The sequence below is a fragment of the Coffea arabica genome, chromosome 3e (assembly GCF_036785885.1).
Source record: "Coffea arabica cultivar ET-39 chromosome 3e, Coffea Arabica ET-39 HiFi, whole genome shotgun sequence".
Classification (NCBI taxonomy): Eukaryota; Viridiplantae; Streptophyta; class Magnoliopsida; order Gentianales; family Rubiaceae; genus Coffea; species Coffea arabica.
The window spans coordinates 45,063,116-45,135,204 of NC_092315.1; the positions used below are offsets into that span (position 1 = coordinate 45,063,116).

Below are 72,089 nucleotides of genomic sequence, written 5' to 3' on the forward strand. Positions count from 1 at the left end.
ATTCCACTTTACATGAAATGATGAGGGGTCATTTTGTAGTGTTAAGGGGGTCATATAGCAATAGGCGAAACCACAAGGGGGTCATATGTAATTTACCCGTTTTTGCTTTTTTCTCTTGTCAGTGTATTTTTATTTATGCAATATGAAGGCAAAAACGAGCTTCAAGCCTGATATAGAAAGGGGCATATCCCTGGTCTGACGAGGTGAAGGGTTGGTGCTTTCATTGTTCCAAAGTCATGTATCAGAAGACCAAAAAGCCAGAAGATCAAAATGCCAGCTAAGATTGCACTGAGAAGAATTATTCAAGATCACAGATATGTAGCTGGGAAATGGAGAAGAATTTCAAGAAGCCTTAATGTTTCTTTTTATTAAATATTGAGTCTGTCGAGCTATAGTTGAGCAAATAGTAGTGTTTTAGGTATTTATAGCTCTCTTTACATTTTGGGGTTGATGTACTCTCTTTGCTAAAACTTTTTCCGCTGTACCAGTATAATGCTGGTTTAAATTAAAGGGTTAAGGTAAAAAAAGATAGAGTATCACAATAAACAACAATAAACGACCACAATTATATAGATATTTTTGCAGTACTTTCACAACAAAGATAGTAAACGCAAAGAAATTACATCAACTACTTGACAAGGACACAAGGTCCGTTTAGCATAGACTGCTTTTTATTGGCATGAGACTATCATTCATGATAATTTGCTTCCCATAAAGGGAATGCTAGATTCCATGTCATCGACCAGAAAACCAAAAAAAAAAAAAAGAAATGCAGAAGCACAATACATATTATACAACACATGCAGGCGACAAACCATTCGGTACTTGAAGGGTTTCTTGACACAATACTTACCAATTCACTCGCAGTCACCGTTACAAATGCCGTAATTAAAACGTATATAATCACAATAACAACCAGGGTCGCACACGTCTAACAGTGAACAGGGTGCTCCATATGGACCTCCAATCTTGGAGCTCATTGCTTTTGCGGGCAATTTTATGAGCATCTCCTTTTCTTGGTGGTCGATTTCCCGCAGTTTCCTTGGTGGGGTGGCTGCCTCAGCTTCCAGTATCTTGCCACCTGGTGCCATGACCACCACTGCAATAAAGACTCAAGTTATCTGATCAATGGTATTATTAATTGGTCATTTTCCAAAGAATTAAAATTTCTTGATGATACATATAAAATCCAAAATTAAAATAACTTGATATGCCGTTAATTCATCATAGTTTACAATAAATAATGGTAAATGATATTTGTACTCTTAAAAAAAAAAGCCCTTAGCACTCTACCTCACTTTTATACTGACTGAACTGACAAATATGTCTCTAAAATATTACTAAGATTACAACATTACCCTCTCTACAATCTTTAGTTTCTTCGTCTTTTCGTCTTGCTATAGCCACAGCCGTCAATCAACCTTGCCAATGCAAACCGATCCTAAAGTGAATATCCTGATAACCTAGCCAAAACTCTAACTCACCGTTACCTAGCTACTTTGTTTCTCCCTTGTTTGAATTAGTTGAATTAGTTGATTTTACTATAGTTTTGGGGTGCGTATGAAGGCTCAGCTATCTGTGGCTCGTTGATGACAAAGTTTAGAACGGGAGATGTACACAATTGTGGCAGACACTATAGCAATTTAAGGAGCAGGCTATTGGGATAGAGGAAGAGAGAGTCTTGAAAGGGTAGCCTTGTAAGTGTTGGAGGCATATCTGTCAATTTAGTTCTGATAAAAGAAATTTGAAGTTGTTTAAAAAATTTTCTGAAGTGCTAACCTCATTTGCCCAAATGGAAAAAAAAAAAAAAGAGTAGTAACCTAGCTTGTGTACTTACAAGTTGCAATGAGCACGAGAACACTTATGAAGGCAAGCTTGGCCATGTCTTTAGTCTCTCTAGTGAAATGCTTGCCCACATGAGGCAGTATTTATAGGGTGAGAGGGGACCTGCAATTGCATATATATATATATATATATATATATATTATACACGCGCCTGCACATTATCATATATATTTTACATCTTCTGGTTGCCAGACTTCCAATGATGAATTTGCACTGTGGCTTGGAAAAATCAAGTTCTTGGTGCAATATTGGTTGTATTATTGTTATTGTTATTAGTATTATTATTATTGTGTGGTACAAGGGTGAACTAGAATATGCAGTACAAATTTTTCTCCATCTCTTGCGTGGAGGTACCAAATTAAGTTGTTTACTTGACCAATTAAATACAAAAGCGTATTTTCTCTTCAAAAATTGATTATTTATCATTAATCCTCCCTCTCCTAAAAATATTATATATTTTTTAACAACATTGAATTAATTATTTTTTTAACAACATTGAATTATTTATTTATTAAACTTTGCGACAGCGGTACTTGTGTATATGTTTGGGAATATTGACAATGATACCGAAGTTCTTATTATTTTTGTAGCTCAATATACAAAACATAGAATAGAAGACATTATTCAAAGGACACATTTTTCGAATAATGGACGCAATTATCATTGAAGAGCAGAAATCAAGGACACATCTTTCAAAGAAATAAATGTGCAGATAATAGCTCAAATAATGGACCCAATTATCATTGGAAAGCAGAAATCAAGGACACGTTTTTTAAAGAAATAAATGTGAACAAAAAAAAAAAAAAGAGGAGTTCCCACCCAACACTGTATAGTAGAGTAGCATATTTTTCACTATGTTTATTCATCAATAGACATATTGAGCCAAGGAATAAATATTTGAATTTGTGGCATCTACTGCACTGTACTTGACATGGATACCCCCTTTAAGACAAAAATATATGTTGGGTCCTTTAATTTTGAGATAAAAATATATGTTTTTTTAACATATTATCTAACAATTTGGAGTATAATTTAAAGCTTGCCTTTTACCAATATTTGAAAAGCACAAAAGTTGGACTCAGCTCGAGAATTCAGTAACTTTAGCTGATTTAGAAACTTTCTCAACTTTTTATTTAGTCAAAAAAGGGGGAAAAAGGTATAGACTTATAAACCTATCCACTTGTATTGATTATCTTAGAATTCTCAAGTAGCAAGAATTAAAAAATAATTGTATTCATATCAGTGTTGTAACTCAGGAGTTTTCCCGATGACTTTTCAATTGCTTATTATATGGTACTTATTATTAATCCCAAAAATTAAATTTGAAAGCTCTTTACTTAAAAGTTGTCATGTTTTGAGTTTTTAGTTAACTTTTTCTATTCAGCCGACCTTTTATGCTACGCCTCCTAATATTGCCTTGGCCATCTAATTGGACCAAACTAACTAAGATATTAAGCATATGTATCTATACAAAGTTGAAAGATTAAGATAAGTACATCAATCAAAACATAGAAAAAAAAGGGACAAAAACTTGAGGTATTTGTTTTATTGTTTAGCTAAATGCTTGCTATTAGTTCATATGGCCTCATTAAAATTGTAATTTACATTTCACAACAGGGTTAAAATGCCCGTATTGTGTTCAGAAAGCATCTTCACAAACCAACCTCTATATGCTCCAATTTATTGAGAATTTTCGTTGGGCAAAGTGCTTCATTAGTGACTGAACTTTCACACATGTCATATTTTGGTCACTAAACTTGTTTTTTTTTTTTTGTCTCAAACTAATCACTCAAAATTCCTAGTTTCTTCTCTCTCCCCATTTAACATGTTTGGTAAAAGTGGACCACGTGCAAATTTTCAAAAGTGATCCACACCGTTTTATTTTTATTTTTTTCTGTCAATCTGCAGTTTTTACACTACTCCTATTCTTACACGGACCTATATAAGAGAGGGTCCAATTGAATTAAGGGAAACCGATGGGGAATGAATCACCATTTTCGAACCAAATGGGTGCACTGCTCCTGCTCCTCACCTGTTTCTCGATCTTCTTTATACACTCTCTCTTTCAATCTTGTCCAGTCTCTCTCAAGATATTTAAGATAGCAGATATGATATGAAAAAGAGCTCCTTCTATTCACAAAAACATTGCATTTGTACAATTTTAGTTGTTTTCCCAATGCAAAATCAGATTATCAAAATAATCTGAAAACAATTGCAAAGCCAAGAGATAACTCTTAAATCATTTTCAAGCACAGATTCTGGACCATCGTGTAGACCACTGTTGAACCACTGATCTTAGCTCAATGGCCACCACCAAAGTTGGTGGAGTGGGAGGTCAGGGGATCAAATCCTACCTCCCGCCATTGGCCACAACATGTGGCAAGCCACTTCATGTGGCTTCCAGACGAGTGCGTAGTGCACTCATTTGGGCCGATAGGTGGTTCAGTCCCTTCCGATTTTTCCTTGACCTCTTCAGGTTCTCCCCTCCCCATAGCATAGAATAATTGTAGGTCTATCATATCGAAAAAAAAAGTGTAGACCATTGTTGGCCTGCTCATTGATTTGGTTGCAGAGAAAGTTAAATCTTTTGGAGAGATTGGGCTAGATGATTTAGAAAACTTTTTTGGGCCCCAAAAATCTGTTATATTTGAACCAGATTCAATATTGCAATATTTTAGGGAGATTTTCCCTGCTACAGAATATGGGTTAAAGCGACCATGGGGACCCCTAGATAGGCCCCGCTCCATTTGATTTAACTATTTTTTGGAATATTTTTGAAATATTTTACTATAACATTGTATATGAAAAAATTTTACTGTAGATGTTTTTTATGATATTTTTGGAGGAATTTTTAAAATATATTTTGAGATACATTTTAAAATTAAAATATTTTTAGAATACTTTTTAAAAATTAATATTACCACCCATAATCACCAACACCACCCCCTCCCTCATTCTTTCTCCTCTCCCTCCCTCTTCCTTTTCCTCTTCCTCCTTCCTTCCTCTTTCCTAACACCCTCGATCAGGTCGCGGCCAGATCGCATTGGAGGGTGGCGGGGAAGAGGCGCAAAGGAGGAAAAGGGAGGGGGAAGAGAAAGAGGGAGGGAGGGGATGGTAGCAGTGGTAGGTAGAATTGAGAGAGGGGGGTGGTGGCGATAGTAGATGGTGGGTGGGGGTGGTGGCGGTGGTGATGGGTGATGGTGATTGGTAGAAAATGTTGTAGAATTTATTTATTTTTTAAATTTTTTATGTATAGTTGTGAGTTGTTTTTGATGTATTTTATGTATGAAATGTTTTTTTAGTTGTTTTGTTTGTATATTTTTGTAATATTGTATTTAAAAAACTTGTTTTTGAAAAATAAACTAATCCAAACGGATTAAATATTTTTTTGGTCCAAAACAGAGCCCATTATTTATACGTGTCAGATAAGGATAGGCCTCACTGACACGGGACTGTCTTTGTGAATTGATGAGCTTTCATTTCCTTCACTTTGGATGTGTCGTTGGGCTGCATTCAAGAGCGAACCAAATTGGACTCGATTTAGCATTGGTGGATAAGCTTCAATTATTGTTATTTGACTTTTCAGCCCCTAGGCCTTGCACAGATGTAATCCAATTACAACATTATTCTCATTATTATTATTTGAACTTATATTTATTACTACTATTTTGAATTACCATTTGAAGTTAAATTTGACAGATCTATGTGACAGGTTTACTGGGACTTATTAAAAATTATAGAATTCTATCTGTCTTTTCAAAAGTTCATACTTTTTTGCTCATATTACTATTTTCATTAGCATTTGACTGTATCTTTTTTCACATCTCTCTCTCTCTGTAAGTGAGAGATGTTGAATTTAAGATCTTCTACTTACAATTCCTCCCACTTTAATGTGATTTTGATATTTTCAAAGGTCTCAAGAAAAGTGAAAAAAAATTTCATCCTTATATTTCATTCCTAAGTTTCAGTCCAAGATTGTTACAATCCTAGATATAGTCCTAGGTTTCAGTCCAAGATTGTTACAAGTCCTTGTACCAGGATTATTTCAATACAGTCCTAGGTTTCAGATTGTTACAAGATTGTTACATGTCCTAGGTTTCAGTCCAAGATCAAAGTAACAACCTACTTACAATCCCTCCCACTTTCCATCTGTATTTCAGTCCTGGTATCTTGGACTGTATTTCAGTCCTGGTATAATGTGATTTTTGGTATTTCATCCTTGTATTTTCCACTTTTTTGGTGTGATTTTGATATTTTCCACTTTCAGGATGGAAAGAAATTTGTTTTTTGAGGTTTCAAACCCTCCATATACTTGCTTGAGTTGGAGCTAATCAATTTATTTGAGCTGATAATGCTTGACTTTATTCAATACAGATAAAAACTCAAATTTTGATCATGCAAACTCATGAATAGTTTGAATGGCTTTCATTTATCTATAGCCCTACTTGCTACTAGTGCACCTAAATTTAAAGACATTAATATGATGTGAAAACTATATCGACAACGAGTCACTTCGATAAAAGTTTCTCCAAACGCAATGCTGTCACCTTCAAGCGGAAAGAACAGACATGTGCATCATTAAATTTGGCAAAATGACAAATCGTATGTTGAATGGGGTCAATATTGAGATTTTAATGTAAAACGTTTAAGATGTTCCCTTTGCGACATGGAAAATGGCACTTTCTTTTTCGGACATAAATTGACTCACTTGATAAGGATAAAACTATTTTATCACAAAAAATCATATGTTCGAATCCCTTTTTTATAGATGTGAGAATTGAATTGGTGAGCAATCTGTAAGAATCTTTATAAAAAAAACTTATGATTTCAAGAGCACGTTGTGACTTGCTACAATAATCAAAATCGAATCCACTTAAGCTTTTGAAAAACAAGGAGGAACCAGTGAGTCTTCATATAGATAATTTAATCATTTATAACTTTTTTTCCTTGTGTTGGTTTATCTTTGGTAATGGAAATGCCATCTACAATCCAAATTCTCAACCAAATGAAAATTTGGTATTTAGGTGTATGAATAGCGATAGATATATAATAGAAGAATATGGAGTATAATTTTCAAGGCTACAAGTTACCATATAGAGGACGGGTGCCATAGAGACAATTCTTGACCAAAGAATTTGGTTAAATGTCATATTGTTTGAGGCTATTTTTTGAAGACTCTTTTCTACACAGGTTGAGAGTCAATCCATCAACTTTTACAAGCCACTGTAAACAGATATGAAGATTGAATGGTTTTGATTTCCAGTTTATAACTGTTGAAGCACATGGAGTAGATTTAAATGCCAAGAGGCTATATATCCATTTGTAGCAAGAGCAACGACTATTGACATTAGCCCATTGCTAAAGCAACTTTGCTAAAATCCCCATTGAAGGCGATGCCCTTAATGTTATACAATCCCTCAAACAGCAGATTCATTTCAGAAGAAATAGTAACAAAATGAGACGAGAGGTAGGAATGAAAATGGTAAATGCAGTGATTTACACCTAAGATTTACTAGGAATCCAGAGATTTGCTAGCAGTAATTTCCCTTTTCTAGGTGGCTGGTGAATCGAGAAAAATCCACAAGACTAGTAGAAACAATTTATCATTGAATCATGATATAAATTGGATAACATTCGTAGTTTTTTTTTCCCTATATTTTCAGGATCATTAAAGAAAAGGAACAGAACCCAATATTCAATTTGAATTGCAAGTAATTATCAAGTATTCAATTTCAATTGCAAATGATTTTAAGCCAGTATTGAATTTGATTTAAAATTTGTTCTTCATAGTTACACGTGGCTTAATACCTATCCTTTCTTTTCGTTCATCATTTTTGGTTTCTAATGTTATTTCCCCAACGAAATTAGTTTACATATGCATTCATCAATTCCCAAAATACCAAAAAAACCAAATTAAAAAAAAAAAACGAAAAAACAAAACACCATAACCGGTATACATTATTTAGAATCTTAAAAAAAAAAACCAAGAAATTCTTATCCTAAAAAGCAAGAAATCGGTAAAAGTAAACCCGTTTTCTTTAATTAAAAAAAAAAACTTTTAAAGGCATATTGTTTATTTGCATATTAACAAAGAGATGGGGGGAAAAGCGTTTTAGCAATGTAGCGACTTGTTCGAGGCCGTAATCAAAACGGGAACCGAATATCTGAAAGGCACGGAGAATCGCTGTAACGATTTCTATCGCCAACCTTCAATGCAAGAGAATCGTCATCGTAAAAATTGACGCCCTTGCTCTGCAAATTGGCTTAAAATCTTTTTTCCCCAATTTCTCCCACAACAAAATTAATTTAAGGAAATAAAGAGAAAAAGAGAAACAAAGAACAAATTAGTTTGAGAAAGAAAGAAAGAAAAAAAAATGAAGGAAAATAGAGCAACAAGAAAGCGGCTGAACGGATGAAGCTTGGAAGAAGAAGACCTGGAAATCAGAAATGCGATTTGAGCTTAATTTATAGGAAAAACAAACTGATTGAAATCAAACCCTAGCCCAGTGTGGACAGACAAAAATAGCCCTATACTGGAGAAGGTGGGCTGCTGGGGTGGAGAAGGTCCATTACATTCATTTTGTGGCCCAAAAGTTAGGGTTAAGCTTGCTGGTTGCCATTTTAAATTATGGGCCTTTAGAGTCTAGTACAAATTTCTTTGATTGGTTGGGCTTGAGAGCTGGTGGTGCAATTGCGGATTTGAATTAATGGGATTTTTACTTAGAAAAAAGAAATGCTTTTGTGTCTCCACTCTCCAGTTAGCTCTTTGTTACTATCATAACCCCCATAATTTTTAGGATATGACCAGCAAAAAGGAGCATAAGAGGGGTTGGAAAGATCATCATCAACGGTTAATGGCTAAGATTGGCTTAAAAGTTGTTTTTGAAAAACGGTTTTGCTGCAAAAAAAAAAAGTGACTACTTTTCTATATTTAGTGGTTAATGTAATAGGCGTGACATTGGATAACGGAAGGCGCGGGACAAAAAAGAAAGTATTTGTAACAATTGTAGATAAATAATAAGGATTAAGTTTTTATTCACTATCAGTGTAGTGAAATTTTTACGCTAACAGGTGTACATGTATGCCACTTATACAAAAAAGTAAATTTCAAATTTGAAATTAGATTACGCGACGTGTATCTATACTAGCTCATGTATACATTGACTGTGCATACAAAATTATTGAAATATTAATCGTGCACAATATTTGCTTTAGAAACCCTTTTTTTTTTTTTTGTCTTTGGAGTTGTTGGGGGGGGGGGGTGGTGGATTTTTTTTTTTAAAAAAAAACTCTCCATTGAAATATATGCGGCTAAATTTTTAAGTTGTAAAGTATGTGTTGACATCTTTCACCCAAAATAACTCAATACACTGCTCCTTTCATTGTCGTCTTAAATTTTTGATACAATTTCTTATGTGAATTATGTCATACCGGATGATATATTTTTTTTAGGGAATATATCGCAAGGTATGATGCATTTGATATGTATAACATGCTTCAAAAATTAAATTGGCGTAAGTGGAAACTGAAAGAACACGATGTGTAATAGAATATTAGCGATTAAAAATACGACATGTAAAAACTTGTGTTTGTGCTAGTTTCATGCACTATTTCTACTTCTACTCTAACCTAACCTATTTAGGGGAGAATCCAACTAGATCAAAAGGAGTTAAAAGGAGTGGTTCCAACGTTTAAACCAAAGGGATACACTATTTCACACCCCTTTGAGATATAAATGGACTCATAAAAAAGCTAGGTTGAGAGGTGAACCATGGTATTTTTAGGGGTTGCATTCATGTCTAGTTCGCCTAAGTGTGTCCAAGATTCGTGACTTGCATTCCATGGTTTTTATTCATATAAAGAACTTGCTTAAAATCATATGATTGCTTCAAAGCCCTCCGGGAGCCCTCCGGGACTTGGTCTGGTGGTTGAGGTTGCTGAAGATGGAGCCTTAGGTCCCTAGTTCGAATCTTGCTGCCAGCAAGTTGTGGAGGGTAGAGGGGAATACTCTACTGGGTCTACTCCTTACGGGTCACCCCTAAAAAAAATAAAAATATGATTGCTTCAAAGTTGGAAAATTGGAAACAACTTTGCAGTGATCGTAATCATGCCTTTTAATGTGATCAAATTCAGTAACTCAGTTTCTGATTCAACAGCTGAAATGACCTAAACTTCATAGTCACACCCTGTTAGTATAAATAATCGCCCCAAATTAAACCAAATAAATCACAACCTAAAAGCCAATACAAATAAATTAACATGCCTAAGCTTGCTTTCTTGCCTATCCTTTTGTTCCCAGTCTCAAGTAAGCCTTACCTCTTCATCATGTCAAAATTGCAAAATTTCTAGCATTGCTTAGAGTCTCCTACCTCTGTGTGTGTGTGTGTGTGTGTGTGTGTGTGTGTGTGTGTGTGTGTATATATATATATATATATATATATATATTTTGCGCAGTTTACCAATTTCCAGAGGGAATAGGGGCAGGAGAAACGCTGCAGCCAAGTACATTAGCCTCCAGGAAACTGCTTAAAAGTAGGAAGAATTTAACCAAAAGCATTTGCATGATCACAAATTATAACTTTTGTCCTGAAAAATTAGTTGGTCCCAATCCAAGAGGTGATGGAGCTCTTCCTTGCGGTAGCTCCTGTGTTCATAACCCTAGAGATTGTAAGGGTGATTGTGCATGTATTTTTCCTATTTACGTCTGTCTGGGAAAATGTTGTGGTGATTCTTTAGCTTCTCTCTGATGAAATCAGAAGCTCAACTCATCATGCTAATGCTTCACAGTTATTACTAGCGTACCTTGGAAAGGCTTTACATACATACACATATATTGGTGTAGATTCAATATGAGATATATGAGATATAACTATATTGATAAAAAATGGGTAGCAGTTCGACTACTAAATCCCGTACACACTAACAGATTGTGGCACAAGATATCCAGCAAAACCATATCCTTTTTAATGGTACTCATAAAAGGATCCTGATGGCAGAATGGAGAGAATAGTCAGCCTGCACAAAACTCTGAAATATCTCTAAAAATTCTCAACTACATTAACCAGAAGTAATCGTCTTGAATATTGTAATCAACATATTGTTAGCTTAGTCTAGCTGCCAACAATTGCTTGTTAGTTCATTGGCTTGAATCAGGAATGCTATAATGAGTTTGTCATCAAACTCAAGAACTCTGCATTCTCTCTTTGAAATAAGTAAAAGGAACCCAATAGAGCATACATATTGCAGCATGAAAAAGCCATTTAAGCTAGATACATCAAAACACACACGAAAAAGGGACATGTTGGAAGTAAATTATGTTAGTCATACAAGTTGTAAATCAAAAGAAAAGCATGAAGTGCATCAAAAAATTCATTAATAGCTTTATGACAATAAGGGAAAACATGAAAGGCAAGATATGAAAAAAGACAGAAGAATGCTGGACAGAGATTCAGACAGTAACGGTGGATAATTATGATTTCGTGAATAAACTTAGCTTGATGCTAATAAACTGTGAATAAGATTTTTAACAACTGTACAATCACAGGTGATCTACAAATAAATTTAGTAAATATCAATATTTGGTTTCCAAGTTCGAACAAATGCATTTGCTTAGAGTTTCTTGAAATCAAGAATTAAGCATGCACCTCAACTTGCTTCTGCCCTTGTTTAGGGATTACGGATCCAAGTTCATCTTGTAGATTAGCACCCAAAGTCTCATTCTTTCTCTGATACAAAGGATTTGACGTCAAGATCGTGATCTGAGAATTTTCATTAATCTGCAATACCTCAGCCAATCCATTGCCGCATCCCTTTGACATACCCACATCTATCCTGATCGCTCTGTTACTACAAGCTCCATTAATGCCACCTTGCTGAATAGTATGCCCCATAATCATCCTCTTCGCCCCAGGAATTGTGTTCAGAACATATTCAAGAGTTGAACAATCACAATGTTTCCCCACCTTATGGGAGTACTTCCTTGTCCAAACAATGGAATCCTTGCCCTTAACTAACTCCCTAGCAACATTGTCCCTCACCCCAAGAATCCAATCCCTCACATGCTCATTCACCTTCTCCAACCCATACTCTACATGATTAGGCAAAAGCCCTCCATGTGCAAAAACAGAATCGCCTACCACTACAATTGTCTGGTTTCTTGACAAAAACCTCTCCGCAATTGGTCCCTCTGGCCTTAATGCAGCTATACGTGCTCTAATACCACGCAGAAGCTCCGGCTTAACATGAGAAAACTCATGAGGGATTCCGTCAAAAGGGTCCTCTGTGGGGCCACCAAACCCCTCACACAACTTCTTCATGTCATTCCCGACACAGTACCACATAGCCCAATCCTTGAACTCTTCCAAACCCTCTTTAGTTGCAAAACGGAAATCCCCATCAATGTTCATAATTTCGTGATTCCCATTCATAGTAATAATGGTTCCCCCATCCTTGACTGCTTCTCTTCTCAGTTTCTCAAACAAGTACATTATCTTCAGTTCATCACCACCACGATCCAAGATGTCACCAACTTGTACCACAGTGCTGGAGCCACCACACCAGCGATCCTCACCATTAACAAGGCCTGCAAGGCGGAGAGCTTGCTTGGCCTTTGAAAGGTCACCATGGAGATCGCCAATGGCTATGAGCCGAGTAGGAGCCGGGAAGATGGTTTGCAATGTGGTTGAAACTTTGGGGTCAACACTATTGGAATTAAAATCAGGATTGCTTTTGGGGTCAACACTATTGGAATTAAAATAAGGATTGCTTTTTGGTTCTGGATTCAGGCCCTGAGGTAACAGGAAGAGCCCACCGCTCACAGAAAAGTCAACGAAAGTGTCCACGAAAGAGGAGAGCAGAAAAGGGAGGTTTTGGCATGTGATATTGCTTGGGGATGTTTCTAGTTGCTTCATCTCCACCATGTTGGATAAGTTGTGTAAGTCGTAGTACACAACTTAATGGATTTGGAAGTAGGGGCCAGTGTTGCTCTTGGCTACTTTATACGTTTCTCAATTCTAATCAACCTTCCTTTTCAAATATAAATTGATCAAGCATGCCTGAAGAAATTCCTAAGCCTACTCACAGTTACATTACCTCGTAACTTCATCCCTGCTTAAACAAATTTTCAAGAAATGATATCGTAATCAAAACAAACTGGCTGAGGCCTTACAGTAATTTACATTACAAGCATGAGAATTTATAGATGTGTAAGACATATTTCGTGAATAAAACAAAACCAGTTATTAGGCACAACTTAAAACATGCTTCAATGGTTAATGATTGTTGTCATTTGCCTTAAAACATGAGTTCAATTCCCACCTATCCCATTCTACCTTCACACATCCCTCTTCAGTTACTGCAACCAACTTCTCAGACAGCGTTCTCCAAAACTTCTCAGAAGGCACACTAGTTACTCACCATTCATTTCCACTTCTATTAATAGCCGTAGCATGGCATTTTCCATACTGTATTCTCCATTGTTGAAATCAGCAATATCACATATTCTGACGCAATTACTCTGCGAAAATTTGTTATTGGCACTCCCATACACATTGAAAACACTCTCCCTAGACTTTTTAACCACGTGAATCAGACAATAAAACCCCTATGCTTCATTGCATTAACACACTTCCTCGTTGTAAACTTGTAATTAAACTCAATAACACCGGCACTTTTTTCTTCTTTCCTTTTTACCTGAATAGAACACTAATCTCAAACCTTTCCACTTCATTAATCAAATTCACTTATCTCTCTAATAATTCCCATGATGGCTTAAAATTGACTCATGACATCATATACTATAATCAAAAACAAAATGGATCTAAATCACAAAAGGATTAAAAGATTATTAAGCCCAATTAAACGCAATTAACAAAACGATATGAAAAGGGGTAATTTCTTGAAATTCAAAGAATTGAAACGAAACCCACAAAAATCCTTTCATCATTCGGAAAATTATAGAGCAGGGATAATCCATTTCAGAAGTATATTAGAGAGAGAAGTACCTTACCTCCTCAGGTTAGGAGAATTTGCATCTGGAACGATGATCGATGAAGGCCGAGCTTTCCAGTTCAGGAGAAGAAGAGAAGACAGACTTGACCTTCAGTCTTTAGGGAATAATCTGTGGAAGATGAGGCAAGTTACTTTACGGGGACTCTTTAAACTTAAATCTCGTAACGGTGGTTGTACCTTTTGCATAAAGATTTGTACCATGAGGGGAAAGTACAAGAATAGTCAAAGCTGTTTCCCAAAGAAGTTTTTGGCTAAATTTAGGGTTAATTCCACTTTGTCCCCCCAAACTTTGGACGATTATCCACTTAAGTCCCTAAACTTCAAAATGGGACACTTAAGTCCCTAAACTTATAAATACCTCCCACTTAAGTCCCTGAACTTATAAATAGGGACACTTTAATCCCTAAACCCTCATAAAATGGGACACTTCGACCACCAACGGCATTCATGATTTGTTAACAATTTTCCTTAAGTGGGAGGTATTTATAAATTTAGGGACTTAAGTGTCCCATTTTGAAGTTTAGGGACTTAAGTGGGTAATCGTCCAAAGTTTGGGGGGACAAAGTGGAATTAACCCCTAAATTTAACTTCTACAAATTTTTAACCATTTTAACCAGAATAATCTTAAAAAAAAATTTTCAAAAATTTTAAACTACACACTTTGAAACACACAAAACACAAAAAAAAAAAAAAAAAAATTTCCTTCTTCCTTTCTCCTTCCACCTCAATACACCACCACCTCCGCCGCCGGCTGACGCCCCCCCTTTTTTTTCCCTTTCTTTCTCCCCACCAACACCGGCAACCTCTTTTGGTGTTGGCCACCTCTTTCTTTTTTTATCCATTCTCTCCTCCTCCCCTCCTCCTCTGCCCGATCTAGTCGCCCGTTTAATGTAATATGTACTTTCCTGCTGATCAATAAAAAAATTTGGTAATGGATTTTCAGTTGAAATCCTTTGCTATTTGGAATTTTCATGGTAATGGGATATCAGTTAAGATTCCTTGCAGTCTGGAAAAATTCCTGGTAGATGTCATTTTTTTGATACAACAAAGTTATTTTTTGTTGCAACTCATTGTCAGAAAGGAGAAAGTGTGCTTTATTGTTGTCATATTTTGGCACATTTAAATGATCATGTTTTATCACGAGGCTTTCCCGTAGAGAAAGTACATAGTGACGAACTACTCAAATGAAATTTGTATAAAAATATTTCCTGCTACTATTATTGTTATTTTAACTTTACACTATTAGACACAGGCTCATGCAATTTGAAGGGGACTAGGTGCGGAAAATTTATACGGATCAAACCAAGAGTTTTCATTCAAGAAATTTTTTGTGGTTTGACAATCAACCTTGAACATTGATTTCAAGAATTCACATTGAGGGTAGATTCTACAGAGGAAAGAATGAAAATCCTTTTAAAATTTCTGCAAAACTCAGACCTTACCTGTAACGTATCCAGGTAAGGAAAATTTTCTCCTCGCCTGATCATATATTGCAGTGTAATATATTTCCTGAATTTCTTGAAAATTGTGACGATCGAATAGCAATTCTTTTTCTGTTGAAATCTGACATTATAGGGTAATTCTTTTTTCAAAAACAGATTAGAATGAATTATTGACCAGGTATAGAATAAGTTATCCTCCTGGCTAAGGTTTACCATAATTAAGGGCTCCAAAAAACTGCAGTGAAATCTTGAGTCTGATTAAGGTTGTATCCCATGGTAACTAATTAGCCCAATAGTGAAAAGGGGATTGGGCATGTTTGTCATGTTTGGTTCCAATTAGGGGTGCAAACGAGTCGAGTCGAATTTTGGTTTAATCGAGCCGAACCTCCAGTTAATTTTATGAAGCTCGAACTCGAACTCGAACTCGATGAACTCAAAATGTCAAGTTCGAACTCGAGTTTAAAAAATAAAAAAAAATAATTTTTTAATAAATAATAAAATATTAGGGATATATACATAATTTTACTATTAAAATAAAAAATAAAAAATAAATATATATATATAATCGAGCTCGCGAGTCCAACGAGTTTAATGTTTTTGAACTCGAGCTCGAACTCGACTTAATTAGTTCGAGTTCGATATTGACCGAACTCGAGTCAAACTCATACTCGAGCCGCTCGCGAGTCACGAGCAGCTCGATTCGTGAACACCCTTGTTTCAATCATTCTTCCTCCTACAACTGAGAAGGTGTTACAAATAAAAGCCGAGATGCTGTAGATTTACAAATAAAATGCATCACTTACAAGCAGCATAGAAAATGGAATAATTTGATAAAGATGATAGAAGAGATCACATCAGCATATCCTCAATCATGGGGCTTCACAAGTTTCATTTTCTACAAGTTTACACTTTGACGTAATTGAGTTGAGAAACAATATCACAAAAATTTAAATGTGATATAACGAAGTTAGAAAAAGGAGTAACAAAATTTAAAATTTGTAGAACTCAAAAAATTCACCAAAAATCTATAGGAGATAAATTTCATAAAATCAATGCATATGAGGAGGCAATTTACACACATAAAAGTATGTGTAGGAGAAGAGGAACAAAATTCAACAATATATCATTAATTGCACACCATAATAATAAGACTCTCAACTTTTACTCTTCTCAACTAATACAATAATATGACTCTATATTTATAAACTAGAGGACTTGGAAAACAAATGTTACAACCATAAGAAATTTCCTAATAAGATACTTATTTCCTACACAATAAAACTACCATAACTTGACTCCAACTGAATTACTAAAACTCTAACTTGACTAAAACACTACTAAATAATAACATCAAAATTTCTAATTTTGAGTCTTGATTTAATATGCCAACAAAATTGTCAATTTACCCGAAAATAAAATAAAATGGAACTTGTGAGGCCCTGAATCCCAATCATCTACCCAAGAGGGCATTTCATGGATGCCTTCCAGTTTGGGATTGGCAAGCAACTTTCTCATCATTTCCTTCCAAATGTTCATTTGCTGATGTTCTTTCTTCTCAACAACTCTCTTCACCGCAAATCAAGAAAGCAGATGTGCACCGTGGGAAACCTGCGGTATTATTTCTTAGGAGAAGACATTCAAGCTTTTGTTGTTCCTGCTAAATTCTCTATAGTTCGTAAATTCTCTCGAGGGAGGCCGAGTATGGAACAGCTTTGGAAAGACTTTCTTGCCACGGGTTTTAGAGGTTTCTTTTCGCTAGGCGTCTCAGACCCTGGCATCTCTCAATTCTGCTTGAATCAGAGGAGTACTATACCCGATAAGGGTTTTCTATGAGAGATTTTAAGTGGAATCCGAATTTCAATGTTGACATAAAATCCACTATAGTTTCGGTTTGGATAAAACTCGATCGTCTGCCTATTCATCGTTTTAACAAAGTCACTTTATACTCAATTGGTAAGTTTTTTGGAGAGACTTTAAAGCTTGATGCAGCTACAGTTTCAATGGTGCGACCCAGTATGGTGCGCATTTGTACAGAGCTTGATGCCAAAAAATCACTGATTGATCAGGTGTGTATCGGTAATTTTTTTTTTTTGGTCAACACAGGGGTGTCCGGATCAATCCTTACGGGACTCGACTAATCCCCTGCGGCCCGGGAGAGGAGGCCCCACTCCACTCCGAGCACGTTAACAGCGGGGACTCAAACCCTGGACAAGCCAGGAAGATCGGCCATACCCTAAGTAGGGGGAGCGAACCGCTCGAGCTATCCCGTGGGAGCAGAAGACCAGCCACGTAAAGTGGCAAGTTTGTGGGAGGCAATGGTTGAACCCCTGACCTCCAGCATCACCAAAGAATGTGATGACCACTGGACCAAATGGCCAGTGGCGTGTGTTTCGGTAATTGCTAAGATAGGATTTTGAAGCGATTGAATATGAAACTGTTCCTGTATGAAGCCTCGTGTCCACTGGACTGGCCAATAACATTTTGAGCTGAAATTGTGAGACAAAATGGTCAATCCAAAATTATTCAGTAGCCTATGGGTCTAGACTCTAGAGTTATATGCCAATTATTTCTTTCTCCCACTTCCAATGTGGAATATCTCGCTCACGCCTCTTTAGGAACTTTGTGTCCTCACAATGTTCGGTCATAGTCTAAATTATCCACTTAAATTTAATCTTGCGTGAATTCTCTATGTGACTTGTACGGACTTTAAATGTGGCTTCCGTCCAATATAATACTTACTCCTCAAGATTCTAGACATGGTTCTCGTGTCCAATGTGGCACCTAGTCTCAATATCACTGGTCCTAGGCTTATTCCATGCAAAGATGACAGGTTGTCGAAACCTGTGCAATAATAAAACCTGCTCAAACTAAAAGTGATTTCTGTAGATAGCGGTGAGTAGGGTCGAATCCACAGGGACTGGGAGTAATTATTTCTTTTCAAGTTCACAGTGACAAGGGGGGTGTTTTTGTGCAGAAGGTGACAATCAAAGAAGTTCAAATAAAATCTAAGAAACTACTAAAAATTAAATAACAAAAAATTACTAAAATCAAATGAATGGTAATTAAGGATCTAGCCAAGGAATAACTTCAGCAATGGTTCACCCAATTGATCATCGATAAGCAAAGGCAATTCCAATTATTTACTAATAAATAGGTTATAACTGCCAAACAAGCGATGACAGTCAACCCCTCCTTACTGTGTCGATGATTAAGGTACGCCCGTTAATCATTGCTCTAATTGAGAAATAATTCTAGGTACGCCCATAGAATTTAATTCCCCAATTGCCTTACGTATTAGAGGAGCCCTATTCTAATCAAATAACGCACTACCAGGGTTATTTTAGATTAGCCCGCGTATTCCCCTGACACAAGTCTAATTATGCCAGTTGCCACTATTTTAGAGCAATTAAACAATTACGGATTTAATGCCCTAATTGACAATAGATTATCCAATCAACTAATTATCTGGATCCAAGACAATCAATTAATTAAATAACCATAAACATAGCAACCAAGAAATATGCGGATACCAATAAATGAAAGAAAAAGATAAAATTAAATCGATCTCACAAATTTTAGACGACCCAGAGCCCTCGTTGTTCCTTGACTAGAGTGAGGGAATTAGTTCATAATTGATGAACAAAATCCACACAAAATTGAAACAAGAGTCGCGGCCATCAACTCCGAAATTGGGAAATGCAATTCACTCGAAGGAATAAAGCAAAGTAAAGTAACAATGGATGATTTAGTCTTCAGTGCTCCTGACTCACGTAGGAGGTAGCCACAAAAGATTCCAAGGAAAAGTCAAAAGCTCTCCACTACAAGACGAAGGAGACCAAACGGTCAAAGGAAAAGCTAAACTATAAAAATGGAAAAACTAAGAGGGAAGCCAGCTCCCTGCTGTGCGGCGGCTCTGTGCGGCGCCCTCCCTTGCGGAGAGGACTCCGGAGGAATAAGAAACTCTCCACTTCAGCCCTGCGTTCCTCCTTTTAATGCTGCCATCTGCGAATTACCAAAAAAGACTTGTATCTCCTTATTCCAGAAATGCCCTCGATTGCCTGCTATGTGAACTCTTTCTCGATAACTGTCAAATTGGCCTTTATTGTGACATTTTTGTTCTACTCCCTGAAATAAATGTAAATTACGAAAAGTGAGTAGAATCTAATAATTAATTCACATTGGGTTAAGTAATAGGAAAAATTAATAATAAAATTAACTATCAAATTGCAACCTATCAAAAGACCATGTAAAATTTACTCTGATGCCATTTGTAATATCTTAGATCTACTGAACTGACCTAATAACTTTTTGAATTCAAACCACAAGATCAAAATGGTTGAGTTAAAGTAATTCAGTAATCCATAGGTCTAGAGTTATATACACTACAAGAAAAATGTCCTATTATGACATACCTATAAGGACACTTTTTTGTAAGTGTCATTTTACATGTTTTATGAAGACATAAAAAAGTGAGTGTCATAATAAAATAACATGAACCAAATACCGTTGCACTTTGTTTTATATTTTTCTAAAGGGATAATTTCAGAAACCTCCCCTGAGGTTTCTGACAATTTCACTGACCTCCCCTGAGGTTTCCACAATTACACTGACCTCCCCTGGCAGAACTTGGGACCCAATTGTTGACATCATATAATGCAAAATTACTATTATACCCAAGACATTTTGTGTTTTGGATAGTATTGGATTGCATTTCTATTTATTTAATGTATGGTTATGAAATTTGTAATGATATTACTCTTGGATTGCAGCTTTGGTTTGCACCTTATTACTGTTAAGGTTTTATAAATGACTGTTTTAGTTCTTGGATTTCACCTTACCTCCAAAATTTGGGAATTTACCCAAATTTTCCATTTTCTAATATTCCTACAAATATGCAAAATTATGCATATCCCTCAAATCTACCCAATATTAATGTTTTGTTAAACTCTAAATAACAAAAATATGAAATATATTATTTAAATATATTTTAGTTACACACAAGTTGGATGGGTAACTAGTGTGTCAGAGAGTTGCCATAATCTCCTTAAACCCGCATGCGGGTTTAAAGAGTATTCGGATATTCTCATATGCACCTATGCAAATCGAACCAACCGGATATCTTATCCGTATCCCATTTTTTTAAATAAAAATCTTATAAATTTGAAAAATAAAATCAAATTTAGATGTATTAGGGTTTTAAAAATATTATATAAGTGATAAAAATTTTATAAATTGTAAAAATAAAATCAAATTTAAATAATTAAATGTTATATTTGGATAAGAAATAATACAATAATCATAATAATGATAATACAATAATATTGATGTAATAAAACTGCCATTAATTTAAATATTTACTTATAATGCCCAAAGAGCCTAATTACCAATTTTTTCTTCTCGCGCTCAAATATAACATTAACCCGCATGCGAGCTAACCTTGAAATAGAAAAAACACAGAATCCCGCTTGCGGGTTTCAGCGTTATTATGCAGGCGGGATTTTAACCTGCTTGCTTGTGAACATGTACCACATTGCTTTGAATTTTTGTGACAAGAGGAAAGTTTTGTCTGATGAATGTATTTGTGAAATGACCTGAGTGGTGGTAGATGGGTTAATTGGGTCGGTTGCGTTACCCAATTGTTTATATCCATAAGTAAAATTTTATGATTCCCATACCCATCTATTCATGGGCGGTATGGTAAATGTAGTTCAATGGACAAGTCAAAAAACGAGTTTGGCAACCCAATTGACAAGTCAGGGGAGGTTTCTGAAATTATCCCTTTTCTAAATTGAAAATTTTGATATGTCAAATTAGAATAGCTATTAGGGCATTACTTGTGAATGTCAGCAGAAGTAATAGGAAATTGAGATAGAAACGACGTAGTTTTGTCACTGGTATAAATGAAATGGAGAAAAAGCGCGGGGAAAAGAAAAAAAAAACGCGGCAAGGAAAATTTTGCCGCTTCACTAAAGTTTGCCCAATACATTTCTCTTTGAAAGGTCTCCGCCTCTTACAATTCACACCAAAAAGTTCCCTCAGTTTCTTCTCCAAATCTAAACCCTTGGACCCTATTCACAAAATCCATCATCGTCAAAATCAATCTTCCATTTCTGCCTCTTTTTTTCATTCTTTAATCCCTACCCTCTCTCTTTCTATCTTGAGTTTTTAGATGCACTCCAATTTGACCAGAAGAAGAGAAGGATGGTTTAGTGGTTAAAAGGTAAGTGTATTATGGGTTTTTGAAAATCATATGCTTTGCCTGCCCACTGAATTATTTTCTCCCCTGTTGCTAGTTTGATTTTTTTTTCTTTTTTTAAAATCTGATTTCTATGTTGAGTATTAATAATGTGATGGAGAAAAACATGGGGCAATATTAAAAGCAGTTGGCTGGTTGATTGATTGCTGGTTTTTTTTTGCTGGTATCTAATGTAATGCCACATAGAATGTGTCCGCCTCCTTGTTTCGGCCTTGGGGCCATCGACAGTACCAATTCAGGACTCAGGAGGCAGTCCCATTCTCCCACCGCGGCCGATTGTTAATATTAAGCAAGACAAACCCATCAAACCCTGCCGTGTGATCTGGTATTTGGCGACTAAGCCCGATCGATCAATTGAGGCTTCCTTTTGCAATCCTGTTGAATTTCTAAGCACCTTTTGCATTTACTTTAGCCTACTGATTCTACAAAGTACTTTAGCAGTTAGGTAATAATACGCTGATACAAAGTATAATAAAGTGTATAAAAATAGTGGTAGAATTTTTTTTTAAATTCAAGTACAAAAGTGGAAGGGAAAGGGGAAAAATGGATGTCTGAGAATTGAATCAGGACATTATGATTATGTAGTTAATGCTTCTCTCAACCGAATTGGAACTTGGGAATTGGTTTCTATTCCTACGTTAGTGCAACTGGGCTGGCACAAAATATAGGATATAGAATCCTAGGTGCTTTACTTCTATTGACTAGTAACTACTAAGAATGTCAAAGATGGTGTACTGTTCATGTCATTTGGTTTCGGAAAAACATGTAAAATTTGGCAAAGTCAGAACTAGTGAATTGGGAAGAAAGTTAACTGTTAGCAATTGTTTGAGTTGTAGTTGAGTTTCCAAACTTGATTCATATTATGGTAATATGGCAATTAAGTTTACCAGAAAAATAATTGGCACCAATACAGAGGTTTCTAAATTTTAACTTGTAAAGCAAAGTTGGTCCCTTAAACATGAACATAAAATCTTTTTATTTCTTGAGTTTAGATAAAATTCCTGCTATCCCAATGTTTTTTATGAAAATGTTATTCAATGAGAATAATTTGCATTTGTGGTTTTCTGTTCACATGGGGAAAATGTGCATGCCTTGGATCATTTTCATGCATATGTTGGTGCATTTATATATGTACATAGAGAAAGTAAGCTGATGCCTTGTTCTGTTTGCTTCATAATAATGTGCATGCCTTGTTCTATTTGCATAGTAAGCTGATGCATTTATATATGTTGGTGCATTTATATTTTCATGCCCTGTTCTGTTTGTTTCAGAATAATTAGGAAAAGTCATTCAGCACTTTTGGTTCTTTCTCATTTTTTTAAAATATTCTTCAAGAAATTTGCAAGCTGATGTTATTTTTCTTCTTGAATAATTAGAGAAGTACGTACAGCACCTATTCAAAATATTAAAATTTTACTAAAGTTCATTAATGTTTCACCACAGGTTTGAATTAAAGATAGCTATCTGTGAAAAGAAATCATTTTGAAGACGTTGCACATTGATTTCGCTAGAGGTACAAGCCAACTTATATTCTTGTGTTCTTTTTTATTAGGAATTAGATTAAGTTACATATATGATATTAAATTTGTTCATTTGTTTGAACCTGTAATGTACGTTCATTTTCATCTTTTGGTCATTTGGATTCTTAATTTTTTTTTAAACTGGAGTGTCATTGCAGTAGATATATTATATGACCTGCAAATTTTATTCTTAACATTGATTTGTGTAAAAAACTATTTACTTGGTGACACGTGATAAATGGCTAGTAGCGGAAAACCTTTGGGGTTCTCATGTCTTGTGCTTTTATCTCAAACAGTGACCTTCTCGTTGACTTCCAAATAGCTTCTTGGTATCATAATAATTTTTTTGTTGTATGAGTGATGCTCTTTGTTAATATTATTCTTAATTGCTTTCTTTTGCTTATATATGTATATGTATATGTATGTATGTGTATATTTTAAGGTTAAATTTGTCATGGTTACAGAATATGGATAAAACTTGGATGCAAAAGAATAGACGAAGCAAAGAATATTGGGATGGTTTGCAAAAATTCTTAGATTATGCATTCCAGAATTTAAGTATAAATGGGATGATATTATGTCCATGTAAAGAATGTAAGTGTGGTGTATGTATTACCAGGGAGAATGCAGAACTTCATTTGAAAGTTTATGGTTTTGTTAAAGGATACACCCATTGGGCAGCTCATGGAGAATTTGTTTACTCTAGTGCACCAAAACCTACTTCCTATGATATCTCACATGGGGTACGGGATGAACTTGATGACATGCATGGTTTGGTTCATGATGCAATGGGAATTCCTGAACAAGATTATACAAGGATAGATGGAACTGAATACAAAAGCCAATTGCCCAATGTAGAAGCTGAAAAGTTTTACAATCTAATTGATAATTCTAACAAAGAGCTTTACTCTGGATGTAAAAGATTCTCAAAACTTTCCTTTATGATTCGGTTGCTTCACCTCAAATGCCTTGGTAAACTCAGCAACAAAATTTTTGATATGTTACTTGATTTGTTGAAAGAAGCCTTTCCAGATGCAATGGATGGTTTGCCTAAGTCTTATTATGAAGCTGAAAAGTTAATGAAGGAATTAGGACTTGGGTATGATAAATATGATGCATGTCCGAATGACTGCACTTTGTATTGGGGGGTAGATGCAAGAAGAAAGCATTGTGAAACATGTAAAGAATCTAGATGGGTTAAATCTGAAAATGATCCGACTGGTGAGGGAAGAAAAATACCGCATAAGGTTTTATGGCATTTTCCCCTAAAACATAGGTTACAACGCCTATTTATGTCCTCCAAAATTGCAGGCCATATGAGATGGCATGCAGAAGGTCGTACTAAGGATGGTAACATGAGGCACCCTGCTGATTCTCCATCTTGGCAAACATTTGACTTTCATCATCCAGAATTTTCTCAAGATTCTCGTAATGTGAGGTTGGGCCTAGCATCAGATGGATTTAACCTATTCAAAAATATGAGTTCAACTCATAGCACTTGGCCGGTAATATTGATGCCATATAATTTGCCGCCATGGATGTGTATGAAACAACCGAACTTTATGTTGTCATTGTTGATACCCGATCCATTTGCACCAGGAAATAATATTGATATATATTTAAAACCTCTCATAGCAGAATTAAAGGAATTGTGGGATGTTGGAGTGAATACATATGATGCATCAAGAAAAGAAAACTTTCAACTTCGTGCAGCACTTTTATGGACCATCAGTGACTTTCCAGGTTATGCAATCCTCTCCGGATGGAGCACTAAAGGAAAACTTGCATGTCCTGTATGCCATAAATACACATCTTCACAGCATCTGTTTGCATGCCTTGTTCTATTTGCATGCCTTGTTCTATTTGCATAAAAAGTTAGCCAACTTCCCCCTGGTTCTAATGATGATGTTGGTCGTAATGATGCATTTGCCCAAGTATTTGGGGAAGATAACAATGGGCGTGTGCGCATGTATGGTCTAGGTGTGACACCATCAGACAAATGGGGTAACGTACCTAGTCGCAGCACTTGTCAGCGTATCGTTATGGAGCAAAAGGCAGCAATTTCTAAGATGGAAGATAAATTTGCTGAGCAAGATCAGCAGCTGAAAGACCAAGCCAAAGAACTTGCAGAGCTCAAAGCAATGGTGTGTCAGCAGCAAAATAGTGGCTCAAAAACTGGTGGCTCGATAAATTCAACGTCCTCTAATCATGTTTCAAAATCTCCTATGGGTGCTCGTTCTCTTCAGGTATATTCATGATTATTTTTCAAGAATTTATTGTGATTATACCATATGAGGATACTCACTTTTGTTGTTTGAAACTTGTTGATTCATTAAACTGCTACTTTGTTTGGTTATATTGAATAGTAAAACATGGTAATTTCAACTTAGTAAAGTCATGGTTATTAAGTTTTATTGCTGAAAATTGGAGAAATGCTCAAAATGCAGGGGAAACTCTACCAAATTTTTTAAAAAAATAAATCTACCTAATTCAATTCTATGACTTCAAATTATCTTGTAGGAAGGTGATTGGGTGGATATTTTCAGCTTGTTTGATCCAACAAAATGTCTAGCTATTGGTCGTCTCCAAGGAATTGATCCTTCTAAAGTTGTTGGTGGACAACCATTAGGACCATGTTGGTGTGAAATACTAGTACAAATCGTGATGGAACGCAATGAACAATTGATTAGGCCTTATGGGCTATTGCAAACAATTGAAGATGCACTTGGTGCACCGATTGCTTGGCCACTGAAATTGGTATAATTTGACACAAGATTGTTCAAGTTTTTTTCTTTACAAATATTTGTAAGTTGGATGGATAATGAAGTGGTGTTCTTACTTAATCTACTAATTTTATAGGTGAAGATTCATGAGGATTGACAGTAGCCTTTTGTTTGGAGAAGCAAGAGTTGGACAGCAGCCTTTTGTTAGAGAAGCAAGAGTTGGACAGCAGCCTTTTGTTTAGAGAGGCAATACTAGTTTTTGAGTTAACTTCAAATTTGTGGAATATTTTGTGTTCTTGAGAATGTTGCTGGATTCTATTGCAAGAGTTGGATGACAGCCTTTTGTTTAAAGAAGTATTAATGCTAGTTTTTGAATTAACTTCAGATTTGTGGAACTTTTTGCTTTATTTAGGATGTCACCAATTTTTTACTTTCAAGCAGATTTATATTCTTTGGCATAGTGGTTGTCTTACAATTGCATATTATGTGTTTGGCGTATTGTATTAGGAGATTAGAGTAGAAAATTTAGATGAAAATTGCACAAAAAAAAGACATCTATTGAGGCACTTGCCAATGCCTACATTGAAACTAATGCACCTAGTAAAACCACATATCGTGACACTTTTTGAGTGTTTGGAGATTCCTTTTTACAATGGTAGAAAATGCCTTGAAAGACAGGTAAACACTACACTATAAACTGCCTCCATTAATGTATATAATGCACTTCATTGTGCCTAGACAATTACTTTTTGGCAACACGTAAAAGTGTCCTAAAAAGGGCAAAAATGATACCAAGTAAAGTGCCTTTATAGGGCATCTTTAGAGGCATTGGTGTGTGCCTATTTGCAATTTCTATCATGGCAATTGTGAATGCATCAAATTCATTAAACATGACGTTAAAAAACGCCTCCAACCTTTTCCAAACGGGTAGTTTAGTAGACATTTGATGTGTGCGCCTCAATAGTCTAAGTGCCTCTAAAAGTTTCCTATTGCATCATTTTGTTGCGCCTCCAAATATAATTTTTCTTGTAGTGATACCAACTGTTTTCTTCTCCCATGTCGAGACATCTCACTTACCCATCTTAGGAACTTTGTATCCTCATGAAGTTTGATCACAATCCAAAGTGCCCACTTAGTTGTTCTTGAATTCTAGAGGTAACTTGTACAAATTCTATTGGTGGTCTCCGTTCAACATGGCGCCTAGTCTCACAGGTTTTAGTAATTACCCTCATTGAGCGTGGCATTTAGTCCCACACAACACTCAGCTCCTTAACTCACTTTTGTAGCTAGAACTATCATCCCAAGCAAAAACCGCACTAGGTTTGTTTTGATACCATTTATGACACCTTAGGTCCACTGGACTGGCTCAATAACTTTTTAAATAGAAATCATGAGTTCAAAATGGTTAATTCAAAGGTATTCAGCAGCGCATGGGACTATAGTTATATACCAGAAGATCTTTTTTGAGAGACTAGTTTTAGGGCCTATTGCCATATAAATGAACACTTCTTTTATAAAAAATAAATTTGTGCGTGAAATAGCAGCAATTTCAGGCACTAGAGATTTGTATATGTATGGGAAGTTAAAGCTCCACAAACATAAATAAATAAAAGAATAAAAACAGAAATTTTTGTGCTTCAATTTTTCAAGTGAGACTCTAATTAAGAAAAAAAGCATAGAGGAAGAATTTGAGAGTCAAATCTAAAACTTTATAATCACTTGACTATTGCCCCTACTGATTAAGTTCAATGTGAAAGAAACTAAGAGGAAGTATGGAACTCAAGAGCATTAAGAAATAAGGATCGAGGGTATACCATTTCATTGTTGTATGACCATATTTCTACAATCATTTGACCTGCGAAAAAACCGTAACAAAATGATGAGCGGGGTAGGAAAGATCTTCAGAGGATCTGTTTGAGAGGGATTTGACTGAATTTGGATTTGAAACCCCCAATCAATTGAAGGAATTTCAAAGCTCAAAATTATACAATGGAGAGTAAGCATCCCTAGTTTACCTCTAGGAGTAAGCATGCCAAAGGGAGGCATACCAAAGAAGAAGAATAAATAAATTATTGAGCCTTCCTGCTCCCCAACAACTCAAAACAAGCTCAAAAAATGGTTCTTTCAGACTCTCTGCCTCTTAATTAGAGCTGGCAATTTGTCCCAAGTCCCAATGGGCTACCCATGCCCAAAGGAACTTTGGGCGGGATGGGTATTATAATTTGGTATTGGGTTTAAGTTGGGACACATCCCAACTATACCCATTAATGAATGGGAAAGGGTGGGAAATACTTGGGTACCCATTGGGCTCAAATAGCAAGGGCTCCATTTGGATTAGCTGTTTTTGGGGAGTGTTTTTGAAATATTTTATTGTAGTAGTGTATATGAAAAATTTTTACTATAAAATTTTTTTGAAATATTTGATATACTAATATGGATGGGATGTTTCTTGAGTTATTGTATATTACTGTAACATTGTATTTGAAAAACTTATTTTTTGAAAAAATAGCCAATCCAAACGGAGTCTTAGATTCAAAAATTATCTTTAACAATTTTTATGGTCATACCAGCGAATATAATCTAGTAGTCTTCCTAGTCATTATCCACAAGAATTTCCAGCATTTTAGTCAGTTTAGACCTGTCATCCTTGGACAATGATGAGGGTAAATATTCAACATCCTAAGGACCTTGGCCATCTTGATATATATTGGAATATGGTTGTATATCTATCTTTTCCTTTATTTGTTAATCCAATTTTTGGTGGGAATCTTGAGTATAAAGCACTTGCATATTTATTTAATAAAACTAAAAGAAATTTAATAAATAAAAAATATTAAAATTATATAAAAAATAAAAAAATGAATTAAAGGAAAAAAAATATGTAGAAAATGGATTTGGGTATTGGGCGGGATCAATCTAAACCCATCCTAAAGTGATCCCGCCCAAGTTAGTCCCAAAACACGTATGGGTAAGGTTGGGCCCAAACCCATATAACTCGGTTCTATCTCAAACCCAAGCAAATCCCGCCCATCCCGCCCATTTTGCCACCTCTACTCTTAATCATGATCATCAAGAGGTTGAAGAAGAACAAGAGCCCCAAGCGAAAAAAGACGAAGGAAAAAAAAAAGCACAAATCTGAGGTTGACGCCCTTGCATCGCAGCTTCAAGAAGCTGCAACTTCTACTGCTTCTGGTTAATTGGTTACTCTGGACTCCAGTGACCAAACTATACAAGGTCTAGCTATTTGTAAATCCATTTCATTTATTCTACAAATTCTAGTAGAATTTTTTCTTCACATATTCGTTATTAATCTTGTTAATTTTATGTTTGGTTTGGCTTCTGAGCCATGAGTGTATAAGATGCAGCAAACACAAACTCAGAAACCAAATACACGCTCTCTTAAACTTAAATGTGCGCACACATAGTCTAATGTCCATGGCAATCCAATAAGGCCTGCTTTACGTTTGGATTGTTATTTTCTAAAGTTTTTATAAAAAATTATACGAAACAATTTGATATATAAGATAAAAATATGATTGAAAAATGTGTTTAACATTTTTATGGAAGAAAAATGACAATCCAAACAACTAGTAATCTTAACTAACATTGAAGTCTAAATCAGCACTGATTTCACATTTAAATCAGCATCGCCTGCTTCTCCTTCTCATAATAATGAAAAAATAAAAAAGAATGGCCAGTTTACTATTTTCTCAACTTGTGAAAAGGGTGTGGCTTGTTACTATTTCAAGCTATTATTCTTTTAGAATATATTATATGTTATATGCACCATTCAAATTTTCAACGTGTCTTCTTGTCTTTAACCAGGTTCCTTCCTCCTCAAAGAGAATACCTAAGCATACATGGTGTAGGGATTCTAATTCCACTAACCATTCTTCAGGTTTGCCACCTCTTTTAAACAGTAGTCTTTGATATTCCTCTCATTCTTTATTAACATGTAAACACTGAATAGTACCTGTTTACCGATTAATTTTTCCGTACCTTAGATCAACCACGCAATTGTGCAGGAAACATAAGCCAAAAAAGCCAAGCATTCAACTGTAAACATAATCCAATGACAAGAAGCCTATAGCCAATTAAAGTATTAAATCTGTAATTACTTAATTGCTTTAAAATAGTGGCAACTGACATGATTGGGTTTGTATCATGGGAGTATATGAGTTAATTTGAAATAACTCTCGTAGCGTGTTATTTGATTAAAACAGGGCTTATCTAGTTCGTAAAGCAATTAGGAAATTAAATTCTACGATCGTACTTAAGATTATTTCTCGATTAGAGTAGCGATTAATAGTCATACCTTAATCACCGATACAGTAAGGATAAATTGATTATTATCGCTTGTTTGCGGTTATAACTTGTTTATCAGTTAATAATCGAAATTATCATTGCATCAATGATCAATTGAGTGAACCATTTTCCAAATTATTCCATGGCTAGAGTTTATTTATTATTGATTCAATCGTAGTAAACTGTCATCAGTTTTTATTTATTTATTTATTTTTATTTTTACTTGAGCTGTTTAGCTACCTCCATTCTTATGAAAATCCCCCCAAACTTTGAATTTAAGAGAAAATGAATTTCCCCAATTCCTATAGATTCAACTCTACTTACTACTACTACTGTATACAAAATTTATATATTATTTAAGTAAATATTTATTATTATACAGACTCGACGCCGGTTAACTATCCCTCCTTAAATGTTGATTTTGACGGTCCAATTGTGGGGCTTGATTGTGGGCCTTATGAGAGAAGGGTATTTCATTAAAAAAAATTTTAACTGCTATAGATTTAAACCACTCATAATTGCATTCAACAGCTATAGATTTAAATGCAACCATTTTAGGTGATTGTCATAAATACATGCAACGACTCATAAGTCCACGATGTGACAATCACCTAAAAAAAATGGTATTTACAAACAAATTTATGAGTGTGACGTGACAATCACCTAATATAGTTTGGATGTAGTTATGAGTGATTGTCCACCATTTTCATCGTACGGAATTAATTAATGCATGGAATAATTTTTCATCTACTTCAAAAAATTGATGATAAGCTTGTGCTGAGCCTACACACACTTGGCCACTTCTTCACCACGTGGTTCCTTTTTTTTTGTTCGGGTTATAAATTCTGGTCCACAATGATAAATCAAGTGTTGTCTGTGAAATGGGATTTACAAGCATGTTTTGATTGGTAACCATTTTTGTCTTACAACCTACAAGCTAAAACCAACATGATTTTACATGCTTTTATAATCATGGGTATGATTGTACTTCCAATGTTTTCAATCTCTTTTTGCTGCCAGTGTATTCTTTTCACTCTGCCTCATGAGGGTGCGTGTTCCAGAGGCTTTTTGAAAGATATCATCATCATCATGTATAGGAAGCTGCATTTTGTTGGTGTTTTTTTAGCATGTTTATTTTCTTGTGTTCAAGGTCTTTTGCTTTATCACTTGTATTGTTGTTTGTCTGCAACTTTTTAAAAATTCTTGCCTTTCCACCATATTTTCTAAGCAGGTTCTTCTTCTGGTTTTGCTTCCTGTTCGTACTGGTCACAAAATCTAGGTTTAAGCTTACTGGTATCTCTTTATGTTTTCTACTATTTTTAACAATATGCATATTTGTACTTTCATTTAGCCTTAGTTTTTAAACTGTAGCCATATTCAGTTTTTATTTTCCCAATTACTATTTTACTGCCTTGATGTCATTTGGCTCTTTTTTTTTTTTTAATTTTTCCCTTTTTTTCAGCCTAATGTAAAGAGACTACTTCCAACAAGACAGAAAGTTTTACTATTTTGTTTTTAAAAAATAATATTTTATACAACACACAACCCTATTCAATAGAAATAAAGTAAAAAGATTGTCCATCTCTCTCATTTTTTAACTATTCCCATGTGTTTTTAACATGGGCATCTAGACCTTATTCAATCAGCTTTTCTAGCTGAGCTGCTTTGCTGCATTATTTTTGCTAATGTTGCAGGCTTGCAGCCAACCCAAGATCATGTTAACCACTTATCCACAATTCCTGGATGTCATAAAACTCCAAACAGAAACCAGTTTCTAGTCTTGAAACAAAGTTGAACAAAAATCCTGAATTTCTGTTCATGGTCTTGACATAGCCCAACCCCAAACTAAACCTCTAAAGATGTTTGTCCAGCCATTAGCAAAAGTGCAGGAGATGGGAGGTGGGCCCAGTGGAGTCATACTGAAAAGGGGTCCCATCCCTCAAACCACTGTAGCTTTATATACAGTTAGAAGAAGAATTAGGTGTAATGTCACCATGACTTGTCATTGAGCATCTGAGCAGCAAATGTCTACATCTGTTTGTGTGTATTAAGAGAGAATGAGAGTTTTTAAACATTGAAGGGTTACATGTTTGGAAGGAAACAAAAAGGCAAAAGCTCTATCAAGGGTTTTGAGGTTAGTTGGGGGAACAAAACCCTGTGTTTCCATTAAAATCACCTCTTAACTGTTGAACATGACATGTTAATACACTTTGATTAAGCATTAATGTCTGGGAGTACAACTTACTAGAAAGGTGCTGGCATAATTAATTAGATATTCATTAGTTCTGTTGTTTCTATACTTTTAGGTGTTTGATTGCCTTTAGTCTAAATTTAATGTTCGTGATTTTGATGCGATAAGTGAAAAAAACAAAGAAACAATGTAATTAGAAGCTAAGAGAACAATACGCTGCATTATCCTCTCAAGAAAAAGAAATTCGTCTGCCTAAACAAAGGGAGGCATACCAAAGAAGAAGAATAAATAAATTCTTGAGCCTTCCTGCTCCTCAACAACTCAAACAAGCTCAAAAAAATGGTTCTTTCGGACGAAGGAAAAAAAAAGCACAAATCTGAGGTTGACGCCCTTGCATCGCAGCTTCAAGAAGCTGCAACTTCTACTGCTTCTGGACTCCATTAATGACCAAACTATACAAGGTCCAACACTGATTTCACATTAAGATCAGCATCGCCTGCTCCTCCTTCTCATAACAATGAAAAAGGAAGAGGAAAAAAGGAAGAGGAAGGGCCAGGTTACTATTTTCTCAACTTGTGAAAAAGGTTAAAAGAGGATTATTCTTTTAGTATATATTATATGTTATATACACCGTTCAAATTTTCGACGTGTCTTCTTGTCTTTAACCAGGTTCCTCCTCAAAGGGAATACCTAAGCATGCATGGTGTAGGGATTCTAATTCCACTAACCATTCCTCAGGTTTTGCCACCTCTTGTAAACAGTAGTCTTTGATATTCCTCTCATTCTTTATTAACATGTAAACACTGAATAGTACAGGAAACATAAGCCAAAAAAGCCAAGCATTCAACTGTAAACATAATCCAATGTTATATTATCAATAAAAAAAACTAACAAAAAATAAATGATGATAGCTTATAGGTCGTAAAAGTATGAATGAAACAACTAAAATTACTAAATCAGTACAAAAACAAAATAGTATTTATCAACAATATATTTATACTCTCAAGAAAAATTACAAAAATCTTAAAGAACATATACTCGGTGCCCACGCGTCGCGCGGGAAAAATCCCTAGTAATTAAATTCATCAAACATGATAAAACAAATCAGGAACCGTGTTGACAAAGCTTGTGAACCACCAACTGCAAATGGGACCTGAACGGTTAATGGCCATGATCTTGCCTCAAAAGTTTGTGTGGTTGAGATCACAAGTTGTAATTTAATTTTTAATTTATGTGTAAAATTCACAAAAATTTATTCTAAAGTTACGCGATGTACAAAGAAAGTTACGCGCGGCTAAAAATGGACAAAATCGACTAGGGACCCCTTTCCACCACGAACTACCCTTTCATCCAGAAATCTATTTGGAACGTGTTTTTTGTGGCCATACAAGTGAAATCATTGCCGCCTACCCGTGGTCCTGCAAGTGAAATTATTGCTACCACGTACCCTTATAGTCAACCATCTTATCTGGAAATCTTATCCGGGACATGATTTTTGTGATCATGCAAGTGAAATTGGTGCCCTCTATTGAGATATCCCACATCGGAAGTCAAAAGAAGAAAGAAATGAAATATAAGTTCCAATTTGTTGAATTATTTATAATTTTGAGTTTACTATTTTGAACCGAGACTTCAACTCAAAAAGTTATTAGGAGTTCTATAAAATTAGATGAGTGAGATATCCCACTATTATAATTTTGATTTGAAATGAAATATGAGCTTTGGCATGTTGGATTACTAATAATTTTGATTTAATCATTTTAAACCTATATTTTTAAATCAAAAACTTATTGGGACAGTCCAATGGACCCGGGGTGATACAACTATCCTTTCATTCACCACTATATATACGCATATATGTGCAAAAGTTTATGCACTTAGAATCTCACAGCAAATGGCTTTTAATCAGTCTTTCTTCCTTGTTCTTGGGCTCCTTGCATCTAGTTAGTCTCTCATACTGATATTGTTTTATTATTTACGTACACTCATAATTAACACAATAGCTCCTCTCTCTCTCTCTCTCTCTCTCCTTTTTTAGCATATTTTATATAGTAATCAAATTATTTCGTTTCACGTAATATGAAAGCAATGAAATAGTATCATGCAAAAGTGTGTGTGTGTATGTACAATCATAACTAACACAATAGTCTTTCTTTGTCTTTCTATTTTTTTTTAGCATATTTCATATAGTATTCAAATTATTTCGTTTCAAGTAATATGAAAGGAAGGAAATAGTATCATACACCCGCACGCGCGCATACACACACATATAATAAGAGCATTTTTTGTCCAATACTAGCTAATGTACTACTAAGATTTTTTTTTCCCCAATTTCTTTTGCAGGTGTGGTGATAGGAAAAGTTGAAGCTGCAGAAGCTACAGAAACCACCAATGCCGTCAAAACTGCATCAAGAAAAATGCTGCCAGTTGGAGGACAGATTATAAAAATGCTTGGCGTTGGAGTTCATGATGGTCAGGAACCCCGCTGTGTACGCGCGGGGGAATCCTGCACATACAAACCATGTTGTCCTGGCTGTTTCTGTTAAAACTCCTTGCAGTTTAGAATTTTTTTGCATATGTCCGTGTATTTTGTCTAATAAAATGGTTAAATGCAAAATGCCTTCATGAACTATATATTCGGTTACAATTTCCCCCCTAAATTGTTTTTAAAGGCACTTCGCTCCCTCCCTCTCCCCCCTCTTGATATATCTGGACAAATCTATCCCTTCTATCTTAAGCATTCTTGCTTTTCGTTAAAAAATTATAATGTCTTCTGCTACATGATTTTTTGTGCTAACAAATAATATTAAAACCCTTGATTCAAGCAAAATTGATCCTAGAGTCGTTCCTGTCCATTTTGTGATAGAATACTCAAATATCAGAGAATTGGACCACTATCTGGATCATTTGTTGACAATTAAAGAAAAATTGACCATAGTTGGACAGGGGTCTAAAAAATCCTGTCAAAATTATTTGTGTTAAGCAGTGATTAGCGAAAAAGATTCCGTCAATAATTGAGCCATAAATCAAGAAGGCCAAGAAATTCAAGTAGGGGAGGAAAAAATTATTTGTGAAGGTACGTACATTATTTTTTGAGTTGCCATGACAAACAAGGAATTTATTAATGGTAAAAGCTTAAATTTTGTACACGTACTCTTAGTACTGATGAAAAAAGATCTGAATGAGTAGCAAAAATGGAATACTATCTCAAAAGGTGTGATTTGGATAATATTTTTGAAATAAATTTTAGTAGTAGTTTGTCAAAAGAGGTTAAGAAAAAGAAGGTAAAGTTGCTTTTCAAAATTATAAAGAAATCTATAATAGGCGAATTTTATAAAATACTCTTTTTTAGTTCTCAATCACCTCAATTGTTTTGGTAGACTATTTTCTATACTTTAACAAATTTTTTGTATGAATCTAATCACATGTTAAAACTTGATTTGGAATGGCAGGTCAACCATTGACTTATTTGGCTACCTTGTGATACTTAAGAAAAACTTGTAATATGAGGTGTGAGATCATTGCAAAATGAGCAGAATTTACAGTGATCGTGATGAATAAGGTAATAGTAACTAAGCAATTTTATTTCATTTTCCCTTTTTCTCTTCAAGACAACAATTTCAACACGCCCCGTAATAATTGATAAGACCCCTAATGCCCCATCATGTGATCGGTCTGGTTCAATGTTTTGTTAAAGTTAAGTGTCCTTCTTGTCCTTCCAGAAGAGAATCTAGACTTCTCTAGGCTGATGGTTACACCACAAACCAGTGTAAATTCATCAAGAATATTGCATAATCAGTATGCATAGAACAATCAGAATTTCTTACGAAAGAATTGTATGTCCTCTGGAAAAAGGCAGTGTAAAGTAAGAGATCCTCAATCACACACTCGAGTTGGAAAACCAGTTCTGAACAGAGAAGCCTGACTCATCTAAATAAGATTGAATGTAACAATTATTATGTATTACAATTTTCAGAATCAAATTACTAAGCTATAGTTTAAAAGTTCTGATACCTTGTGAAAAAAATCAAGATGCCCGGGCTTAACAACATGAGATCTCTCCGGAAAAGGTAACATTTTAAAAAAAAATAACTATCTCGCCTTTGCTCTTAACTTTTGGACTCAAAGTTCATCTTCAATTTGTTGATCAAATTTGTTCTTCCAAGTTACTCTTCATACTTGTACGATGATTCTTAGCTCAATGATTAAAGGTACAATATATTTTTTAAACGTGTAAACTAATATTAAACTCCAACTATCCCTCTTTAAATGTTGATTTTGACAATTAATTGTATGAGAGAAGTGTTTTTCAATCAAAAAATTTTCAGTTAACTATTTTGAACCTATAATTTCAGTTTAAAAAGTTATTAGGTCAACTCGGTAAACCCGAGACACTATAAATGGTATCAAAGCAATCCACGCGTGACTCGCAAAGTTCCTAAAGGTGAGGTGAATGAGATATCCCCCGTTAGAAGTTGGAAGAATAAAAAAAAATTTAACATAGAGAGCTCTGGTCTATTGGATTACTAGTAATTCTGAATTAACTATTTTGAACCTGTAATTTTAACTCAAAACTTATTAGACCACCCCAGAGGTCCCGGGGCTTGGATCTCTCTTTTCATTCAGCCCTGTATATACACATGTATGTACAAAAGTTTATGCACTCAGGATCTTACAGCAAATGGCTTTTAATCAGTCTTTCTTCCTTCTTGTTGTTCTCCTTGCATCTAGTTAGTCTTTTTTTTTTTTTTTGTCGAAACGATAGGATACTTTCATTATAGTAAGGAAAAAATTTACAAGTGCGAGCAACGGCTCGAGAGAACTTTACAAAAGTGTTCAAAGACACTGAGGAACATTCCTTTCCTCATCCACAATAATGCCTAAAGCATCAACACTTAATTTTCTACTATCTATCATATTTTCTTCCCTACTCAAGCAAAAGGAGCACATGCAAAACAGTTTTTTCACATTCACAATATCCTCCAGCAATGCATCTAGTTAGTCTCTCATACTTATTTTGTTTTATCACTTACATGCAATCATAACTAACACATAGTCTCTCTCTGTTTTTTTAAGCATACTCATGCAGTATTCAAATGATCTCATTTCAGCTAATATGAAAGGAAAGAAATAGCATCATGAGAAAGTAAATAAATATAACAAGGACGCTTTTGTCCAACAAATCGGGAGGGTGGGGAGGGAGAGGGGGCACAAAATGCCTATTAAAGAAGTTTAGGGGGCAAAGTGCCACTATGGTGAAAGTTCATGGGGTTTAATGCATTTAACCCAATTGAATTACTAGTTTGTCTTCAAATTCAATTAGAGTATTAATTACTAGTAGAACTCAGTTAGTCCATTACTAGCTAATTTACCGCTAAGATTTTTTTTTTAAATTTCTTCTGCCGGTGTGGTGTTGGGGAAAGTTGAAGCTACAGAAACTATCAATGCTGTCAAAATTGCATCAAGAAAAATGCTGCCAATTGGAGGACAGATTATAAAAATGCTGCCAGCATCTAAGGGAACAATTAGCAAATTGTTCTTGCTAAATAAATGGAAGCGGGGTTCTAGTGTAAAATATGTTATCTCCTGCTATTGAATAAATTATGGTAAATGGATTTTCAGCAGGAAATCCATTGCTGTTTGGACATTTCATGGTAATGGATTTTGAGTTAAAACTCCTTACAGTTTGGAATTCCTTGCAGATGTCGTGTATTTTGTCTAATAAAATGGATTAAATGCAACAAAAAAAAAAAAAAAACCACCGTAAAAACTATATATCTAGTTATAATTTACCCCTAAACTGTTTCTATAGGCCCTTCCCCCAAGCGAATATGTTTGGACAAATCTATCCCCTCTATCTTAATCATTCTTGTTTTTCTTTGAAAAATTACAACATGGGGCAGATAAACCAAAAAGTAAATGGACAAGTAGAGAATAAGACATCAAAGTTTGTAACATGGGGCATTTTGGAGCCCCACTGCCTAGCGTTTTTCGTCCCATCGCAATAATGACTTCATGAGTCTTTTCTACTCGCGAGGAGAAATTATCATGTTTATCTTCACATGCTTCGCGAGGAGTAAAAGTTTTCTTGCCAAAGTAATTTTGCTCCAAAGGTCAACAAAAGTGTCTTAGTCCTCAACAAATATGTCAACAAATGTGTACTGTCACCACTAATAAAATCATCATATACACCAAACCAAATGTGTACATATCTTGGTATATATTTATAACTGCATTATTATAACTACATTGGTATATATTTATATCTTGCCATAAAAAAAAGTGTTCTTGGTATATATTTATAATTGCATTTTGTTTCTATTATTGATTTACAATTATTGATGTTATTCCTATACAGAGAATTTGATTGATTTTGAACTCTGTGCCAATGGAATATATTGGATATTGATATTAGTAGTAATGGTTTAGATTATTTTGTATTAAAAAAGTGGCAGCCATGGAATTAAAATTTAGGGATATTAATGAATATTGTTGTGTATTAAGTAAACTATTAGATTGATATGAGATGGTAGGAAAACTTTTGAATATCTGATGTAGTGTTTATAGTTGGTACAATGATCAGCATAAAAAAATTTTAGATAAAAGAGGAACGTTAGAACAAAGATAAGTGTTTATTTAATGGTGATTTGGATGTTGATGGGTAGGTATTGGTCATAGCAAGTAAGATAAAATGAAATAGAGATTGTGAACTATTTTTTTCCTTTACAATTTTGTTGTGAATCATAACTCAAGGGTATTATAGGGATTTTGAGAAAAAGTATAGCCTTTTGTGCCTAAAATGTTACTTGAATAGTGAAAATAGGTGAGGTAGGCGCAATTTTTAGAACTTGAGGGGAGCTTTCTGCAATTGTAAAAAACTCAGGGGAGGTATGTGAAATTAACCCAATAAATAATTAAACCATGAGAACTTTTGTTTAATACAAAATAACACAAAGTTTACCCTTACAAATCCAGCCAAAATGTATTCCGAATCATTCAAGTCTTAACATAATTTGTTTGACCAGATAGCAAAGTGCAACAGATCTACATGGGACGAAGTGCCTTTTTTTTTTTTTTGGAGAGACTGGTTTTTGGGCCTATTGCAGTGTAAATGAAAAGGTCTTTTTTTTTTCAATAATTTTTTGTGTGAAATAGCAGCAATTTCAGGCACTAGAGATATGTGAATGCATAGGAAGTTAGAGCTCCACAAAAAATATATAAGTAAAAGAATAAAAAACAAAAAGATTTGTACTTCAATTCTTCAAGTGAGACTCTAAGTCTAATTAAGAAAAAAGCATAAAGGAGAGCTCGAGAGTCAAATTAAAACTTTACAATTACTTGATTGATGACCCTATTGATTAATTCCAATGTTCAAGAAACCAAAAGGAGGTATGGAACTCAAGAGCATTAAGAAATAAGGATCGAGGGCATGGTACTTCGTTCACAATTGTATGACCATATTTGTACAATCATTTGACCTGCAAAAATGCCATAACAAAACGATGGGTGAAGTAGGAAAGATTTACTTAGGATCTGTTTGGATAAGGGATTTGAGTGGATTTGGATTTGAAATCCACCCATCAATTGGAGGAATTTCAAAGCTCAAAATTGTACAGTGGAGAGAATGACATAAAATATGCATCCGTAATTTATCTCAAGGAGGAAGCATGTTTAGCCAAAAGACTCATTGGCTTGGCTTAAATTGACAATACTGTAGAATAAATAGTCCTAATGTTCCAAGTTATATGAGCGTATAATTAAATTTAGGGTAAAAATACACTTTATCCCCTGTAGTTTGGCACTTTTTCGCATAACCCCCTTGAGGTTTGAAAAGTTATATATAACTCTTTCATAATTTGGACAAGAGTGTCAAAATGGCAAAATTTGTATTCCATAATAGAATCAACTAAAATATCAAAAGTACTCCTTTATAAAGTTGAAAACTATTAATTACCAACAGGGGGTTATGCATATATTTTAAAAATCAAAATGGGATTATATGGTAAAATACTAAATCGTAAGGGAGTTATGTGGTAAAATATAAAACTATAAAGGGTTAAAATGTCATGCATATTACGTTTATTTATTTTACTTATTTCAACTATTTTAGTTTTTAAATAAGAGTAGTTTTTACATTTTTTGGGTTCCGTTATATAGGATATTTTTGTCAATTTGACACTTTAGTTCAAACTATAAAGGATTGTGAATAACTTTTAAAACTTTAGAAAAATTCTGTAAAAAATTATTAAATCACTTGGGAGTAAAATATATTTTACCCTTAAATTTATTAAAGATGACAAGACAAATCAAGTACGATGTTGTCTAAGAGTACATCGCACAGTTTGTGCACCACCAACCCTTTCATCCCAAATGTCATTCGGAATTGTGTTCTTTGTGGTCATGCAAGTGAAATTATTGCCACCTGCCCGTAATCATGCAAGTGAAGTTGCTACCACCAACTATCCTTTCATTCAGCCATCTTATCCCAAAATCTTATCCGGAACGTGTTTTTTGTGTTCATGCAAGTGTAAATGTATGAAGAACAAAGAAATGAAATATAAGTTTTGATCCGTTGAATTATTAATAATTTTGAATTAATTATTTTGAATACACAGTTTCAGTTCAAAAAATTATTCGGCCAATCTAGTAGACTCGGAGCGTTATAAATGGTATCAAAGCAATTCTTTTATGGTCTCTTATCAGAATTCTCTAGAATCCACATATGACTGAGTGGATAGTTATGATCAAATTTTGCAAGAACGTAAAGTTTCAAAGGGGAGGATTGAGTGAGATGTCGCACATTGGAAATCGGAAAAAGAACTAAATGAATTATAAGTTTCGTCCCATCCAATTACTAATAAATATGGATTAATCATTTTGAATACATAATTTTAACTCAAAAAGTTAATGGGTCACACCAATGGACCCAAGGCGTTATATCTACCGTTTCATTCAGTACTATATATATATATATACACACCCATGTGTGCAAAAGTTTTTTTCTGATTGGGTAACATTATTATACAAGAAAAATGTTTTAAAAATAGTTTGCAACAGCTACGCTTAATTTATCTTGTCAATGAACACTCCACTTGTACTTAGATACTAAACTAATATTTGACATTGCAAAAAAAAAAAAAAAAATGAAATCCCTCAAAACTATGATTCTCTCCATGTAGTATTATATTCTGAATTAATTTAGATGAAGACATGGTTACTCGTCTATTTTGAATTATTTGCAATACTTTTGAGGATATAATAGGATGTTATTTTCATTAACAACAAAATAATTGTTTGATATAAAAGCTTAAAGTACCTTTAGAAATGTATATATCTACACAGATAAAACTTAATTGTCAAATCGACTATTGAAACTACTTGTGTCATTCTTTTGAACAATAATAGAGATAAGTTGAAACTTTGTTTAACTATGTCTTTCATTTTTGTTACCTTTCATGTAAAGCGCTCTAACATAACATGGGTTCGATTTAGAGAACGGCTCGTCCAAAGTAGGCATTCTTGGAGAACTGGATTTTGGCAAATTTGTTTTGTCTATTTTTCTTAGCATTGAAACTTGCAATATCTGTGAAAAATCCAGCACAAGGCTGTCAAAAATGGCAGTCTTGATTGAATAACTTTATCTGAATTCTTAAAAAAAAAAAAAAGAAAACAAACTTTGTTTGATTTTTTTGTTCCCTGAATTTCTCGAATGTACGCTGGTCTTTACTCCTTATGGTAGAGTAATTTCATCATCAAACTTCGGATGTGTAAGAACGTGTATGGACAATCATTCTATGGACATGTTCATAGATAGATGATCTACAACCATTCTATGCTTCTTGAGATTATTCAGAATAATCAGCTTTTTCCAACTTATAGACAATTAACATTACGGTAGACATATTTTGGCATCTACTCAAAAAATAAATAAATAATTTTGGAAGACTTTTTGCCCCTAAAGAGTCATTTACCTATAAATGAACGTTTGCACCTTTACGGGTAAAAGAAGCAAAAGAAAATATTAAAGATGTACTAAAATTTTTCTAGTTAAGCAATGAAATTGATATTTATATTGAATGCGATAATTTACACTCTTGTTACTATGAGATAACAAGTTCAACAAAAACTAAATGCTGCAGAGAGGGGGAAAAATGATGGGATTTGTATCTCAGGGAAAAGGAAAAAAAAAAATCCAAAACCAAACACTTGGTAATTTTTATGTTACAAGCAACAAAATGTTCCTTAACTTAGGGATAAACCTCAATGAGACACCTCATGCCCAAGACTGGATAGACTTTATAGCTACTAAATCCAGCATCTGAAAACAATTTTGACCATTCCTTCTCAGTTCTTTCCTTGGCAGGGCCGAACATAACCAACATCTGCATGTCCAAGCTAAATTCTGTCTCAAATGATGTCTCATCTTGTATCTGGCTTCCCATTACACTGTCTATAATGATCACCTTAGATGATCACCTTCCCCCCACTGTCCATTTCTGTTAAGTTTAACGGATTCCGTCACCTTTATAATTTAGTTCAAAATATGAGTGGTTGTGTTGTATATTTTAAAATCATGGGAGGTTTTTCTATGTATTAGGTTTATCACAGGAGATTTTTTATTTTTTACCCTAAAGAAAATCAGAATTCAGTGACAGGATGTCTTTAGTTACCTTGAGCAAGATTGCATTAGCACGGGGTACACTATGAAACATATCTCCAGCTAAAAATTCCAAGTTCTCAGCTCCTTCTTGATTAGCAACGACATGTGCGAGATCATATACAGTACATTTTATGCTAGGAAAGTTTTGGGCAACTTTGCCAGTACCACCCCCAACATCAGCAAAAGTTGTCAAGCCTTCAAACACAAACTTGCATTTGGTCATCAGCACTTCTACAGACGACTGATTATCACTAGCCATGGCCTCGTTAAACATGTTTCCAAATCGAACTTCTCGCGCGCTGTAATCCCAGAGATTATTCCCATATGCAATATCAAATGGAGAGGGACCATCATTCTGGAACCACTCGGTCAAGAGATTCCAGGGCTTCAACAGCGCAGGATCACATGATAGAAAAATGTGTGCCCGTACATTGAATGCCTCGTCTTTCAAAAGAAGCTGACCTGCAGAGGTGAGTGCATAGCCTTGAGGGTTTTCAACAAAGAATCCAGAGTTAGCCAAGAATCGCATTAAGCAAAAAATGTGGGCAGATTTAGAAGGCTGGATTGGGAGGACAGAAATCAGGTCAGAAAGTGTGATGGGCTTCCCATGATTACTGATCACATCTGGGATTCCCAACTCAACTGCACATTTTAGACACGCAGATTTCTTGAAGTGGAACATTGCATTCCACACATGAGTTTGAGCTTCAATAAGCTCAACTAAATTCTCAGCTTTTTCCAACTTTTGTTCAAATTCAATGGCATTAATTCAGTAGCCTAATTAAACAATAAATGGTCAAGCAGGACTGCATTTATATGCTAGTAAATTATGGGTAGCAGTGCGTATCTGCTACTAAATTATGGCAGTAGATTCCTCTTGTGCCTCCTATGAGGCTATATTTGATTGGTTTCCACGATTTCAAAGTATCTAAATAGGTTTGGCAGATCTAGAGGTGTCAAACTTCACCAAACCAAATAAATACGCCCAAGCAATTCGATTAAAATATCTAATTTCTGACGCAATTGCAATTATGAGTTAGTAACTGAGAAAATTCAAAACGAATGAACCACGAGCAAGACTGAGAGTAAATTGAAGCTGCCACCATTGATGGTGACATAAAAGTTGAAACAAATGGTTATGGGGGCTTGACTAGCTTTTCGAGGATCGACCGGGTAGCAATTGTTTTGCCGTATTCTTGATGGCAGACCTCTTCCATGTTACAAGCATTTACAGAAAAGGTAATCCAAAAAAATGTTATCATCTTCCTTGTTCACTACAATGGTGGTCTGGAAATTTTTTATTAGAAAATCTCAAATAAGTGTCGGGATGCTTTTTAATTTTGAATGGGCTCACAAAAGGTCGATTCTCTAATTTTGACTCGTCAAGGAAATTTTGTTTAATGTGGCCTCTCACATAAAATAGTAGAAGTCTAAAGCCTATAAGCTGTATGCAAAAGATGATATTGTATTACTCAAGTAATTTTTGTTGTGATCACTAGATTATGTAGGGATAACGTTAAAAACAACTTCTAGAATTCTAAACAAAAGGAAAAAATCTAGAATTCTAACAGGTGGTTTGAAAGATTCAACTTTATGCGGCTGGACTAAGACAATCTAGTAGTTAGAACGCAAAATGAGATAGGATTTGCCTAATGAAGTGCTAAGATACTGATTTGTGGCAGATAGCTTTGGGCTGGGGATTGTATTTTGAATGTTTTCCATGTTGATTTTATTTGTATCTCTTGTGTATAGTATAGGTTTTCTTATGTGTACTTGAGGGCTTTTTCTCTTGAAAAAACGTTGTTGCAAATATTAGCATAAGTTTTACCGTTTGGGGTAAAAATAAATTATTGATTAATTTGGGCCCAAATGCATTAAATTTGAAATTTTCAAGTTGGGCAAATAGGCATGCAGATTTTGCAACCTGCGACATGGAGACACTAACAAGTGGTTTTAGGCTAAGTTATTAAAACTAACATGGGCATCAACCTGACAGGAGGATCGGGTTGGTGGGTCAATGGTTCAACTGGCAGGTCACTGGTTGAACCGTCGAATCACACTATATAATAAAAAATATTTATAATATAATTAAATAAACATATAAATTATAATATAAGTATAGAAATTCTTAAATGTTAAGAAATCATAACCTATTTATATTTCATATTTTATACACACAAGCCATACCCATACGTGTTTTTTAGTTCGTGAATTTATACTGATATTATACACAAATATAAATAATAAATCTAAATATCAAAGAAAGAAAAACAAACCTAATTCTCAAATTTCTTTTCAATTTTTCTCATCTAATTGTCAAAAAGACGACAATGCCAATGTTGGTATGGCTGGTCAACTAAAAAAATTGAGTAAAAAGGTAATTTCAGAAAAATTTTCGAAACCAGCCAGGTTTAACGGGCCATAGGTTCGACCGTTCGAGTCAAATAATTCAAAACGAGTTATTTGCAACTCCGATCCAATTGCTAAATCGCTTGGTTCCATGGCCTATCTACTGATTTGACCGATTCAATATTGGCCGGGCGGGATTTAATAACTTTGGTTTTAGGCAAAAAAGTGTGGCATGGATCTTCAGAAATTAATTCATTTACAGAAAGAGCTCTCTTTTTCTTTATTTCTGTTTTTTTTTTCAAAGCTTCACTAGTCAATAGTTAGTGACGCCCTATTTTTTTCATCTTCAGTTTCCATGTACACTACGCAAAGTGGAACTGAGTATAGCCGACATGTAAGCACATTTGACGGTTAGCAACAAGGAATAAAGATAACGAACAAGCCATGAGTTTCAATCCTGGTCATGTATATCTATGAAATAAAAACTGAATTTAGAAATCTTCAACTTTGGCCTGTGAATTTAGAAAACCACTCGTACATCATCAAGTCTCGAGGTGTTAAAAGCAAAATATATAAATATAGTGAGAATAATCCAACTAGAAACGATTGCCTGTCTCTTTTTAAAGTAAAAATTTACCTCGAATATATGTTAAGAGTTTGACATGAGCTCCCACACGAGATGTTTTCATATTGGATGAAGGGAAGCTGCAAAACTGGTTAGGTGATACTAGTGCGAGTGATGTTTGCTTGAGCTCTAAAAGCTTTCTTTTGAAGAAAATTAAGAGGTTGTTTGAATTGCATTTTGAGGAAGAGATTTTGGGAAAGAAATTGCGGTTATACTTTTTGGATGTAATTTTCATGAAATAAAACGCAATTTTGAACATCAATGGTGGCAATTTTGAAAGTACTGTTATACTTTTTATCTCTGTCCTGCATTTTCAATCGGTAGAATCTTGAACATCAACCTATTAGGTTGCACCTACAACTTTGGGTATTTGTCCAGCTACTCTATTGATTTTTCCCCCTTCCAATTTCTGAATTAATCGGGTTGTGTAAATAGTTTTGTTTATGTGCTATTTCTTTGCTTGTTTGAAAAAAAAAAGTGAAAGGAAAAAGTAACAAAAAGGTCAGACGTGCTGTAATTTCATTATTGAGTTGTGTAAAAGCTTTTTCTTTTTGACAGTTGAACATACATATAGAATTTATGATACCTTACTCTTGAAATTCTTGCCTCCTCGTGTGAAGGTGAAAAGAAATTACTGCATAGTTATATTTTCATAAGTTGTATAAAAGAATCAAAAAAGAAAAAAGAATAAGGTTTTGATGAGGAAAATTCAAAAATTGAAACAGCACGATTAGAGTTGAAAGATGAACTAATTTATATGATATTTGAATTGAGTTTAAGAGTTCATTCGAATTTGATTCTATAACTAGTCAAACCAAACTCGAATAACATTTTATATTCGATAGCATTCAAATTCGATAAAAACTCGTTCAAGTTCGATTGGACAAATAAACAAATCAAACTTAAATAAAATTTTAAAATCATTAAAATAATCAAACAAATTTAAATACTAGAGTGTTCGTCTTGATTAAGCTCAATGGCATCCCTACGCACAATGGCTAAATGTTGGGTCTCCTTTTTGGCTAAGTTATCTGCCCTGTAGTCTGTCTCTTGGGGTTAACGAATGATTCCTCAAATTCTTTCCCTGGGACGGGCCATGACAAGAAATAAATACTCAAGAAATAAAATCATTCCTCATCATTCCAATCGTGCAATATCCACTGTTTAAATTAACATTCATATCACAAAGAATTCAAATTAGTCAAGAATACCACATCAAAAAGACATGGTTGTAATGAATCAGCAGCATATATAGATGTGTTTAGAATCAATACTAAGCTGCCTTTTAACAACAAAAAGGTGAATAGGGATCTGTTGCATCTTCTTGGAAAGGTGATCTTACCTTCATTGTAACATCATCTGCAGGAGGAATAGCTACAAACATACTTCCTCCAACAAAGGCTAAACTCTTGTTATTCGCTACCAAGCCGTCAACCACATGAGGAAGATCGAGAACAATACAGTTCAAGTCAGGAAAAGCATCAGCAATTTCCGTAGCCAAAGTTCCAGTTCCACCTCCAACATCCACCAAAGAATTCAACATTGAAAGAACATCCTTGCAATCCCTGATCAGAATACTGCCAACTAGCCTAGAATCGCTAGCCATTCCTTCATTAAAAAAATTATTAAGCCTCAGATCCTGGCCTGCAAGCTCCCACACTACCTTGCCGTGACAAGTCTTGAAGGGATTCACATCACTGTTGTTTTGCAACCACCGGCTAAGGTGGTACCATGGATCCATCAAGGTAGGATCAAGCATGGTGTCACGCTAAAAGGCTCATCTTTTAATAAAAGTTTAGAAGAAGTAGTGAGCATATAACCTTCCTCTTCATCGTGCTGGGTAACTTTTGCCTCGATGAAGAAGCCTGAGTGGATTAGAATCCTCATCAGACGATAGACAAAGGGGGCTTTTGCATTGCCAATTGGAAGAGCATTGGTGAGTTCATCCAGACTCATTGGCTTAACATGCTTGTGATTAATGTCTGGTATGCCGAGTTGAATTGCACATTTGAGGGAAATGGAGTTTATGAAGTTGAATATGTGATTCCATATGTGAGCTTGAGCTTGAAGTAGCTTATTAGCATCACCATTTCTACCCAAGTCCATCTTTCGCTGTCGATTTTGTTTTCCTTTTTGGGTATAACAGGTAGGCATCCAATCTTATAGTTAAAGAGCATATAAGGCCCATACCAATGGATAGGCATGATGATTAGTAACTGGTGCCATGAGTGGCTATAACAATTCAATTTAGTTCTTCTGCGCACTCTTTTTGTTGACTAATATATTTGCAAGATCCAGAAAGGTGTATTTGTACTTGGGACTTCCCCTGATGATAACAGCATCAAAAAAGCAAGTTTTCGCCTACATTGTTGATAAAGCAAAATCCAAAATGCAGGGATGGAAGCACAACTTACTTAGCTATGCAGGAAAAGAGGTACTTCTTAAGTCAGTCATAATGGCATTACCAAATTACACAATGTCATGCTGTAGGTTGCCTAAAGGACTTTGTTATGAAATATGTGGTCAAATGGCAAAATTTTGGAGAGGCCAAAATGAAGAGGATAGGAAGATGCAATGGGTAAGTTGGGAGAAAATTACACAGGTGAAGGGAAATGGAGGTCTGGGTTTTAGGGATCTAGAGCACTTTAATAGTGCTTTGTTAGCAAAGCAACTATGGAGGATATTGATGCAACCAGACCTATTAGTGAGCAGAGTGCTAGGAGCAAAGTACAAAATAGCGCAAACAGGCTGGGATGGAGAAGCTCCAAAGAACGCAACATGGGTGTGGAAAAGTATATACAGCTCTGGACTGGTGCTAAAAAAAGGAATGTGGAAGAGAGTGGGAGATGGGACTACTATCAACATATGGAGGGACAAATGGATCATGGCATCACCAACCTGGAGAATAGCAACTCAGAAACCTCCAGCTTGTAACTTGCAAACTGTGGCAGACTTGTTGATAGAGAAGGAATGGAATACAAAGCTGATTGAGGAGACGTTGACAGGTGCCGAACCTGTACAATAATAAATACCTACTCGAGAAAAATACAGATTTTGTATATAGCGGTGAGTAGGGTCGAATCCACATGGACTGGGGATAATTTGTTTCTTCTAGAGTCCAAAGTATGGGGGGTTTTGGATTAAATGCTAACTAAATAAATTAACTGCAGAAAATAATTAATTAAAAGAAATGATTGGGGAAACTCTAGCCAAGGGTACACTTCAGAAATGGTTCAGGCACTGATCATCGATTCACAGATAATTCCACATTTATTAATAGATTAGTTATAGTTATCATTCATGCGATAAACAACCAACCCTTCCTTAATTTCTCGATAGCTAAGGTACGACCGTTAGCTATTTCTCTAACCCAAAAATAACCCTAAGTACGACCGTAGGATTTAATTTCTAGATTGCATTAATAATTAGAAAGGCCCAATCCTAACTAACAAACACGCTACGAGGGTTTGTTTAAACTAGATCGTATGCTCCCCTGACATAAACCCAATTACGCCAGTTGCTACTAAGATAGAGATAACGAACAATTACGGATTCAATTATCCCTATTTAGCAAAATAGCCTATGTGAATAATTAAATATTGCGCATCTATTCAATCACTCACACGAGCTATAGCAATTTAAAAGCAGGAAACATATAAATACCAATAAATTAAGGAAGCAATTAAAATAAATTAGATCTCACAGTAATTGTTGAACCAAGTCTTCAGTTGTCCCCTTGACTAGAATTAAGAGGTTAGTCCTCCATTAATGGAGAACAACCATGCGAAAGAGCTAAGAAAAGAAAACTAAAACTATGCTAAAAACTGTCTAAAACTAAAACTCTTGATTGATTCCCGTTCTCAGTACGTTTGTCTCCCTTTTTAAAGCCAAAAGGAAGTCTAATGCTATCTCTAGTGGTCCCCACACCAAATTCAAAGTCTTGTACGTTTCTTTTTCTAGAGTCCAAATGACTCATGCTTCTTATCCGTGGTCCCCGCACATGTGGACAAAGCCTCCAAAGTACTTGTTGTTCCAAGTCTCTCTACGTTGCTTTCTTTGAAAAGCCCAAATGACTAAATGCCTTGCACTAGCTTGTGGTCCCCACCAATTCAAGGACCCAAAGGTTGAAGCCCTTAGAAGTCTGCATTTTTCCATACAAGTCCCTCCTTTTAGGTAATTTTCTGTTTCACTTCCTGAAATTGAGTCCAATACCAAATATAAGTAAATATTAATAATTAAAACAATATTTGGCAAGGATAAAGGGGAAAATTAACAATAAAATAACCAACAATTAACACCCTATCAATTCCCCCCACACCTAAATCATGCTTGTCCTCAAGCATAAGAACAGCAATTGAACACCAAAATTTGACTATGGCTATTGCTCTAACTATCATATTGCCAAAATACCCAGAAAAACATATATCAAGCATCACAGTTAAGATCCAAGAAAAACCACTCCGGTTAGCTTCCCAACTACCAACTCCTCCAATTTAAAGCAAACTAATCTAAGGAAAAGGAATGGTTGCTCACATTTATCAGTAAATGGTCCAGCTATTAACCAAAATCTCGACATTAAGATCACAAACCGGCAAACTGAATTATTCACATACTAACACAATCTCTATTTTATTTTTTTCCTTTTCGTTTTGTTTTTGTTTCTTTTCCTTTTTTTTTTTTTTTCTTTTTGAATAACAAAAGACTTAGTCTATAGCCCTTAGAACCTTTTGACGCGAACTCCAACATTTGATAGATGGAGAAGCCCGGTTACTCAGCTCCAATTGCTACGGGACCACGCACTCATAATAACTACTACCTTTTGACGCGAGAATCGACACTTTAGGTGAAAATCTCCGGTTACTCAGTAGTAACTACTAGCGGAGTACAGTCAATTCTTATTTATATCCATATAGCACGATATCTAAAAATAACACAAAAATAACAGCAGCCAGCCTCAAATTTCCAAACATGGAGAACTAAAATTAATAATTGGACCAATTCACATGAAAAAAAAAAATGCCAACAATCATTCCCTATGCCTAGAAAAGTTAACCAAAAATTGAAAAAGTTAAGCAATTATTGATATTCACCAAAGAGATGTTCCTGAACCCAACCACATCAACTTGATACCCTTTTATTATATAAAACTTGGCAATAGCATAATTAGAGGCAACAATCCAGCATCAAAACTTGGTAGTCATAGTAGAGCTGACCACTAGAAAAAAGAAAAGAAAATAAACGAAAAAGAGATGCATATCAAACTTAAAACAAAGGAAAAACACCTAAAAATCGAAAATTGGAAATACTAGCACCCAAATTGATCCCCCCACACCTAAATCACACATTGCCCTCAATGTGATAAACCAACAACAAAAGTAAAGAGAAGGGCAACAGTATTTCCCTGAAATTGTCAAAACAGGGGCGGGTCGGGCGGAGTGCTGCCAAATTCTGCGCCATGTTATGCAAGTCGATGTCAATGTGGGTCACTCGAGTCTCCAGTCTCTCAACTGTCATCGAAAGTTGGAGCCAGTCGTCGGCCCCTGGGGGAGGATCGTGGCTTCACCATGGTAACTAGTAGGCAACCCAAACAATAAAATGCACAATGCAGGCTCCTAAAATCTATACGAATACCCCAATACTTATAGCAAATGCAATTGATAAGCACTTGTGGTCCCAATTCAGTCAGATATAGAAACAAAGTAGTCCAAATGTGCAACAGCTGCTCCAAAGACTTGAGTAATTAAAATTGATGGGCAGATTACCCCAAGCAAGTCAATTAGATGCAACAAAATGAGCAATAGGCACATTCATATCCCAATTCAACAAATAAACGCAGGAAAGTAGCCACAATACTAGAGCATAGCTCCCAATAATGCAACAGAACAGCAACTCGAACAAACTAGGAACTGTGCTAGTGTCTTAATAAATCAACAACTTCCAGCAATTAGACACAATCGGACCCAATATCGTAACAACTGTCTCCAATTGGACAGTCAATTACCCACTTCAACTTGCTAAAATCAGCAATTGACCCAAGAAAATGGCACTCCAGCAACAACAGTTCAGAAGTTGGACAGAAACAATTCAACCACAAATGCCCAGTAGTCGATTAGGCAACCAATAACACAGGAGTAACAAATATTATGTAAACTACCCTCACCAGTACCACTGGTGCATGCACAAGGAAAATTGAAATCAAATGGCCAACCCAAGACATGTGATAAAGCCAAACACACCAATCAGTACCACTGAATGGCAGAGGGTAACACGGGACCCAATTGACAAGTAACTCCCAAATTACCCCCAACAATTTCCAAACAAATAAACTGGCACAAAAGTCATCAAATTTTATCCCCCAGATGCAACAGAAATCTCAAGTAGTCAAAACCCAATAAGCACAGGTATCTCTCAATTCAAAAGGGTAATGCACAATAAATGGCCCACCAAATTAGCAATGTAAAGTCCTGAGCAATTTACGGCCAACAATTCAATCAATACCAAAAAACTGCCCCAAACAATGTAACAGTTACACTCCACGGGCAAAGGACATCCAACCAATTTCACTCGAACAAACTAGGAGCAGTGCGAGTGACGAAACAAAGCAACAAATTTTAGCAATTGGACACCATCCCACCTAAGATCTCAATAACTGTCTCCAATTGGACAGTCAATTGCACAACTCAACCAACCAAAAGTTCTAGCAACAGCAGATCAGAATTTGAGCAACAATTCAATCACAAGAACGTGAACTTTCAAACAAGCAGGCATCTGACCAAATATAAGCAACAACTATGGTCAAAAGACCCCAACCAGTACCACTGGTTATCACACAAGGAAGAATTTAATCAGACGGCCAACCAAATCCACCAAGAAATCCAAACAATCACTAAACAGCCCCAGAATTTAGAAATTGACATTCTCGTATTTAAATTAAAAATTTCTTTTAAAAGTACCTCCCTTGTGCCCAACCGTAGACAGCGGGACAGTGGTGGGGCGCAATGGCGGGCTGAGGGAGAGGCGCGGCGGTCTTCGATGGCGGCACGCGGAATTGTGCGCTCGGGGTCGCGCGAAGTGAATGGCTGAGAATCGCGCGGCTGTCTGCGAGTGAGCTGGAGCTTGGAGCTGTTGCTGAGGGAGGCGCGGCGTCGCACGGCTGTCGCGCACGAGGAGCTGCGGGCGGCGCCGCTGGGGTTGTGGGCTTTGGCCTGCGATTGCTTGACTGTGAGGAACGGCGGCGGCGGCTGCCCTTGGGCGAGCCAATGACGCGCGGCCAAGAGATAAGGGAGAAGGCCGCGCGCTGTGGGAGAGGTGGTTCGCGAGCTGTGGCCGCGCAAGGGGGAAGGAGCCGCGGCCTGCTGGTGGTGGCTGGTGGGCTTCGTCGACGGGCTGCAGGGAGGAGGGAGCGCGTGGCCTGGGCTGCGCGCTGGGGTAGGCGGAGGAGAGTCGCGTGGGGTAGCTGCTGCGGTGGTGAAGGAAGAAAGAAAGAAAAAAGAAGAAAAGAAAAAAGAAAAAGAAAAGAGAAAAAGAAAAAGAGAGAAAAAAAAATAGTTTTTTTTTTTTTTTGAATCTTAATTTTTTCTTTTTGGGTTTTTTTTTTTCTCAATGTTTTTTTTTTTCAAATTTTTTCCTGAATTTGAAATTCCAAAATTTGAATTTTTGAAGAAAAAGAAAAATGCCTTTTGAATTTTTGAATTTTCTCAATGTGAAATTTTGAAACTTTTTTTTTTTTTTTCATGTTTTGGGTCGTCAAACACCGCGTGGGCATGCCAAGATTACAAAACATTCACTGACCTCAGGAGACCCAAACACCGCGTGGGCACGCCAAGATTGGTGTTCGTCCTCTGATCTCAGGAGACCTAAACACCGCGTGGGCACGCCAAGATTTCACTTCCTGATCACAGTGGAGAAAAATATCAAGACCAACTACTATCCAAATGAGAAACAACAGAACGAAAGAATTGAACAATTAAAAATAATAAAATCAATATTTGGGTTGTCTCCCAAAAAGCGCCTTTCTTTAATGTCTTTGGCTAGACATTGTTATGTCTTGTTCATGGAGGATAAAATCTTGTGGCTCGCTTCAATGCTTCATCTTCAATATGATCCTGGTAACCCTCATAGATGGAGTAATCTTTGAGCACACGAGCTACGGGCTTCCATGGACTAGTAAATGGTGCTAAACAAGTCAACGATAATTTGCATTCTCCATTCACTCCTCCATCACATGCATTCTTCGGTTCAAGATATTTTTCCATTGCCACTCTTAACTTATTCCTGTCATGAAATTTCAAATTTTTTGGTATAATAAAATCAATTTCAGTAACAGGAATTGAAGAATAGGAGTCAGGAAAATATTGATTAAGGAGTGGAGAAGATGTCACCGCATTTGGAGATTGTTCACTGGATTCATTCACTTGAATGGGTTGCGGTTGGGGTTCCATTTCTTCATTTTCGGCTTCTTTTTCAACTGCATCTGTAGATTTCTCATTTTGACACTCTTGCATCTCCTCATCACTAGTCAAGCAAATTGCACTCTCGTTTTCTTCTAGATCAACAACGGTTTTCGAGGGCAATTCTTCCATTTGAGAAGCCCATCGATTTATTTTGGATGTCAATAGACACATTTGATCTTCCAGATTACTCATTGCCTCCTTCATCATCTCATTTCTCCTTTGTGTCTCCTGTTGGAATTGATATGTATTAATAGCTATTGATTCAACTATTTCTTCCAGAGACATACCTGACATAGATGATGATTCTTGAGACTCATACTGCTGAAAATTCATTGGCCCTGTTGTATAATCAAAATTGGAATTATCCCACCATTCTTGATCATACCCGTTTGAATAAGGGTCATACTGCGTTTGATATTGGGGTGGAAAATCTCCAAAAGTATCAAGTGGAAAACTTAGATTATCTTGAAATACGGGGCATGTGTCAGTTGAATAACCTGAGTCAAAATAAGTTCCACAATTTGCAACAGCCCATTGATCATTAGGAAAAACATGAGTCTCATAACCCCATTCAGGAACAAAGTTCAGTCTATCATCAAAATATGGAATGTTAGCAGCCATAAAAAAAAATAAAAAAAATAAAAAAAAATAAGAGAAAAATAAACTCAAAAATGAAAACAAAATAAACTCAAAAAGAAACAAATTAATCTGGCACCAGTCCCCGGCAAGTTTGTTTCCCAGAAAGGATGCGGTTTAAGTTTGTGCCATTAAGTTTGTTTCCCAGAAAGGATGCGGTTTATTGGAAATACTCAAAATCAGGAAATTACACTGTGAAGTCGGGATATGCAGTAGAAAAGGAAGAGGTCAACCAAAGACACAAGAAAAATCATGGAAAGGAAGGAACCAGCTACGCACAGCATAAAGGAAAAGTGTGGAAGAGCTTGTGGGGATTAAGGATAAGCCAAAGATAAAGCATTTCATATGGAGATGCCTACACAACAGCATTCCTGTAAATGAGTTGATACACAAAAGAACAGGAAAAGGCTCTCCATTATGCAAATGTTGTGGGGAGGGGGAGGAGACAGTGGAACATATGATTTTCTTTTGCAATAATGCTGACCCTATATGGAAGCTGGCCCCAATACAGTGGGACAGATTATTGCAATGGAGATCAAATTTCTGGAGATGGTGGGAAGGTATATTAGAGGCAAGGAGCAGACAAAGAGGAGAAGACCACATCACTTTAACAGCAAACATCATCTGGCAAATTTGGAAGGCAAGAAATGCTCGATAGTTTGAAGGGAAATGTGGAGAGCACATGGCCATACTAGAAACGGCAAAAAATGAATGGCTGGAGTTCCAAGAGGAGCAGGTGGAAAATGAAAAAAAGCATAGGACAGGAACGAGTCACCAAATGCAAAACTATCTATGGAGCCCACCAGACGCAGGGGTAATAAAGATAAACACTGATGCCACGATTCCTACTAAATCAGCAGGAGCTGGGTTAGGAATGATAGCGAGAGATAGTGATGGAAACATTGTCCAAGCAAGAGGCATCAGGAAGTATAGTAGGGGTGGTGCGGAAATGGAAGAGGCAGATGCACTCAGACAAGGCCTGCTAATGGCTAGAGAAGCTGGATGGCGAAGAATTGAAATGCAAACTAATTGCAAAGCTGCCATTGAAACAATATGCAAGACAGGCTTGGGTGAAACACCAATTGGCACGATCATAGAAGATATTAGACATTTGAGTGACATGTTCCAAGACTGTACTTTTTCTTTTGTGTATCGAGATGGAAATAGAAGTGCTCATAAAATGGCACAATTTGCAACTAAACTTGTTTCCAAGGTAATATGGAAACAAAGTTCCCCCCTGTGGCTCAAAGAGAGTATACAGGAGGATAATAGGACCAATGCCCTTTTATGTAACTAAAATCTTTTATTATCAAGTTCATATATGTATAAGAAGAATACCGTTTGAGAAAAAAAAAAAAGAAAAAGAAAGGTGTATTTGTGGAGAATGGGCTGGGACGGTTGTCAGGTGCCACCGTCCCAAATGATGTATGGGAAAGATTTTCTCAACAAGGCAAATTTTGATAACGTGCAGCCAAAAGCAAGTCACATAACTTTGAAATTACAAACATATATGGATCTACACGAATATTGATTAGATACAATGTCATTGTTCGAAATTGAATAAGTAATTTACATTTTGTTTAGAAAATGTTGTACAACTTAGGCAAGTTAAGAACTGAAAATCTTTTTCAGTTTTTTGTCCATCATGTTTATCCGTTCTTTCTTCAACTTACATTCAGCTGTAATGGCTGAATTTAAAGCGGAAGCGATGCATCTACTTCAACTTCAACAATGTTGGAAACAGTTATTGTCCTTAGCTACCTCAACTCCACACCATTTATACATAATGTGCTTGCGGTGTATTCCAGGCTGGGATTTGGACACATTCCAGTGTTGGATTGTGGTGGGGTTTAATACCAAATCAATGGATTAAATCCTTTATATAAAGGAGGCAAATGAACAATTTTATTACACTCAAAATATATTTAATAACAACACACAAAATAAATTTATATTGGACACTAATAATTGAGCCTCACTCTTGAGAATAGCTGCTCAAACACTCACTCAAAAATTCAACTCGTTCATTTCCTATCTTTCACTTGAGCTTTGGTGCCCTTCAACTGAGGAAATGGGATTTATTTATACAAGCGGCTGTAATTTTTCTCTTCTCATTCAATACCCAATTGCCAGAAAATCCGGTGAACTTCGCGAGTAAATCTGGTTCAAGATACAAGCACGAACCAAGTTGATCAGCCGCCCACGTTCAGCTTCAAGACTGGACTTTGGCAATTTGTCTATTGCCAATAAATGAGTAAAACAAACACTCCAAAGCCATAAAATTCATTCTGAACACCCTGACTAAAGATTCATCGCTCTTTAGCACAAACAACATTTTCAAAAAGCATATTAATTAATAATAATAAACCTCAATGATAGATCTCAATCCCAATACTGCAGTTATCTTATAGTCACTGAAGCCTGCCTCCGTGAAAAGTTTCGCCCAATCTTTCTCATTTCTTTGCCTTCCTTTGAGTAGAACCATCACTACCATATCAAAGAACAGTTGGGTCTCAATCGCCTCATGATCATCATCCCCTTTCTGCAGACTTTTGTAGAACATGTCAACAATTATCACTTTGCCTCCTTTTTCCTTGCTAGGAATTGCTTCTTTACATTTTTTTAGTATTTGTACACACTCATCATCGCTCCAATCAATCAATATCCACTGCTCGATTGCAAATTATATCACAATGAAAGAAAATTTTTGTTAGAAACACTACACCCCATCTAAAGCTTTTTGCGTCAAAAAGGAAAAACAAAACTATTCTCTTATAGTACCAAACACATGCAATCAATTTGACGTTTAAAACTTTGTTCTTTTTTTTTTCCCACTTCATGATGCAGTTCTTAGATTAAGCATAGCCTCAATTTCTACTACTCAATCTTACTTTTGAAGTTGACACTTCTTATAATTGGTGAATTTTAATCTTATGAACTCAGGCAATAAGGATAAAAATCTAAATAACACTACTATAAAAAAATTGTCAACTAGAAAACGTGCAACATCGATTTCATACCTTCATTAAAACAGCATCTGCAGGAGGAATGGCTTCAAACATGTTACCTCCAACATAGGCCAAGTTCTTACTACTCTCCAAGCCATCAACAACATGAGGAAGATCAAGCACAGTGCATTTCAGGCGAGGGAAAGCATCAGCAATTGCCTTAGCAAAGGTTCCAGTTCCACCTTCAACATCCACCAATGAATTCAAACTCTCAAAAACATGCTTACAATCTTTGGTCACCACACTACTAACCAGCCGGGTATCACTAGCCATTGCTTCGTTAAAGAATTGATTAAGCCACGGCGCATGACTTGCAAAAGCATAAATTGACCTCCCATGGCAAGTATAAAATGGGGTTTCGTCACTATTCTGAAACCACTGGCTGAGATGGTGCCATGGATCAGTCAAGGTGGGATCGAGCATGGCTAGTAAAAATGGCGTCATGCTAAAAGGGTTACTCTTTAAAAGGAGTTCAGAAGCAGAAGTGAGCAGATAACCCTTTTGATTATCATTCTCATTTCCAGGAATCTTTGCTTCAATGAAGAAGCCTGAGTGGATCAAAATCTGCATGAGACGATAAACGAAAGGGGCTTTTGCATTCTTGATGGGAAGAGCATCGATCAATTGATCAAGAGTCATCGGCTGGCCATGTTTGTGAATAGCGTCTGGAATGCCTAATTGAATTGCACATTTGACGGACATAGAATTTATGAAGTTGAATATATGGTTCCATATGTGAGCTTGTGCTTGAAAAAGCTCACCAGTATGATCACCAATATTTCTAGCCGAATCCATTTTTTTGTTTGAAATTCTAGGATTTTTTTTTCGCTTTTTGGTTGGGAATTACAAGTAGAACTCGCATTTTATAGGCCGGGTATGGGATTCACAGGAATAACGTTGCAATAGTTTCTTCTAATAGTCTGACAAGAACCTGTTAGCAAAATAAACAATGAAATCAACTCAGAAACAAGGATCCAAAGGCAGCTGACATCAGTTTCCTTTTCTTGACCAATTCATATATGAGTATATGGGTCAGTCTAGTCTCCTTCTTGGTGTAACTACACATAATTCAGTGTTTCTGGAGACGTGCTTAAATTAAAGTGTATAATCAGCACTTATTAATTAATTGTTCTTTGTGTCGACTCGTATTATCACTTGAGAAAATCGCATAATGCACGCTGCTGGTGGTGCTTCTTGTTTGGAAGACGAAGAAAAAGAAATTTAAATTGTCACAACTTTTGAGCCGTGGTTGAGTAAAATTTTACGTTGGTGCATCATTCTTGAGCAAATTCTCTTTTCACAACGATCTGGTGTATTGCAATGCTTAAGAAACATTATTCTTGTCCTAAATATAGTGATCGATTTCTTAATTGGAACGTTAAGCCTTGTTTTCTTCCTACTATGAGAGATTTACAACTCTAATGGATTCGAAAATTAGTACTAGCCATTATTGTTAATCAATATCAAATACTAGAATTTGATGAAATGTGGAACCAATGTTATTTTGGGCTATTCTTTTATTCATAATGTATATATGCATAATTTGCAGCTCTTAGATTTAGAGTCTTCGACCAATAAAATATGGGGTAATTGAACATGGCATGATGCTAAAGTAAATGAAGTGGTCTTTAATTTAGGGTCTTATCTAAAAAGTGTCCATTAGGCATTCATTGCTAAGATGATGTTCACATGTAAATATCTTAGAAATGTAAAGTTAAATAAAGAAAATTTATAGAATGTAAAGCAATGATCAATTTAGCAAGGCTGATTGGCTGGCCATACCAATTTCTGCTTATGAAGTTAAACTGCACATGTGAGGAATAGAGAGTTTATGAAGTTGAATATTTGTTGGCTTGAGCTTTGATTAGTTTAGCAGTTTTTTTTTTTACTCTTAAATGATTTCAATTGCAAGCCAAATAGAAATTGGACAAACAATGTCCTATCAAAATGAGCATATTGAGAAAAACATATATGTAAAAAAATGAATTAAAAAATACAATGAGATCAATTAAAAAACACATTAAATTTGACAAAGTTCAATTAACCTTTGTCACAGCATCTCCAGAAACTGACTGTTTACTATTAATTCAACATAAACAAAACTTAATGCAATGACGAAGTAATAACCAGTTCCTCTCAATTAGTCATAATTCATCAAATTATGCGAGTAAATCAACATGGGATTTCCGAATCACGTTACATGCCTTTTCCAGAATGCCAGTAGCCATGCAAAGGATGGATGATGATGATGATGATTATTATTATTCTGGGGTTTATGGTTATAGTTTTGAGGCAGATTGTGACCCATTGAGGGATGACCTCCACTCAAAACCATTTTGTCTCCTCAAGTTAAGTTAATGAAGTTACTGTATATCAAGAGTTAATTTGTGAATTGTAAATCATCAAGAGTGTTGGTCAGGGAAAATTCAGGGAAGAAATGAAATTATTCCCTGAAATTAATTGGGCAGCTAAGCAGCCCGTGTTCTGCTTTCACATGCTTAGCTTGCTCTCAAATTCCTCACAAACTTACTTGGTTCAAAGCAATTGGCATTTGCATAGTCGCCATTTCCCCATGGGGCTGTTCATGGAGCAGCGAGCTAGCATATTACCCAATGACAATTTGACGGCTAATCTTATTATGATTATTCATTTGGGTATTAGTTATCTGCAGAAATGAAAAACAGATAAAAATCATACTGTAAAACTCCAAATAAATATTTTTTAAAAAATTGTAAGGGCAAATTCCACTTTACCCCCCTGTGATTTAGCGTTTTTCACATAACCCCTCTATGGTTTCAAAAGCTATACATAACCCCCTTATAGTTTGGATTAAAGTGTCAAAGTAAAGAAAATAGTCACTCGTAACGGCGTCATCTAAAATGTCAAAAATACCCTTATGTAAGGCTGAAATTTATGTATTAACCAAGGGGGGTTATGTGTATATTTTGAAAATTATAAGGGGGTTATATGGTAAAGTATTAAACCATAAGGGGGTTATATGGTAAAATATAAAAATTATAGGGGGTTAATGTGTCATGTATTTATAAGGGTAATTTCGACATTTTTAGAAGTTCCGTTACGAGGGACTATTTCCGTTACTTTGGCACTTTAATCCAAACCATGAGGGGGTTATGTATAACTTTTGAAACTATAGGGGGGTTATGTAAAAAAGGGTAAACCACAGGGGGGTAAAATATAATTTACCCAAATTGTAAAGCTCCACTTGTTACTTAGCTTAAACTAGCACTTCATGATATTATCCCATTCTTTGCGTTTGCAGAAATGTTAGAGATGGTGTTGCACATCTCATTATGCATTAGGTTAGAAAGGTCATGATAGACTTGTCCTTGCACCTTAAAGATTGGAATTAGCTAGCCAGTTTCATGAATAACCATACATACGTGCACGAAAAAATCTGGTCAAAGCAAAACTGATTGAAACCATACATAGGTTTGGCCATCCATGCAGTACATAGGATAGGATTTCTAATTGCCAGAAGTATGCAAGTCATGAATAGTAATAGAACATCAATCAGCAGCCATTATGATTTTAAAAAATATATATATTTTGGTGGGTTTTCTAGCTGTAGCACAAAGAAACTATAATTTGAAAATGGTATAATGAAAATCACTTCAAATCGTAAACATCACTTGGATCTACTAACATGATCAGGACTTATTGAAAATGAGCATGTGTTCAATTTCACCTATATTTCATTTGAAAATAGTACATAAAAACAACTCAATTAAATACCAATTGAATGAGATCTTAAAGTCTAATAAAAACTGATAGGTTATTAACCATTTGAGATATAGACCCTAATCCAAGGATGTTAACCAACCTAAATGTGTTTTTTTTTTTATGGTCTCTGAACTGATAGCTGCATCCAAAATGGCTACAGTCTTCCATTTCGCCTACCTGATCTGTTGATTACCACCTAATCCCTTACATCTTTTTAATTTTCGAGTAATTTTGCCACTGCTTAAGTTGTATTAGTAAGATTTCAAGAAGACATGATTTTTTTTCATATGTTCATCAGAACATTTTAGATATAATTAAACTATGTTATGCAATTAACTTGGAATGAAGTTACAAATTTCATGTTATCAATTTTATACGCCAGATGTTGAGGTTTTGACTGTTATTAGCTTCTTTGCTCCGTAGTGGTATTCTAACTGAATTTTATCTTTATAAGTTTTGAGCAAGTACTAATATAAAATTCAGTTTAATAACAATGAATGCATAAATGCAGTGAGATAATAGAGAAATCCATATCATATGGCCATTTGTAGGCAGATAGATCATTGATAGTACTAATCTACTGGCTAATTGCATGAGCATTATAACTAACACTCTAAGGTGGAAAATGAACCTATAAATTTTTTTTACCGTGTATATTGCTGCTGCACAAAACAAGAATAATATTAACAAAACAGCCTCCATTGATCTCACACAGATAAGCAAACACAGACTAATATCTCCAAAATACCTATCTTGTACAGACATCCTTCACTAAGAGAATCATCAGACTTCACTCTTATTATGTTTTTGTCTAAATTTAACATCCCAAATTTATTTTCATTAAAAATTTCCTCTCTTATATGGTTAAATGGGACATAAAATCATCACAAAAAAAAAGAAATAATTCTTTTCTATCTTAAAATGGGACCTAAAATTGTTATAACAAAAAAAGATTAATTCTTTTGAATTTATCTATTAAAATTTGAGGTATCCAATTGAATAACACCAAAGATTGACAATATGTATAATCATCATTAGAAAATTAAAAAATATATATCCAATTCAAATAGAAAATTTTGAACTTTACTGAATCATCATCATCATCAAGTAACATAACACAATATACCAGAATTAAAAAAAGGAGAAAAACCCAAAACAGAATATGAAAAATAAAAGAAAAAACAACTAATCAATAAAAAACTAAAAATAAATGGAAATTAAAGTAAAAAATGTAAATATGGAAAATGAGCTCATGCAAAGGTGATCAGACTTTGAAAATTGTGAAGACGTCAACAATCGGACATTGATTTCCCAATTACAATATTTTTTCTAAAAAAAGATAAAAAGAAAACATATTATGTATAAAAAGTCTACAATTCCAACTATCAATTACCTTTTTTTTTTTTTTTTTTAAAAAAAAAAAAAAACATCCTTATTTATTATATGTTAACCAAATACATCATATCATTCCATCCGGCGAAGAGCCGCAACTCCTAACCTATCTAAGTGGAAAGCTCCTCTCGCAATTTGGGGTAATGCTGAAGCTGCCAAGTATATCTCCTCCCGGCCCAGCCGACACCCTTCACTGGCCAATGTATCTGCCACCTGGTTAGCCTGGCGATAACAGTGACGAACTCGTGGAACGTGATGCAACAGCCCAAACAACTGATAAACCTCCTTATAAACACTCCAAGGGCACCGAGATGTCCGATTTAAAACCTGCACTAGCACCAAGGAATCCAACTCAACCTCAAATGAATCAAAACCCCGCTGGAGGCATAACCTGACCCCAAAAAGAAGAGCCCGGGCCTCAGCCTGCATACTCGAAGCCAACCCAAAATTACACGAAAACGCCAGGATCAGCCTACCACTAGCCTCCCGAAGCACACCCCCACCCCCACTCTCCCCCGGGTTACCCTTGGAGCACCCGTCTGTGTTGAGCTTGAGGCCCCCATGAGAAGGCCTTACCCAACTAACTAGCATGTAAGACCTAGCTGCATTCCAACTAGAAACCTCCAGATAAAAATCTACCCACCAACTATCAATTACCTGATTTCTAGTTTCACTTAAAGATTTCATGGAATCACTGTCCAATAAGGTTTGTAATTTTGCATGTATGCATCATTAATTCCAATAGTCGAAATAACCAGGGTATCTGGTATACATTAGTAATAGCAATTGTCCTTTGGAATTAACTTCTTGAAAAACATATAAAGATACAAATTAAAATATTACTTATAAATTAAGAGACTCCTTACCGAACACAGGAGCAAGAATTATGAACAAATTCAACTACGGTTTCTTCTTCTTTGATAAAATTTCCCCGATATCAATGAAATAATAATGGATATAAAACTATCGTGTATTGATGATAAATATTAACTAGTATTTGTATTTCAACGGGAGATTAGCAATCAACTGTCAAATATTGTTGATTAGTGTCAGCATTAGTATTCGAACAAAAGACCACTCAATGCTGTCAATTGGATACAAAAGAAAAAGAGAAAGACAAGGAAGAAGAGGCTAATAAAGTTCAAATTGTAAACCTCGTTATATAGGAATATTGTATCCATGATACTCAATTTTACGCTCGCGCTAACACTTCTATAATTTTGGACATATTAGTGATACCGTACGTGCGTTGCACGTGGTTGGATGATATGTAGTTATATCATTTTGTTTTGTTTTTATAATGAGTTTACCTTTGTAATGTAGAGTTGGGAATAGAAGCAAGGGTGGGAATTGCATGTTACAAAATTTTGTAAAGTAAGCAATGCAAAGCAATTTTATTGAATGAAAGATGAAGAAAAAGAGAAGATATTAAACGTGAAACAGTAATCATTAGTGTTTTAATCTTTCTCGACTGGAGTTTTGAGCTTGGATGCATTACTTCTTGCTCCCCCTTTTTTGGTTTTGAAGGACTGTAGTGGAACATCATCGTTAATTTCAATCACCTTTGAATTTTTGTCTTTTATTATGCTTTGTCGAGCATGTTGTTCAGATGCAATAGATGGAGTAGCATCTTCTTGTTTGTTTGTATTTGATAGTTGCTCGAATGCTATTGCCACCATTGATAGATGTCCATGAGAGGAGTGCCCGATCCTATTAAGCTTGACGAGGAATTTGAACTCCTTATGCTTTGCGGCAATCATTTTCTTATACAACTTTGATTTCTCCTTGTCCTGTTGGGTTTTCAGTATTTGTAAATCAGATAGGTTTAAATTGAATGCTTAACTAATAAGAGTTGATGTGTTTATTATTTTAATAATTTTTAGGATATTACCTTGAAAGATGTAGTGCTATCTATATATTCTTGTATTGGGCATCCAATAAAATTAGTTGCCAAGTCCTCAAATAATATTATTGTTGCTACATCTTGTCCATCGATGACTTCCATCCTTATATTGTACCTATTTTGGAAATGATATTAAGTTGTTAATTGTGTTTTTCAAGTTTGCCTTTTAAAGTCTAGCTTTCATGTCATGTATTTAATCGAGTGACTTACCTTGGTGTAAAATCTTTTGTTGGATAATTGCATTTAGGGCATTCTGCATCTTCTTCAAAGTTGATAATTTTGGTGTTGCATCCTTTACAAGCATTATAGTATAGTTCGGCTTTGTTCTCTATATCGTTAACAATTGCGTTGGAAGTGTAGAAAACATGCTGCAAAAAACAGTTATTTGTTATTGTTTTTATGATGTTTGGCTTTTTTTTCAAGGAATTTTCTACATTGAAGATTTATGAGGCGATAAATTTACTCTTTCAATGCATGTTGTTGATGAATAATATTTTTGAGTTGAATGTGCTCGGCCAAGTCCATCTTGTTCTTCAAGATTGTAGCTTCAATATTTTCACTTTTTTTTTTGTAATAATCCTATATAAATTTTCAGTATTGTAATTCATGGCATTCAATTTGTATACAAAAAAGAGTTTAAAAAAAATTGTATTCATACCACTTTTGAAGTTTCAAAACTTCTTTGCAATTTGGATTGACTTATAGAGTTGACATCAATGTTGTTGACAGTTGAAACTCTCCTAGAATATTTTAAAATGTCAAGTTGTAATTATAATATTATTTTATTTTTACTATTGATATTTTTACCTTGGTATTCAAATTGTATTGCTGCAATTGCTGGTTTTTGAGATGCAACTTGTTATAGAAATTGACCTTCATTAATTGCCATATCTCCCCATAAGATGATTTTCATAGTGGCAAACCTACAGTGTGAGGATAATTTTTATATTTTAATATAAAAATGTTAGGCATGAAGTAATGATTGCGAAGTTGTGAAATAGGAAAAGTATTAGGTGGCCGAATTATGAACACTCTACATATAAAGAAAAAAGTGATGCTGGACGTATGTTTTTTTTATACTTGGAGCTTCAAACATTTATATAGTAAGAAAGCAAGCTAAAAAGTAATCTTACTTTTTGTTTATTATCAAGATTTCTCTCTTTTAAGTGTATCCACCTTGTCTTTTTGGAAGCACCAATATTTGAGCCACACTTTTAACAACTCACTCCAATGACATCTATAGAAAATAAGTTTATTTTGAATGTAAATAAGTACAACGATTCAGCCTAATAGTGTAGAAAATTGTTAGAAGTTTTGCAGAAGAAATTTGATTGATTTTGGAAGAAAATGTTACCTATTCGTTTGTTGATAAAGTTTAGTTTTTTTGCCTCTTCAAACTCGTTAGGTGCATAAATAATGTTCCTTGTTGGTACATGAGAATGGTCTTCTTTGATGTGAGTGTAATTTCGTAGGACCAATTCAATCTCATTGTTGACATTTGCATACGAAGTGTTTGTTTTATTCACACTTCCATTTGAAAGTAAGTACAATTTATTGTATTGAAAATTATTTCCAAATCTTGCCATGATATCATCAAACATGATAACTTGAATTTTGTTCCCTGTAAATTTATTAAAATGTAAATAAGAAATGGTAATAAATTGCAAAATATAAATAAAAATTAACAGATGAACATGAAAGTATATATTTTCTCACTTCATCATGGACCAAAATTAAATTTTGCAAAGTTGAAGAAGAAGTAGAAAAAGGAATAAATATAGTGGTGATTTGATCGCCATAGTAAATAGACAGAATATTAGAGTTTTTTTTGTAATTTTTTAAAAAAATAGGAGTAAGCTTTGACATGTTCACTTTTTAAAAAATCTTTTTCTAGCCAATCAGTTAATTTTAAAATTTGAAAACCTAATACAAAAGAAAAAAAAAAAGAAATAATAGTAACTTGGTCCTGGAAATGGGAATAAATTACAAAATATAAATATAAATTAAGAGATGAACATAAAAATATATATCTTCTCACCTCATCATCAACAAAAATCAATTTCTACAAAGTTCCAAATTTTTGTTTTTCAACATAATGCTCAATATTAAATTTTCATAATAGTAAAACTCGAATATTCCACATCTTTTCTTTTGGCTTCAGTGAACCGATGAAACAATTCTCTTGTATTGCCATCATACCTAAAAATATGAGGGCAAAAAACTCGAAACTGGTAGATTAGTAAAATGAAATGTGAAAATACAAGTATAGTAAAGGTTTTAAGTATAAATATAATACGTAAAAGGGTATTTGAGAAAGTAAATTAATGGTAATAAAAAAAAAACAAAAGAAGAAAAGGAAACAAGAATAGCATATCGCAGATGTGGCAATGTTTTCCTAACATCTACATTTAAAATCGGACAATTTCTGCTTTCCTTTCCACCTCCTCCCTCTCCTGCCCAATTCTCTCTCTATATATTTTTTTTGGCAAAATCGAACTATACTATTTGTGTATGCTGATCGATGAATTTGTATTGCTTGGTTGTATTGGAGGGAATGTGAAGAGGTTTTCACCAAGTTTGAGAAAGGTATGTGTACTGCAGGTACCTATAATACTTCTTTTGCTCTTCTTCTGTTTCTTTTCTCTCTTTTCTATGTCTAAGGGTGTTGGAAATTGGGTGTAGAACTTAGTAAAGATGCGATATTTATATAAATGTAATGTTGTCTTCTATGTCATATGAATTAATTTTTTCAGTTTCTGTGATTAATTCGTTGTTTATCTTCATATGATTTTAAGATTATATTTTAAGTTTTGGTAGGGGTTTTCAGTTTTTGCTTTTTAGCTGTTAATGATTGGTGTAAATGATTTGTAGTGGTATTTTAGTTGGTGCTAATGATTCATAGTGTTATATCAGTTTTAGATTTTCTGTAACCTGACTGTTCAGTTTTTAACTTTCATTATGATTGTAGGGGTTGTATGATTGCAAGCCATAATTTTGAAAACTGGAAAGGTGTAACACGGATTAGGTCAGGAGCAGTACATAGCACACCCTGATGGTGAGACTATGGTAGATGAAATTCAACTCTTTCAAGATGCAAGACGGGTTTCAGCTCAGGAAGCTATCTGGAGAATTTTTGAATTCAATCTTAATGAGATGGCTCCAGCAGTCATCAATTTGCAAGTGCATCTCCCTGAAAATAATGTGTGAATTATTGAAAGAATCAAAATCTAAAAAATCTCCTCCAATGGTTAATCTTATTGGAACGTTATTCTCACCTTCTTGGTTCATTTGCTATTCACTTTATGTCATTTTATGAATAGTTTTCAGTTTTTTTCAGTTTTTCTTGTTTTGAGGGTTGTTATTGGTGCACTACCACTTACAACTATATCCTGGATGCTATTTTTTTTTTTTTGAAAAGTGGTTTCATGTCCTGAGAATATGCAATGGATGATATTTTCTCTATTAAATATGACGTTTTTAGTTTTGGAGTTCTAGTCACTTGTGATCCTTTGTCTTACCTTGGGTGCAATAATTAAATTTTAACCCACAATTAAGATTATATGAAACCTTAACAACAAATTTAAAAGGGCATAATTGGAATAACAAAATTTCTAGTCACTTGTGACCCTTTGTCTTACCTAGGTACAATAATTAAACTTTAACCCACAATTAAGATTAAATGAAGCCTTAACAACAAATTTAAAAGAGCATAATTGGAATAACAGAAATTAAGATCAAAATACAGCTTACACTCACACTCTAAGGCTTCATTTGGATAGGGAGAAAAGGACAAAAAAGAAAGTATTCAGAGAGAAAGAACGGTCATTTCTTTCATTTGGGAGTTTAACAAGACAGAAGAGAAGTGAAATGAATGGATAAAAGTCCCCCTCCAATTGTTGAAAATGTTTCCGCCCAAAAGTGGGAAGAAAAGGACGGAAACTTGTTGGGCTCCAAAAGACATTTTTAATATGTCAAGTTTGTCCTTTAAAAGCTGATACAAAAATTTATTATTCCCAATATATCCTAAAATTGATTTCTATAAAAGCACTGCGAAGTTTTCTCGGTCATGTGTCCTGTACTTTCAATACTTCCAGCGAAAACTTGGCTTTCTTCCGTTTTTCACCCATAATTCACCAAACAAAAGGTATTTCGTGTAATAGAAGAAACCCATAAAGAGCTGATATGTTATGGGTAATTTCTTTTTATTTTTTTACTTTCATGTATTTAATTTATGTTAAATATAAAACCTAGTAGTTTTCATTTCGTAATAATATTAGTGTAACACTTTTTGAACTTGGCTTAATTAAATTTATTTATTTAATATAAATTAAATGATTCAAAGTAAAATGCTCATAAATAGCTAGTATTTTATTCATATAATGAAAGAAACTCGTAAAGAACTGGTATGTTATGGACAAATTTTTTTTACTTTCAAATACTTCATTTATATTAAATACAAAACATGCTAGTTTTCCTTTCGTAAAGATATTTGTGTAACGGCTTTTGAATTTTATTTGCAAATATTTATGTATTTAACATAAATTAAATGATTCAGAATAAAATATCCATAAAAACCTGGTACTTGGCTCATGTAATAGAGAAAAGCCATAAGAGCTAGTACTTTATGGGATATTTCTTTTTTTAAAAATATTTAATTTATGTTAAATAGATAACCTACTAGGCATTTCCAGCCAATATCAAAAATCATATGTCAAGAATACCTAAAAGATACTACAAGGACTTGAGGCGATTTACATGCATGCAAGAGAATCGAAGTCTAGCAAGAAATTTGTTTTATTATTCACCTTGTGGGAATGCAGATGCAATTGTTTTAGAAATTTGTCTTGTTCAAATATTCTATTTATGGGAACAAGAAAACTAATTTTTGGACTTTGATTTACAAATTGAAAGGGTAAATATGTAAAGTTGTATTCTCATAAAATCCTTTCTTTCTATATCTCCCCAACTCTCAAATAAGAGAAAGATATTTCTTTTCTTTTCTTTCATTAAACTCCCAAACGGAATATGCATCTTTTCCCTTCTCTTCCTTTCTTTCCTAAGCTATCTTTTCTTTTCTTTTGTCTTCCTTCGTAAACTCCCAAACTAAGCCTAAAGTAGACTCATGATACTTTTTATACACTACCACTTACAACTATATCCTCGATGCTTTTTTTTTTTTTTTTTGGCAGTGGTTTCATATCCCGAGAATATGCAATAGATGACGTCTTCTCTATGAAATATGACGTTTTTAGTTTTGGAGTTTTAGTCACTTGTGACCCTTTGTCTTACCTTGGGCACAATAATTAAACTTTAACCCATAATTAAGATTATATGAAGCCTTAACAACAAATTTAAAAAGGCATAATTGAAATAACAGAATTTCTAGTCACTTATGACCCTTTGTCTTACCTTTGGTGCAATAATTAAACTTTAATCCACAATTAAGATTAAATGAAGCCTTAATAACAAATTTAAAAGGGCATAATTGGAATAACAGAAACTAAGATCAAAATACTGCTTACACTCGCACTCCAAAGTAGACTCATGGTACTTTTTATATAGTAGTGATTAGACAAATCAAAAGATCAAGAAACATATATCGATAAATCATTCAAAACACTTTTATTTATGGTAGCAATCTAATCATTCAAAAAGAAAGAAGGGGTAATAGTATATGTTTATAATTTTAATTAAACTTATTGACAAAGAGATTTAGCACGGACACTATATAATATTGGAATTGGCTAGATAGTTTCATGAACAACCATATACACGTGCACGAAAGTATCTTGTCAAAACAAAATTGATTGAAACCATACATAGATTTGGCCATTCATGTAGTACATTTCTAATTGCCAAAAGTATGCAAGTTATGAATGGTAATACGACATCAATTAGCCACCATTACAATTAAGTTTTTTGGGCACGTTTTCTAGCCGTAGCTCAAAGAAACTATATTTTGAAAATAATATGATGAAATCACTTCAAATTATAAACATCACGTGACTCTATTAATTTGATCAGAACTCACCAAAAATGAGTGTGTGTTCAATTTGACCTGTATTTCATTTAAAAATAGTACATAAAAACAAGTTAGTTGATCACAAACTGATGAGATCTTGAAGTCTAATACAAATTGGTAAGTTGCTAACCATTTGAGGTATAGACCCTAATCCAAGGATTTAATCAGCCTAAATATCTTATTCTACGCTCTTTGAACTGGTAGTTACATTCAAATTGGCTACAATCTCCCATCTCACCTATCTAATCTACTAATTACCATCTAATCCCTTACCTTTTTTTTAATTTTCAATTAATTTTGCTATTGCTTAAGTGGTATTAGTAAGATATGAAAGTGACATGGATTTTTTCATATGTTTGTCAAAACTTTTTAGATATAACTAAACTATGTTATGTAATTTAACATGGAACGAACTTACTATTTCATATTATCAATTTTATCAACCAGATGTTGAGGTCTTAACTATTATTAGTTTCTTTGTACCTTAGTGGTTTTCTAACCAAATTTTATGTTTAGAATTTTTGAGCACGTACTAACATAAAATTCAGCTCAACAACAACAAATGCATTAATGCTATGAGATAATAGAGAAATCCATATCAAGATGCTCAATTGAAAAAAAAAAGTGAAAGAAAAAAGGAACGAAAAGGTCAGATGTGCTGTAATTTCATTATTGGGTTATGTAAAAACATTTCATTTTGACAATTGAACATACATATAGACTTCGTAATACCTTACTCTTGAAATTCTTGTCTCTTCGTTTGAAGGTGAAAAGAAATTACTGCATAGTTATTTCCATAAGTTGTAGAAAACAATCAAAAAAGACAAAAGAATAAGGTTTTGATGAGTAAAATTCAGAAATTGGAACGGCACAATGGGCTATATTTCTGTTCCAGTTTTGGGCTATGTTATGGGCATGTAGCCTGTCTTTTTCGATTGCAATGTTTTTTTATCTTTGTACGCAAAATCACATAAGATACACATCTTGACTTCATACACATGTCTAACCA

The 72,089-nt window shown here is 34.9% G+C and overlaps 4 protein-coding genes, 2 long non-coding RNA genes, 1 other non-coding gene and 1 pseudogene across 8 annotated transcripts; 1 reads left to right on the forward strand and 7 right to left on the reverse strand.

Moving 5' to 3' along the window:
- Positions 1-632: 632 nt before the first annotated feature.
- Positions 633-1,891, reverse strand: LOC140038743 (uncharacterized). The gene is made up of 2 exons (XR_011842317.1): positions 1,838-1,891; positions 633-1,099 (listed from the first exon to the last, which is right to left on the reverse strand). It is a non-coding gene; the product is annotated as an uncharacterized lncRNA (long non-coding RNA).
- A 6,071-nt stretch (positions 1,892-7,962) lies between these two features.
- LOC113738284 (small nucleolar RNA snoR86) lies at positions 7,963-8,098 on the reverse strand. Its single transcript, XR_003460071.1, has one exon. It is a non-coding gene; the product is annotated as a small nucleolar RNA snoR86 (small nucleolar RNA).
- A 3,194-nt stretch (positions 8,099-11,292) lies between these two features.
- On the reverse strand, positions 11,293-13,990 carry LOC113736894 (shewanella-like protein phosphatase 2). Of its 2 annotated transcripts, none has more exons than XM_027264090.2 (2): positions 13,853-13,990; positions 11,293-12,951 (listed from the first exon to the last, which is right to left on the reverse strand). In XM_027264090.2, the coding sequence occupies exon 2, from the start codon at positions 12,762-12,764 to the stop codon at positions 11,478-11,480; it is 1,287 nt and encodes a 428-aa protein (XP_027119891.1). In that variant the 5' UTR covers positions 12,765-12,951; positions 13,853-13,990; the 3' UTR covers positions 11,293-11,477. The 2 variants fall into 2 exon arrangements, with proteins under 2 accessions (XP_027119891.1, XP_027119892.1); XM_027264091.2 differs by having other exon boundaries at positions 13,848-13,985.
- Positions 13,991-34,143: 20,153 nt separating this feature from the next.
- Positions 34,144-34,925, forward strand: LOC113737216 (uncharacterized). Its single transcript, XR_003459955.2, has 2 exons — positions 34,144-34,234; positions 34,635-34,925. It is a non-coding gene; the product is annotated as an uncharacterized lncRNA (long non-coding RNA).
- Positions 34,926-42,538: 7,613 nt separating this feature from the next.
- LOC113737684 (trans-resveratrol di-O-methyltransferase-like) lies at positions 42,539-47,666 on the reverse strand. Its single transcript, XM_027264876.2, has 3 exons — positions 47,268-47,666; positions 42,962-43,693; positions 42,539-42,721 (listed from the first exon to the last, which is right to left on the reverse strand). Exons 1-3 carry the CDS (start codon positions 47,664-47,666, stop codon positions 42,539-42,541), a joined length of 1,314 nt encoding a protein of 437 aa, XP_027120677.2.
- Positions 47,666-48,031, reverse strand: LOC113737687 (probable O-methyltransferase 3). The gene has a single exon (XM_072083940.1). The coding sequence runs from the start codon at positions 48,029-48,031 to the stop codon at positions 47,666-47,668; it is 366 nt and encodes a 121-aa protein (XP_071940041.1).
- Positions 48,032-56,863: 8,832 nt separating this feature from the next.
- On the reverse strand, positions 56,864-58,867 carry LOC113736897 (trans-resveratrol di-O-methyltransferase-like). The gene is made up of 2 exons (XM_027264097.2): positions 58,035-58,867; positions 56,864-57,682 (listed from the first exon to the last, which is right to left on the reverse strand). Exons 1-2 carry the CDS (start codon positions 58,815-58,817, stop codon positions 57,368-57,370), a joined length of 1,098 nt encoding a protein of 365 aa, XP_027119898.1. The 5' UTR covers positions 58,818-58,867; the 3' UTR covers positions 56,864-57,367.
- A 13,179-nt stretch (positions 58,868-72,046) lies between these two features.
- LOC140038557 (trans-resveratrol di-O-methyltransferase-like) overlaps positions 72,047-72,089 on the reverse strand; it is a 1,824-nt pseudogene continuing 1,781 nt past the window's right edge.

Excerpts from the sequence above, each read along its gene's own strand:
- LOC113736894 (XM_027264090.2), bottom strand. The coding sequence starts at position 12,764 with ATGGTGGAGATGAAGCAACTAGAAACATCCCCAAGCAATATCACATGC.
- LOC113737684 (XM_027264876.2), bottom strand. The coding sequence starts at position 47,666 with ATGGATCCATGGTACCACCTTAGCCGGTGGTTGCAAAACAACAGTGAT. Across the intron at positions 43,694-47,267 it reads CAGATGATGTTACAATGAAG|TTGGAAAAAGCTGAGAATTT; the intron begins GTAAGATCACCT and ends TTTGAACAAAAG. Across the intron at positions 42,722-42,961 it reads CTAATGCAATCTTGCTCAAG|ATACAAGATGAGACATCATT; the intron begins GTAACTAAAGAC and ends ATGGGAAGCCAG.
- LOC113737687 (XM_072083940.1), bottom strand. The coding sequence starts at position 48,031 with ATGGACTTGGGTAGAAATGGTGATGCTAATAAGCTACTTCAAGCTCAA.
- LOC113736897 (XM_027264097.2), bottom strand. The coding sequence starts at position 58,817 with ATGGATTCGGCTAGAAATATTGGTGATCATACTGGTGAGCTTTTTCAA. Across the intron at positions 57,683-58,034 it reads CAGATGCTGTTTTAATGAAG|TGGATATTGATTGATTGGAG; the intron begins GTATGAAATCGA and ends GCAATCGAGCAG.